Source organism: Melanostigma gelatinosum, assembly GCF_949748355.1.
Source record: "Melanostigma gelatinosum genome assembly, chromosome: 17".
Lineage (NCBI taxonomy): Eukaryota > Metazoa > Chordata > Actinopteri > Perciformes > Zoarcidae > Melanostigma > Melanostigma gelatinosum.
In genome coordinates, this window is record NC_136650.1 from 7,056,500 (window position 1) to 7,107,372 (window position 50,873).

Here is a 50,873-nt window from a genome sequence, read left to right on the forward strand (position 1 = left end):
AGGAATTTTGACAGGCACACCCAGTCAGAGATCTTGCTGATGGCAGTGACCGAGACCTTGAGTTCCATTCTCCCTCGTCATCGCGGCTCAACAAAACACGGGCACGCAATCACCAGAACAGCATCCCCTCTGTCTCTGCAATCAGTGTTCAGTGTCTTTTTAGGATATCTGATAAGGAAAACGTCGGTCATAACAAAGAGCTCACCCGAGATATTTTGGCATCTTTTAAAACTTTTGTGTAGATTCACACTTATTCTCAATAATTTAGACAAAACATGTTTGTAACAGTGATGGCACTCTGCGACAGTTGTGACTTGTACTTCAAAATCCATGAACCCAAACTAAGCAGTCACAATCATTTGGTGATTTCACTTGCTGCAGATGTTATTTGCCGTGAGTCTATCTGTTGGTTCCAGGCGATGTAACAGTGTACCGGATTCATTGGAAAATGACAGGACGTCGCTATCAGGTTTTAGTAAATCATGTTCTACTAGTCTTTCATTTTTTGTCAGGGTGGAGCAGCTTTTACATCATTGGAATGAAGTTCGGGTGTCAACTCTTGTAAGGTGCTAGGAATAATTTTTCATTGTGCATATCCTCATTCCTGCCACTTAAAGAGGCAGTGTTTGGAAGTTTCTTATTAACTCTTGCCAAGAGTTAGGTATGTTTGGTATGTAAGGTATGTTTTTTCGGTTCATATGTTAATTAATAAAAGGTCAAACTCACAATTATTAATCACAATATACAGTTTTATATATATATATATATATATATATATATATATATATATATATATATATATATATATATATATATATATATATATATATATATATATATGTCTATGCTTTTAGAAACACGTCATGTTTATTGTCTTGCATTTTGCATTTCTTGCTCTCTCTTACGCCGTTTAATGTTCCATCCCTCCATCTCTCCCTCCATCTCTCCCTCCTCCTCTCAGGGCAAAGAATTCAGCTACTCAGAGTCGGACCTCCGTAAGCCAAAGAAGTTTTCCAGCTTCTCCTTTGGTTTTAAAAAGAGGAAGAATGATCAAGTGAAAATCTCCAAGAGCACCTTTGGCCTTCCTAGCGCCGGCATTGAAGAGCAAGAGGAGGTAGCCCGTTTCCTTGAGTGTTGTGTTTCTCAAATGCACGTGTGGCAAATTCTTTTTTATGTAACTTATTCAATTTTGTGCGTCAACTGCTGCTAGGATCAAGTTGTGTCTGATTTATGAAAAGCACCAGTTTGTGCCTCTTATCTATCATTATATTTGTGTAATAACCAAGCAGGGTTGAGCCTTTTCTTTGCCCTTAACAACTCACCGTACACAACCTGTTCAGCATCAAAAGACAGATAAATACAGTTCGCGACCAGCTGGTGAACACAGTCCAAAAACGGAACAAAAGGAAAGTCGCTTTGGACTTACAATTTCCAGGTGGCCAAAAAACTGCAGGATGTATATATAAGCAACTGTATGCCAACAAGTTGGCTAATCAACCCAAGAGTCAATGAAATGTCAATTTTTAGAACTTGCTCCGCTGCCCGAAAGTGGCCGAAACCAGACAGTTATTGCAGGTTTAAGGATTCTAAAGACGAAGTGTTGTTTAGGGATTTTATTTTTTCAGAATGACATGATGCTTGGCCCTGTGGTTCCATTGTAATGATAAAACAAGAGAGGTGCAAACTGAGGCTAACTCCTCCATATCTAAGATTTCAAATTCTGTAAATCATCTTTTTCTAGACTCCTCCGAACCACAGTCGGATGGATTTGGATCAGGATTTCAGCATGTCTCAACCAGAGCTTGACACCAATGATGCATTTAACATCCCTTCTCCTCCCCCTGTGGCCACAAACATATCAGAATCATATCTTGCTTTCCCAAACCAATCACAGTCATCCGTCGCCTCAAACACCCAACCAGAGACGACAGAGCGTCTGACAAACGGCTCCAATCTGTTTGACGTACATGCGGAGCCGCAGAAAGCACCGATAGCCACCATCCCTGAGCTGCAGCTGGATTATCCAGACTCATCAGAGGAGAAACTGGATGATAACTCCCATCCATCTGCCTCCACGACTCGTACAGAAACCAGCCCTGCTGTCGACAACCAGACTGTACTTAGCCTTCCGGCTAGCCGGCCTCCAACCGCGCTTGACACCTCGGCTCGCAAAGCAGCAGTTGTTAACTCCGTCGCCACAAGCAACGGTGCGTTCGATAATGACATCCTCCAGCAGTCTCACACAGACACAGAAATCTCTCTTACTGGATCCACCAGAGTCACATCATCACATCATCAACCTGACGCCCCTGACGTAGTTGACAGTACAAGTCAAAATGGTAAACTCTCCCTGGCAAGTGCTGACTCCAGAATTGACGGCGCAGTTACACAGTCGTCCCCTGTCCCTCGCGCCGACGACTCTGCACCTGTCCATCAAGGAATCTCAAATTCTCACACTGAGAGATCTGCTCCCGTAACCGCCGGGAGTGTCACCCAAACCTCGGCTGTTAGCGGTGAGACAAGTGCTTCACCTGTCAGGCAAGATGAAGTTTACGGAGCGTTGTACGATTCCCTTTTCCCCCAGAGTTTCTGCTCAGAGGTAATGTCAGCCCTCTCCAACCCGCCGCCTCATATCATTACCGAGATAATCTATCAAACCATAAAATCTGAATCCGAACCTGTCATTGTTAAAACCCTTAATGAATGTCACACAGAAACTAATGTTCAGTGTGACTCTGCTGCTCGCAGAGTGGATGATGCCGTCGGTGGTTATTCTAGCGAGAGCTCCAGATTGAGCTCTTCCCAAACATTTACTGCTTCGGAGCCACGAAGACACCCAGATATTTACATCCGATATGTACCTTCCTCTGTCAGTTCAGGTTCCGAACCAGGTGATGGCGATACAATTCCTTACTCAGAGCTGACCCGCTCTCTTTCGGAGGTGAAATCGGAGAGTTTTAGCCTCATTCAAGACATTGCCAGGTCAGTCCCCATGGTTCCAAGCTCTGCCCCTCCCGTCTCTGGCTATGTAACATCCCAAGGGGGAGACACTCGGGTTACTCACTCCAAACGGAGAGCGGTCCTAGTCAAAGAGTTAGTCACAGACGAGGCGAGCACCGATCCCGTCTGTCCCTCTCCCGTGGCTGAAAAAATGAGCGCAGCGAGGGGTCTTGAGGTGAGAATCGAAACAAGAGAGACTGTTTTCACGCCTTCCAGACAGACTGATGTGTCTGATGGGCATTTAAGTCCAGCATATCTGAGCGTTGGATCGGATGACGGCAGTATGGTGGAGATCTACTACAGTGCCGAAGAGGATAGCGGAGAGGGGAGCGGGAGCGAAGAGATGTACACGGTGGACGAAAGAGTAGAAAGTTGCGTGGTAGACGTGGTGAAAGAGGCCGGGCTGTGTGAGGAGTTTCCACAGCGTGGGGGGATTGCAGAAAGAGGCATAAGAAAGCGAGAACAGGGAGCATTTCAGGTGGTGATTGTTAAAATGCAGAATGAGGGAGGCATAACGGCCAACGACGAAGAGAAAGAGGATGTCAATAGCCGATTTGAAGTGGAGGAAAAATGTGGAGGTCGGAGGTCAGAAACTCCAGAGCAGAAGATTGAAACGTCTGAGTTTCTTGTTGGCAGTGACACAGAGAGTCGGGAGAAAGAAATAGAAACCGTGGCGTTGCCACAGGTGAGAGATGAGGGGGAGGAGGAGTTACCTGCCACACCGGTTCAGCAGGCGAACGCGCCGATGGTATGCGACTTTGCTACACCCTCCGGTGAGCCGCATGGGCAGGGGGAGGGGTCGGAGGGAAACTTGCCCGAGGGGTTGAAAACAGAAGATCACCCTAATGGAGAGACGCAACTCCCAAGCCGGGAGGTAATCTACCAGGCTCACAAAGACATTGTGAGTTCTGAATACATACACACTGCTTTCAGCAGCACAAGAGAGGGAGACAAGTTCACACCCACATTTAGTGAGTCAGAAGAGCAAGTTTCACTGACAGCAGAGGCAGCCCAAATAGGTGAAGTGAGCGACGACGGCACAAAAAACGCCCGTAACGCCGCGGGTAGGGCAGTCACAGAGGCTGTCACAGAGGCTGTCACGAGCACTCTGACACACAGCGCTGAGCTGCAATTAGATGCCACAGAGGTTGAGGACAATAGGGCACCACAGAGTAGTGAGTGGCTGGATACAATTACTCAGAGCACAGACAGAACCGCAATAGTGCAAGAACAGGTGACAGCCAACGCAGACACACGCCGCGCTGATCCAGAGGCTGCAGAGACACGATCAGAGAGACATCCGTCAGAAGTGCGACCCGATCCGAATCAGGGGTAAGTGGAGAGTCTTGTCTTCCTTGAGAAAAGACACAAATGATATATGTGATTGGTCTGATTGCCCTTAATGTGTGTAATTTATAGTTTGCTTGTCGGTAGAGTTCAAGTTTAGGCGGCATTAATAAGGGCAACTGGAGAGAGTTCTTCTACAAGTCGATTGGTGTCATTTACTGATATTGGTGTCTGTAGCCTCTGTGCTGGAATGTGCAACATGAGGGGGATTTCAGACACATGAGCGAGCGAGAAATTCTTCTCAATGTGTAGATCAATGTACCTGTTCAGCCAAGATGAGGCACTTTAAATGAGGAACGTTAACTTTTTCGTCTCTGATAAATAAGTCTTGTTTACCAACAGAGCTGTCTACCTGTGCAGTTTTGAACACACCCTTTTTATTGAACACACCCTTTTTATTAATCCTCATGTCAAGTGACAGAGTGTTGACTGTCACATACCCTCAGCTCTGTGATTAATTGACGAATCCACGGCGCATGTGCAGTCTATAAATCACCTGTCACGATCCACATGAGTTAGTTTATTATTTTTGTTCAACCCTGAGCTATCACTCGTTTTACCACAGATTCTCAAAGTGGGGTCAGTGGCACTCGACAAGGGGTCCTTGAAACGTTTTAATTCATAATTCTTTTCCCCTTCAATCAATTAACCGTTTAGATCAGAGGTCTTCAACAGGGGGTCCGCGACCTCTAGGGGGTCCGCGGTGGTACTGCAGGGTCCGCGGAATTTTTGGTTGATTAGATAATTATTATTTATTTTTTCCAAACATGAATCTGTCCATTATTTTAATAGTTCAGTATTGTATGCAAGATAACGGGTATCTTTATGCATGGCAGTGGCACTAATAGGCCATCACTCATTTTTGTTTGCACATTTATGTTTAAAATAAAAACATAAATTTGAATAGCTTGTATGCTTGATTATCATGCAATTAACAGACAATGTTGACATTGGTATCAGCTGACAAGATGTTTATAAATGGCAGTGGCACGGCCTCCCTGCTCACTGTACCTGTTTAAAATGAAAACATGAATATATGAACCTGTGTATGATTTGAATAGCTTAGTATTGAATTCACAACAACAAGGTACTAGGCCCATTCAATATAAAACACAATTTTATACAATATATTTAGTCGGGGGTCCCTGCTCCATCTCTCTATCAGTTTGGGGATCCTTGGCCTGAAAAATGTTGAAGACCCCTGGTTTAGATTATAAATGTCAGAAAGTAGTGAGAAATGCACATCACAAGTTCCTCCATGGAGAAGGCGACGTCTTGTAGCTTGTTCTCCCCGACCAACGGTCAAAACATATTTTACAATAATATGAAACCGAAAAAAAACATTTATTTTATGGTTTATTTTTTCCAATCAAAGTTTTTTGACGGACCTACGATTTATCGATTAAGCTATTAACTGTTTCAGCTCTTGTCACAATATGGATAAACCCTCCATACCTCCATGTTGCATTTGAAAACCATGAAAACGATGCACTAATTTATTGTTACCGACATGAATTCAAGTCCCCCACATCTGCTGGTCTCTTCATGAAGAAACAATACCACGTTTTAGCCCCTTTCAAGCAATGGTTGATTCTTACAGGATAGCTTTTGGTGAAAGTACCACTGAAAAGCCTTCTTTTCCATACACAGTATATAACGTATGACCAATTGAGCAAAACAAAATCATTTATAATCATATGAATAGATTTAGGCACTTATTGCACCGCACCATCCTTCCCAGCAGTATTTCCTGCCTCCATCTCCTCAGCAGAGTGTTCATCTCAACATCTGTGAGGGGGTTCATGCGCTCAGATTCTGTCATGTTTCCAATTTTCTTTTCTTTTTTTCTGGCGTTATCGCGGGAGCAGAGCCACACACAGTGGCGGCTGGTGGAAAATGTTCTAGGTAGGGCCATCCTATCAATTTCAGCAAACATCCCAATATGATTTAATGCAAAAAAAATGTAAGTATCAAACACGCATTATTACTTGGCAGTTAAATATTTAACATGTATTCCAACACGAAAACAATCAGTAAATAACACTTATATAATATAATATAACATGTTCATTTATTGAGATACCCCTATGGACCTTGTTATAGGAGGTAAAGATCAGGAGAAGTAAACATGAAGTGTAATTATGAATACTGATGTTAAATTAAGCTATGATGAGTTTTCACTGTTAATTTAACATCTCTATGACATGTTGATGCCTCCATGACCAAGTTAAGCAGATGAGACTGAGGACAGCTATGTAGAAGAAAAGATGTTCACTTTGTCTAATATGTAGCTTGACAGAGTTCTCATGTGTGTCCTGGTGTTCTCATGTTTCCTTACCTCCTCATCCCTCACTCCCTACCCTGGTGTTCTCATGTTTCCTTACCTCCTCATCCCTCACTCCCGTAACTGTCCGTGCTGGATCCGTCCCCGTTGTTTTAAAAAGCTAAATAAATGATTAGCATGACGTCATCCAGCTAGCCAAACCTGTCTGGTGTACAGCTAGTACAGAAGCTTCGCATGTACTGCTTCCCTTTCCCGCGAGTCTGCTGTCTGATTGTGAGGTCAGGCTGATCTGATATCAGCTCTTTGGCTGCAGAATCTCCTCAAAGTTCTCCTCTCAAACGGGTCTTGGAGGAGGAGTGCTCGCGCTGGCTCGGCGCCTGTAGAGACTTCTCCTGACAAGAACGCGCAGCGAGGGGGGCCTGATCGTTCTGGCCCACAGCTGAATCTATTTGAGGGCGCTGATTGGCTAAATTGTATGTCACTCATTTATATCTTGAATCAGCAATTGGCTAAACTGCTTCATAGACCCGTCTCTTTTGGGCCAAAACGATCAGGCCCCCCAAGCTGCGCGTTCTCAGAGTGTCGTGCACACAGACAGAGAGCACGAGCAGAGAGCACACAGGCAGGACGAGGAGGAAAATCATATATTTTGCGCAGATATCATATTTTACACACATTACTGGGTACATTCCATAGTTCAAAAACACAAATATTGACAATTTGTATAATTTATGATTATTATAATTATTTTCTTTTTTTTTGTGTGGCTCATGGTGGGGCCATGCCCCATGGCCCTCTATTGACCAGCCGCCACTGGCCACACAATACCCACATTGTGTCATTGCATAATAAATGTTACTCATGAGATCATAATACTTGTTCGCTCCACATCATGTCCTGAGCTGTAGCGCTGGGTCTCATGACAGAATGCTGGGGACTTGAAGCTGGCCTTTGATCAAACATCAGAATTCACAGGCACAAGCGTTGCGTGTTGCTGCTCATAGTCACGTGTGTTCTTGATGCTACTGGTTTGTTTGGTGTGTGTCAAACACGTTAACAGTCGCAGGTAAAGACCGTGGCTTCCTTTGTTTTTCTGCCAGATGATCGAGAAGATAGATTTCTGAGAAAGGGCTTTTCTCAGGAATTTGAGGCAATCGATGACAGACGCAGATTAACTATCGCAGCTACAGAATATTACGTAAACACGACAGGAACTGAATTTAGCACACAACCCAAAGAATCTGCCTCGTTTTACTCGCGATATAAAGGAACCCAGTGGCTTTGCATGCATCACTACATGTATCCTGTATAGTATCGAGCTACTTTCTACAACTGCTGTGTAACCAGTTGTGCATCAAGTGAAGTCAGGTTTAATACAAAATGTTATCACAAGAGGGCAGCAGAGACGTGTCTTTTACTTGTTTGGAAGAAAAGTACACCTATTATATAAGTAGTAAAACAAGCCTCTTATTTGTTAATGGACAAAAAAATGAAACACATGAATAACAATAAAGTAATAGTTTCCCAAGCCGTAACTTTATCGCCGGCTTTTTATTCATGTGTTTTTTTGTTGCTTTTTAAAAAATATGAAAATAAAAACTCAGTTTTCCTCAGTGGTACAAATGGAAAGGACAGCTTTTGTGGAGCTAAATGCAGGCAGAGTGAAGGGGAAATATACCCACAACGTTAAGGCAAATAGTGTGGGAATGAAGAAGCACAAAGAAGGAGTTGTTTTTCGTTCTGCAGGTGTTCTCAATACGACATGTGCGTGCCTCTGTTGTCTTGTGCGTAGGTGGTTTTTTTTTTTCCTTTCTCCGTAACCTGCCCACCAACTTGAACACTTAAAACAACACAGTCTCCAGTGAACCAGCCTGCTGATGCATATTATTTGGCCGGCCCTACCTGTCTGGTTCTTCTGCAGCCAGCCGTGCCACTTGTGGTATGTAGTCAGAACGCTGCACTGGCAGCTTTATCCTTTATCTTCCTTTCATATGTGACAGACTGGCTGTTGCCTGACAGATTACTTGAAACACAAGTAGAATGACAAACTTGTGGCGAATTCTTTCTCTTATAATTCGCCTAATTCAAGATTTTAGGCCTGGAGTCCGTCTGAGTCCCTTTTTTTATAGAGACTATGCATGTAAGTACACCATTTAACAATAATCAGACCAACAGAAATATTCCATTTCTTTCATTTGGTGTCGTCTCACGACCACCTTTTAAGCCAAGTTCACACTGAAAGACGATCAAAGTCTTCAGATCGCTGTACTGTTCACGCTGCACAACTTGTAATCTGGGGTCTTGAAGTCGGTGTGGTTTTCTGGTCGACACACCACAAAATCTTTCACCTGGAAAGATTTGTGTGAAAGCAATGCGGGGGAACTGATTGCAGTCACGCATGTTGATGTAGTTGGCACACATGTTCACAAAATAGTTTGCTGAGGCTGAACCTATTGACATCACTTGAAGCAATTTACCTAATGTTGCACACCTTCCTTTGGAGCCACAAAAGACTTCCTGCTACTTTTTATTTCACAAATGTGATGGCACGCCCCAATAAACAGTGTAAAATCAGTGGAATCCCCCTTTTAATGTTAAGATGTCCAATGCCAACGCTTTATGTAATCAATCAATCAAGTTTCATTTTTGTAGCACATTTCATATGACAGGCGTAGACTCAATGTGCTTTCAGGACAATGTTTAACAAGGAGTCATACTGATTACGTTCAACAAAGGAGGAATGAGGAATGAATGCAGTTAGCTTTTAACACAGCAGTGACTAAACTACACTTGAACCCTGAGCTCAGCAAAGCTGCAGGGATCAATCCAAACAGTCACAAGTCACGCGATCGTACTCTCAGTCAAGCATTCTTTAATCCCCAACAGAAATGTTGAGAGGAGGGAGGCGAACGAGGGAAAACATGCTCGAGGAAATAAAACGTGCCCTCTTTTTCCACGCATTGATTATTGGAGAGAAATCATATATATTTTTAGACGTACCGACGAAAGAAGATCTAAAAAGTCTTCAATCTGTAATTATGGAAGGAAGCACGTTTCGCCTGCATGTGTTCTGCTTGCTTGAGTTCATCTATTGGCACAGAACTCTGACAATGTTAATAAAGGCTCCACCCTAGACGCACTGTTTCCAATGTTGGATTTGCAGCAATGTTTCTGTGTATTTTTGCATAAGACTAAAATATTCTAAGCATCCGGCTGCACATGCTTGACATTCTCTGACCAAGATGCCTTGACAGGGAAGGGTTTAAAACAGTGTTTGCTGTTGTTTTGCATGTTCGGCATGGTCTACAGTAGGTCTACAGAGTGTGCGGTGACTGCATTCCAACATCTTTGTTCACCTAGGACATAAACAGCAAAGTATTATTAGGATGATAATCAGTAAAGAAGAGCCAATCTGTCTCCCTGGGGCTCATGTTGCCAGGTGGGATATAAAACTGATCCGCAGCATTACTGGGCGGTCAGAGCAAGTGCCGTGGTAAAAAGAGCGTGAAAGTCCTCGTAGGGCAGGTGGGAGTGGGGGGGGGGGGGTAGATGTGTCAAACAAGCGTAGGACTATCACGCAGGAGACCGCTGTCTTTGTCACGTGTGAAAGCAAGTCATCTTTCAGTTATTTTACCGTATGTAAGTTACGAAAACCTACTTAACAGCAGTAACGTGACACGCATCCTTATTTTGCGTAGCAAACGTACTTAACTTAAACCAAACATGATCTTTTCCCGAAGCCTAACCAAGTAGTTTTGGTGCTTAAGTAAACATAAAAACAAAGTAAACCCATGTTGGAAGTATATTTTGAAGAGACTGTTTGCATGTAACAAGCAGGAACTGTATGTTTCCTGTGGACGTTTATCCTAAAAAGACCCCATGCACATACTGAGTGGAAACTTGATGCGCCGTCCCTGACTCCAGAACTGACGCTTGGTACCTAGAGGTCCATAGTTTGAAGAGTAGGGCCACTGACCAATCTGCAGCATTTAAGGAGTTGCGAGTGTGAACATGTTGTACATTACAATATCTGCCAGCGATAATTCTAGATTTGTATTTTAGATTAGAGTTCAGCAACGACAAGGAGCTGCCTTTATTCTGAAAACAAATTAAGCTCCAGAAGAGTAAGTACACTCTGCTTTGTGCTTTATTCCCATTTGTTATGTAGATCCAGTCTTGTTTTACCAGCGTGTTAATTTCATCATAACGACTCCATTGACTCTATTGACTCTATTGACTCTATTGACTCTATGTGACCACTATGACCTTTCAGCTTGGATGTGCATAATAGACAGAGATACCGAGAGTGACTCATTTATTTATGTGGTCAGAATGTGGAGACAAGTCTGTTCAGGGCCACTGATACTCAAATGTTTTACAGCCGTGCACTTAATGATGCTTTGCATTTTGCATTTCAAAACAAAAGCAACTGCAGATATTTCTGCACCTTTCTCATGTAAAATAAACACGTATTTCCTAATTTGTGTCAAATACTTCAAAAAGCACTTTAATCACAATTGTCAATATTTCTGTTACATTGTTCAAGTGACTATGTGGCAAGAGAATAAATACATACTCCCCAGTTGTGACCTTTTAGTTTAGTTTTATTAATTATTTTGTTGAGCAACTCATTCTCATGACCTTTACATAATCTTCCTCTGGCATTGCGTTGATGGAAGGCACCTGTTTGATGGGACTGAGTCACCATGTGCATTCTTTGAGCGGTTACACAACCATTTCACTTTTTACTGGTAGCCTTTTGTCTGTGAAACCGTTTGCCATTTAAATAAACAGAGTTCGTAATCGTACCACTCCTTGAAACTTGCGCAGAGTTCTGAAGATCTATAAAGGTCAAATGATTCACTGATGGAAGCTCAACTCAGAATTACTGACTTATGACCGCTTTAGGAGATTTCCATGTTTTGGTTTGGCAAAGAATACTGATGCTGTTTTTTATTGTACTTTTGTAAGTGCAAGTATGCCCAGCCTACCACTTTCAAGACTCCACAAGTCAATAGAAACGATTAAAATGTGTTTTTAACACAGACACAGCGTATTATTAACACCATCTTTATGGTGTTTTCTTTTTTACTATGTACATTAATGAATGTAAATATCCAGCAGATCACTCTTATAATCAAGCAACACACAGACAACTATGCAGTATCTCCGTTTATGGATGCTATGATCTGATGCCACTTTGCTGGCTAAGTGTGTTGAATGGCACTTGTGCAGGAAAGGAAAACACACACGGCGTTGAGTTAAATCGTTTGGTTTGCACAGTTCGTATGCTGTAAATGTAATTTTGGCTTTGAGTATCCCTGACATGTCAGCTGACAGCATTTTGCTTTTGCACATATGCTCCCAGCGCAAAGCGTTTGTTGGTTTGGTTTTAAAGTTAATCCAGCTGAACTGTTGCGTCATTTAAATGTGTTACTGTGTTGTTCCAAACTCCAGTTTCTTCAAGACTTCAACCGTGTCAAAAGTCCAGATAAGTAGTAAGCAGCAAATAAATGGCTGTCTGCATGCAAGTCAAGCTACTCAAACTTTCTTTGTGCGATTTGCATTGTTGACATTGCAGGACCACCACACCCTGAAGGCAGTGCACTACTTGATATACTGTGTATCAGTCACCATTGTCAAATCAGACTCTCCTCTGTCTTTTCTATTTGTGTCATCTTTGTCCCTTTTTCTTTTTCTTTGTATTCATCCAGGACCGTGACAGTGTCAAGGACGCCCACAGCAGCTTCAGAAGTCTTTGCTTCTGTAAATCAGCCACCTATAGCCGAGAAGGAATTGGCTGACGAAATGAATTCAGGCTTCAGCAGCCTAAGCACCAGACTGTCCACAAATAATTCCTCTCCCCCGAAGGAGGATGAATCCAAATATCGTTTCCGTAAACTGTCTCTGGTCAGCGAGGCCAATGCCACTGAGGGAAGACAGGATGCAGTGGACTTTAGCCAAGATAGCACCACTGTCACTGAATCAGATAGAACAGATATCGACCCGGATTACAGGTGGAGGAATAGATTTCATGGGGTTTCTCAGTATAAACCATACAAAGCAGAGAGTTCCTCCATTTCTGATTCTCTGAGTTACGGAATGTCTGACTCCTACTCCAGTACCTCCTCCTCCTCCTCCTCCTCTGCTCTCTCCGATTATACAGCATACAAACACCTCAGCAACTCCTCCTCCTATCCAGAGGAACACGTTACCATTGGCAACAGGCTGAGTGACATGACCAAAGTTTCTCTGAGCTTCGACAGCGAGCCAGCGGGAGCACCAAAAGATGAGTGGAGGAGGAGTTTGGTGGAGCGGGAGGAGCCTGCTGCACCTGCAAGTGAAAGAGCGGGACAGAGAGGGAGAGAGACAGAGGGAGAGGCAGAGAGGTTTCAGTCACGCTGGGACTCTCATCAGCTCTCTGTGTCCGGCATCTCCTCGGCTCACGGCCACGACGCCATCGACGGTCGTGAAGACGACGATTGTTTTACTGGAGTGTTCAAGGCCACACTCGTGGACTTGGACTCCGAGCCTGCCGCTCCCCCTTCCTCTCCCCCAGCCTCCCCCGACGACGACTCCCCCAACCAGTTCGATATGGACAGCCTGGTGGACACGCTGAGGAGCATGGGACCCTCCCTGAGGCCCAGGAACGGGAGCCTGCGCGGGGCCCCTCCGGCCCTGCTCTCCTCCCTGGCACCAATTGTTGAGGATGCTCCCAACCCCATCACCCCTGACATCCCTGCCTCCCTCATCAGTCCCACCAAAAAGATGGAAGCAATGGGCAACCCTCCCGAGTCCCTCAAAGGACTTTACACCCTGCCTAGTGACATTGGACTAAAGAGGGTCTCCGCCAGAGACACTCGTTCACCACTGGAACTGATGAAGCAGAGCCAGCAGGTACATTCAGACACAAAGTTCAGTGAAGTCTTTGTCTTAGTGAAAAGCTTTGTATCTCCAAAATGCAATAGAAATGAACAGTGACAGTAAAATGTTATTTTCTTCCTTATTGCAGGAGGACATAACTATATTATTTGTATTGTTCGATTATTATTTATCATATTAAGTCAGATTTGTCTGGTTTTGTAAGTGTGATTGCTCTTTAAACTTGTATCTTCTCATATCCATTTGTGCTTTATCCTAAGTAACAGGGGACAGAGTGCATTTTTAAAACCAACAGCAAGCTGCATGACTAGATAGCTTTTCTGAGGACATGATTGACAACGTTTTTGTTTTGTTTGTTTTTACAACTCGGGTGCGTCAACCCTTTAACTCATTGCTATACTCACCTGCAGGACCAGCAGCAGTCCGGAACAAGAGGCCTGAACTTGCCCCCGAGAGCATATGTTACCAACAGTTTAATAATGAGAAATTCCTCTGACTCGTCTCCTGAGGAATTAAAATCCCCAATGCAGAATGGAAACGGACTTCTTCCGCCTTCCACCCCTACCTCCCGCCTGGACAGCAGCATCCTCTTTGGAAGCCACAGGTCAGCATCCATAGATCAGACTTCTGAAAACGGAAAGGCCCATCGCCCGCTCTACCGCACCAGCTCGCTACCGGATAAGGGGCCATCCAACGATCGCATGAGTTTGGGAAAGAAGGAGCTTGGTGAACTGGGAACTAGAACAGAACCAGCCGGGTCCCGCTTTGAGCGCTTCTCCTTCCTTTTGAACTCCTCTCCCTCCCCGGCGAGCTCCTTGACCGGAGCTGAAAGCCCCAGCGCTCGTATGAGTCTGCCTCCGCTGCAGGGCATCGGCCTGCTGCCCTCCAGCAACAGTCCAGCCCCCCTCCTCAGCCCCGCCGGCTCCATAGACCTCCAGAGCCCGTTCACTACCACAGACTCCCCCTTAAGTATGTTTGGTCAGATGCAGGGGATGGGGATGGGTATTGGGATGGGTGCAGGTACTGGGGCAGCGGCCTCTCCCATCCTGCAGAGGAGCTTCAGTAGTGAGGGCACCATGGGAGTCCAGCAGACTTCATTGTTCAACAGTAGGCATCGGGAATCTCAGTTCCAGAGCCAGTTCCAGAGCCAAGATGTTGAGTCGATGAGGAATTTAGCGTCGAAATACAAGGCCTTCCCTGATGCTTATGTGAGTATTACTACTGCTGTTTATTTAGTCTCACTAAGTATTATTCGTATTGCTTGAATTACATTTAAATACATAACAATTCAGGCGAGAAATGTCTTAATTAGATAAAGTTACATGAGCTGCACAAGCATGATGTTGCTGAGGAAAAGGGGGATCTTTGAATTGACAAGGAATATTGCGCTTCCACCTTTTTGGTGAATCACTTGTAGAACTAGAAAAAGCATTTCCTGCTGAAAATGCGTTGGAATGCTGAAAGCTGAAATTAATTGTGAAAAAATTGCTGAAAATTAAGAAATGGGAGACTATCTGTTTGAAAAATGTTGAAGCTCGAAAGCATTTAAACTGCACTGCTGAAAAACCTTCTAGTTGAAATGTCTAACTATGGTGTCTGTAGCTAAAAGTATGAGGAAGAAGAAGGCTTTGAAAGTTGAAGTATAACAGGATTTGAAGATTTTCTCCATATAGATCCCATTCAAAAGAAAATTGCAAAAAGCTTAATTCAAAAAGTTTAAAGATTACAAATATGAAAAGTCAAAGCACCCCTCTCCTCCTGAAAGAGCTGAACATTTTGATATTTGAACAATTTCTGTAGCTTAAACAAATTTCAGAAGTAGTGATATTTGTAGTAATAGTAGTAGAAGTTGTATTTGAAGTAGAAGTATTATTAGTAGTAGAAGTATGAGTAGCATTAGAATAAGTAGTAGTCGTAGCAGTAGTGATATTTGTAATAAGGCAAGGCAAGGCAAGGCAAGTTTATTTGTATAGCACATTTCAACAACAAGGTAATTCAAAGTGCTTCACATAAAACCATTAAAAGCATCAAAACATAAGGCAAAAGAAAAGGAGATTTAAAAACAATTAAAGAAACAGTGTAAGAAATAAAATTCAGTCGTAAAAAGTAAAGGAGATTTAAAACATACATTGAAACAATAATTGATGTCTCCCTGAGACATTACGCTGCACGCAATCAACCATACACTGCCGCAATTCTGCAATTACTCGCACACAAACCACGTCTGGAAAAGATCTCTGCCGATCTGCGTTTTATAGTGTACGCCTTGCACGAACTCGGTCCCGGAGGAAATGGCGACATATTGTACACTTTCTAAATTTGAATCGATGTCTCCCTGAGACATTGCGCTGCACGCAATCAACCATACACTGCCGCAATTCTGCAATTACTCGCACACAAACCACGTCTGGAAAAGATCTCTGCCGATCTGCGTTTTATAGTGTACGCCTTGCACGAACTCGGTCCCGGAGGAAATAGCGACATATTGTACACTTTCTAAATTTGAATCGATGTCTCCCTGAGACATTGCGCTGCACGCAATCAACCATACACTGCCGCAATTCTGCAATTACTCGCACACAAACCACGTCTGGAAAAGATCTCTGCCGATCTGCGTTTTATAGTGTACGCCTTGCACGAACTCGGTCCCGGAGGAAATGGCGATATATTGTGCAGTCCTTTTAAAACCATTAAAAGCATCAAAACATAAGGCGAAAAGGATAGTAGTAGTATAAGTCGTAGTTGTAGTAGAAGTATCATTAGTAGTAGAAGTATTAGTATGAAGAAGAAGTATTAGTATTTAGAAGAAGTAGTAGTATTTAGAAGAAGTAGTAGCCTAGTATCAGTAGTAGTAGTAATAGCTGTAGTAGTGGTCGTAGCATTTAATATAACAGTAGTAGTAGTAAAAGTAATGGCAGTATTTGAAGTAGCAGTAGTAGTAGTACTAGTAGCAGTCATACTAATAGCTGTCGTAGTATTAGTACTGGTAGTAGCATGAATAGCAGTAGTAGCAGTTGTAGTATAAGTAATAGTCGTAGTGGTAGTAATAGCAGTAGTGGTAGTGATAATATTGATGGTAGCAGTAATAGCACTAGTAATAGTAGCAACAGCAAAAGTTGTAGTAGAAGTAGTAGCAGCAGTAGTCGTAGTAATACTGGAAATATTAGCAGCAGTAGTAGTTGTCGCAGTATTAGTAAGAGCATTCATTATTTCAACAAAAAAGCCGAATTTTGAGCTTAATGTTTACATACAGTTAATCCATGGGGCTTTTATTTTGAAAGGGTGGGGCTGGGTGGGGGAGGGAGGGGGAGAGGAGACATAATCATAATGTCTGACACACATAAACAGAGGTTATTAAATGACAGGCTTCATCACAAGCAGTTCAGTTAGAATTCACTCTCTGGGGCTTTTATTTTGAAATGGGATGTGGGGTGTGGGGAGAAGGGGAGAGGAGACAGAATCATAATGTTAGTTAAACACAAACCGGTTATTAAATGACAGGCTCATCACAAGCATTTCAGTTAGGATTCATTCTGTGGGGCTTTTATTTAAAAATGGTGTGTGTGTGTGTGTGTGTGGGGGGGGGGGGTGGAGGAGGGGGGAAAGACCTCTAAAGATCCCTAAGACCTGAATGACTGTATGAGAGACACAGAGAGAGAGAGGGAGAGGAGTGTATGTGCACGTGTCTGTGAGTTTATCAACATCACTAATTGCCTTAATCGCGAACACCTGTGTGCCTGAAGCCATTTGAAAATATTCTCCATAGAGATCCTATTGAAAATAAAAAGCTTAATAATTCAAAAAGTTTAAAGGTTAGAAATATGAAAAGTCATAGCACCCCTCTGGTGAAAGAGCTGAACATTTTAATAGTTGAAGGGTTTCTGTAGCTTAAAAAATGAAGGAGGAGAAGAGGTGCGATGGAAGAAATAGAAGAAGTTGAATAAAGATTCGAAGAACAATAGTTGGAATGCTTAACAGCATTCCAACAATTAATTCATATTAAAACAGGCCTACAGAGTATGAGTAATGGGTTTTTTCTGCACCCCAAGGAAAATGTAAGTGCAAGAATGCACTTCCCAGGTAACGACATGAGAGAGAAGGTTGGCTTTGTAAAATGTTTACTCATTATGTTGGCAGCTCTTTGCCTCAGTCGAAGGTCTATTCTCCTCGCGGTTGTAAAAAGAAAAGACAAACAGCAGCTAAGGTTGCAATCGGTGAGTGACTTCATATGTGGTTTGCTGTGCACACAGGAACAGTCCCTCTTTGTGCTGCTTTGTGTAGGTGTCCGTGTACCTTCACATACTGTAGCGTCTGTAGAGCTTCTAATTTCAAATGTTTGTGAAGCACCACCAGGCGTTAAAAGTGGCTGGTGCCAGAAAAAAGAAACCGGTGCATCAGTGGCGTCCTTGGCAAAAAAATGGAAATGTATAGCGTTGAATCCAAACCTGTCCTGTACAATACTGTCCCCGCCGGCGCTGAGCATCACATAATCAAACAGAAAAGGGCGTCTACTCAGGAATGTGTTCAGGCATGTTAAACACATCCAAGCATTCACAGGAAGGGCTCAACTGATTAGTTCTTAAATTATTAGGACATGTCTTAAATGATTTTTATATGAGAGAGAGAGAGAGAGAGAGAGAGAGAGAGAGAGAGAGAAAATTCACGTGGGCACACGGACACACTCTATTTCCCTGTCAAAATAATTGTCGCTCACACTTACACTTTTCGTTTGTTCTTTCCATTTCGCCGCTCAGCCAAGAAACCACGAGATGTCACACTCCCAAATTTCACATTCACCCGTTTTATGTAATGAGTGCAGGTATGCCAACAGTTGGGAAAGAAAGAAACCACAGAACTTAGCCCTGAGGGGAGGCTGTAAAAGCAGGTCCTGACATTGTGATTTGTTTTTTTAATGATGCTTTTCTCCGCAATATATCACGTGTTGATCTTTTTCTTTCGCCCCACAACACAGTGGCGTTATTTCTGTCCTCGCAAATACAAAAGGAGTGCTAGCTGGATGCTCAAGGTGTAGCTACTCATTAGTCGACAGCTGTCCTGTGTAGTAACTCCACACAGAAGGCCCGTCTAGCCCGGGACTCGAACCCCGTCCCCTCTTGCTGAGGCTACGGTGCTAGCCACCACACACCACATTGTACTATAATATAGTTGTATAATGTAGATTTTAAGAATTCTCAATTATATGACATTACATTTATCTATATAAACAAGAGTATTGGCCTGGCTTTTATCAGTAAAAGTAGTGTATTCTATTATGCAGTGTGTGTGAACAGGAGATGTTTTGACGTCCTCGTCCCTTTTTGCTCCTGTCGACTTAAAGAAAGAAGAATTAGGCATTGTCTTGTAAATGTAACTACGCCGAAGGGAACTTGGAACACACGTAGATGACTTTAATGGGACTTTAAACACGCTGCTGCTGACTGATGCATACCTCTATACATCCAATCATTCGTAGGATTCCATGCTGTAAACCTCCCCCATGCAATCAAAACCATCAGTGACACTTTCTCAGCCGGTGGGTGTGAGGCTTCTCAATAATTTAATCCTCGAAGAACAGTTTCTCGTTTATTTTTTTAAATTATTTTCCTCCACCTGTCTTGTCCTGCAGAGACACAGTCACACCTCGCCTTTTGTATTCTGCCTCACATTTCTCTGCTTTTTTTTTTTGCTTAATACTTGACGAAGTGGAGGTGACAGGGAGGAATTTGAAGGTGGCAGGGTGAGAGAAGATGACAAAGAGATGGACTTTTTATTTGCTGTGATCGTCAGTTACACGCAGCACACGTTCATGCATTTATTTATTAATTATCTTTGAATGTGGGATTTGCTGAGACTGCACATTATATCCGCGGTAACCAATTTCATGGGAGAGCAGATCGTGTGCCCGGGCTGCTGGGAGGGAAGGGAACTCAAGGGGAAAAAGTGTCTGTTGGAGTTTATGTTTCATAATTCAGTAAACACATTGCTCCCCATGAATGATGCAGTTGTTTGACCTTGTTTGGAGCTGTATAGTGAAGGCTGGAAGGGAGGTTAAGAAGGAGGTATGTGTATATATATATATATATATATATATATATATATATATATATATATATATACAGTATATGTGCAAAAAACATGGCCAAGATGAGTAAGGCATTGACAGTATTGCACTGGATTTGTTTTTTCCATTAAGATTTTTATTGTTTCCTTTCCGAACTGTCCCAACAGTGCCATTTGTTTTACAGATGAATGTCCACACAAAACATATTTAATTAAATAAATAGATAAATAGATACGTACAGGAAAAAAGAATCAAATTTAGTTCAAATAAAGTCCAGTTAGCCTCTTCCAATGGCTCTTAGTGTTTCTACTGTCCTGTAAACCAGCTGTAAGTAAAACCTGTGAGACAGACTCGAGTGTCCCAGTCGGACAGGTTATGATAGCCTTCCTTGTCAATACTCCTCTATTGTGTAGTGTTTGTCACTCACGTGTTCAGATCAGGTGTTTTTTTGCCCAAGAGCATCAACGTGCAGCCAAGTCATTATGACGGGCAAGACAAATGTAAATGTTGACTTTAAGTCTTTGTTGGTTACGCAATAGCAGCATGGTCGATGACAACATCGGCACAAAGTAGACTTAAGTATTGAATAGAATACAACATTATTGTCAACCAGGGTGGACAATTAAAATGTATACACACAGCACAGTACTTCAAGTACAAAAGTGCATTCATTTAAAAAAGGGGTGAAAAAAATCTCTAAAAAATGAACATTGTCTATCTATGCGGGATAAATGACTAAATGATGAGACGGCTTTGTTATTTGTTGACAAAGGCATTTTGTAGCCCTGCCTTTAATAGTCTGAGTATTATTTTTATAAATGACTGTATTTTGCCGAATCCCTTTTGCTCGTGGCTTTGGTAAAACACATATATTTTTGTCATGGCAAACACCAACTGTGTGTTTTTATGTAAAAAAATAAAAATAAAAATAAGATTTACATTTACTAAATGTTAAAGCCTCTTGACTCAAAATGCAAGAAAAATGCAGGGAATTGAGAGCTGAATGGGAGGTCAAAGCGCTTTCTTCTTTTAATTTGGCTCTATGGTGGGAAACGCTGAAAAGGCACCATTCATGCCCTCAGCTTGCTTTCACTGAAAATGTAAAAAACGTGTCCTGTTGCTCTTCAGGAAAAGGTCAAATGCTATTGTGTCCTACACAGTTACGGTTCAATTTGGTTGAAATTGGCTATTTATTTCTCAGAAAGTATCTAATTGAAACAGGGTCCATAGTAAATGAGGGCAATGTGGGACACTAATGAGGACTGTTGAAATAAGAGCCTACTGTAAGAGGCTCTCTTTAGTTGGTAACATGATCCAGATGATAATCTGTTTCCTACAGAGCTAGAGAATAGAGGCCGGGTGATACCGGACTCCAAACACACAATCTCTCTTCTAAATGTATATGCAAATTTCATGTTCGCTTAGCTGCATTCCAAGTTGTACAAGCAATTATCCTCAAAATTCCGGCATACCGGCTGAAGGCTCAGAAATGCACACCGCACACACACACACACACACGTGAAACAGGACATTGACAGCAATGTCAGAGCAGATCTCAGGTGAGATCCTGCTGTTATCGGTGGGAGCAGCACTAGAGGGCATCAGGCTAAACAGGTATATAGGAATGTTTGGCTTTCCCACCTGTCAAAGAGGTGCTTGTGCTGTCATGAAGGATGTCCTCTCTCCTCGCTTTGACGCCACCACAACCTGTTGAACAGTGTGACGTAAACATAAACAACGTGTGGGTCGTCAAATTTTTTGTCTTTTTACCTAATAGCATTGAACTTGATCTTGGCTTTTACCTTTTATCCTTTTAATCATATAAATGAAATGCTTTAAGGTGTCAGAAAAAAGGAAAGAAAATGCTCTGCTAAACACTATGTGTCAAGTAGAAAGTTTGCTGAAATATATTTATTTTCTTTGTCCACAGCTCACTAAAGAGAAGGAGCATGGGAAGCTCAATCCTCGTCCTGGAAAGGTGAGTCTCCACACGGCACACACAGCTGAGCGTGGTCACTGATTACCTGGGACCAGGAAGTGATATTACTGTGAGGGATGTGTTTCTGTGGAATTTGACTCTGCCTAGATAAACAATCACCTCTTTTTTTTTTTGCGTGCTGACATTTGAGCCTCTGGACTGTAGAATAGAAAGGAGGCAATAGAGAATAAAGTGTCTGAATACGAAGACTGCGATCAAATTTGGTACCGATAACTATGACGCCCAGAGGATGAATCCCAGTGACTTGGACGGCCCACTGTAAAGCCATCGTCGACATCAGGTCGCAATTTAAACATGTACAACAATTTAGTGTATGACCTGAAAAACTATCACCGTTCCCATCGGCCTCGGATGTACTTTGCGTGTGGAGCTAATTGGCAAATGCTAGCATGCTAACACGCTAAACCAAAATTGTGAACATTGTCAACGTTCTACCTTGCCATTTCGAGCAGGTTAGGGTGCTGATGTTAGCATTTAGCTCACAGCACCCTGTTCCAAAGTGCACAGATAGCCACCATAGACCAACTGATATACTCTTGGTCTTATGAGTCACATTGCATTTCTTACTACAGATTTATTTATGAAGACATAAATACATGCAATTTATGCAGAAAATGTAGATGGTTTGGTTTTGTTTTCTATAAATGATGACGAAAAATGTAAAAGGCAATATTATTGTGTCTGCACGTAACAAATGTAACAGCAGAGGAGCTTTGTAGAAGCAGGACTGCATAGACTGCTGTTTGTTCCCAAAGCTTTCTTGTGACGCTTGCTGTGGGACGCTCGTTATGCTGTGACTCATTCACTCATGGACATGAAGTTCTTTACCCGAGGGTAGACTTTCACGCTACTATTTTTTTCATTGAATTTGTTTGCGATTAACATCAACCATAACTGCTATTTCAAGTTCAAGTCTGGGTTTCGTAAGCAACACTCTACTGAAACCGCTCTCCTGAGGGTTTCAAATGACATTCTCATGTGTGCTGATGCAGGTGACTGCTCTGTGTTCGTTCTTATGGACCTCAGTTCTGCATTTGACACTGTAGACCATGACATCCTGATTAAGAGGCTACGTGATTGGGTGGAAATATCTGGCATAGCATTAGACTGGTTTACATCTTACCTCAATGACAGAAGTTTCAATGTCTCTGTGGGTGATTTTGTGTCTGTTACCTCTCCACTGTCTTGTGGTGTACCACAGGGCTCGGTTATGGGGCCTCTATTATTTTCCCTTTATCTGTTACCTTTGGGGCCGATTATAAAAAGCTATAATGTGTCCTATCACTTATATGCAGACGATATCCAACTCCATCTGTCATTCAAACCCAGCGAGGCATTCACATTAACTATGCTCCTGGACTGTGTCAATGCCATCAGAGACTGGAAAACTGCCTGCAACTCAACGACTCTAAGACGGAGGTCCTAGTTATTGCTCCAGATGAGTTTGTCCCCATGATCAGGCAGACTATTGGTCCACTCTCCTCTGCTGCCCATTGCAACCTGCGCAATCTAGGGATTTTCTTTGATCGATCCATGTCATTTGACCCTCATGTTAAGCAGCTGTCCAGGTCATGTTTCTTCCATCTAAGAAATATCAGTAAACTGAGATCTGTCGTATCAATACCTGATTTAGAAATGATCATACACACATTTATCTCTTCACGCATTGACTACTGCAACTCACTTTTCACATCACTCAGTGTATCTGCTCTCAACCGTCTGCAGGTAATCCAAAATGCTGCCGCCAGATTACTCACCAGGACAAATCGACGGTCTCACATCACCCCCGTACTCCGATCTCTCCACTGGCTCCCTGTAGCATCTAGGATACACTTTAAAATTCTCACCATCACTTACAGAGCACTTCACGGTCAGGCTCCGGCTTATGTAGCTGATCTACTTCGCCCCTATTCACCCGCCCGCACTCTCAGGTCGAACGCTCTAGGTCTTCTGTCAGTCCCACGCACACGATTTAAGACCCGTGGTGACCGAGCCTTTGAGGCAGTGGCCCCGAGGCTCTGGAATGCTCTGCCTGCAACTCTGTGCCTCGCAGATACTGTGGATACTTTTAAAAACCAGCTCAAAACCCACCTGTTTAGGCTGGCGTTTGTGTAAAAGTAAACCCATGTCCTAGACCTGCTCTTAAAATATGTTTTACATTTTTATTTTATTTTTTATTTTATTTTACGAGTATATAATTTATTGACCCTAGGGTCACATTGTGTTTTTTATGCTTTTAAATGTCTGCTCTGTTAAGCACTTTGTGATACTATTGTCTGTGAAAAGCGCTATATAAATAAAATTCATTCATTCATTCATAACCGATTCAGAGTAGCCGTAGCAGACTGTCTGGTTTAACTCTTCGCTGCCAGATAACCAAACAAACGTCCCAGACAGGTAGTTCAGGCTGTGATCGATGCCAGTGAACTGCACATGAATGCCTATTCCATGCCACATACCTTTAAAATGTCATGCCTGCTCCTGCATGCAGCTGCGGATTATCCGTGAGCGATCCTGAAAGCTAGAGGTGGAGCTGACATTTAGGATGAGCTCCTGGGTACTCTTCCATGCTCCAGGGCTTCAGACCTGAATGGACAAAACATGTCAGCACTGTAGACGAGAACAGGGTGTTTTCAGGAGCTCTTGTTGTCTCGAGGAACAAAGAACCTCCTCGAGGAAGAGAACTACTCTTTTCATTCTTTTCATACCCTGATTTAAGTATTCGTCCGTTGTTTAAAATTTCTTCATCTCTTTTTGATTTGTGCAAAATTTCACTCTGCTTTTTCGTTTTGCAGATGCCAATAATACATATTCAGGACTTATGCTACCGTGCAACTCTACCGATATACTGTTACTTTCTACATTGCACCATTAGATCACCAGATGTCTGAGGGGGTTTAGCATGGAATTTAATATTCATGCCTGGATATGAAACTGGAGATAATGCCACCAGATAATATTGACACCAATCTGTAATTTTCCATAACCACATAAAGGATTCTTCTGCAGCAGGTTGAGCTCTTGGCTACAGCAGTTCCTTGTCATTACTAGTAATCGTATCCGGTCTGCCATTGTATCATTCTCACCGTCCAAGTAAATGACAAAACGTCTGCCCTGCTGAAATGAGCAACCCCCAGCCTGATCTATTCTGTTTTCTCTAGATGTATATCTTTGACCGGCCAGGGATGTGCGGCCAGAGGATCGAGGTGCGCAGCGATGTCATCGATGCCACGCCCTGGGAGCTGCAGGAGACCATCTCCATCAGGGTCGTCAGAGGAGGGTGAGTGGCTCAACTGTACAAGTATTTGCTGTCCAAGATTTTCCAGGTTTATGCAGTTAGTATACAAGAAAATCTGTGTATTGTACTTAACATTATTTTTTTTTACAGGAAATGACACAGGACATGCTATTGTGCCAAAGAATTAACTGTTTAAACTGTTTCACTATCATAGTTACCTACAATTCCTTTGTGTATTGCATCGTGGGACAACACTGTACATCAAGAGCACACTCAAAAATCAGTCAAACAAACATCAGTAAATCTGCACCTCATGCCACCACCAACAACACCTATTTGTCACTCCAATAAACACAAGCATCTGCAGATCGTTAAAGTTGCAGAGGTGGATAGGCTGACACCTCCACACCTTGCTCCTCTTGAACTGTAAGGTCTGTCATTAGTTGTAATCAACCACTCTATCCGGATGCCTTCATCAAAACAAAACAGCCATTGATGCGCTGTACACATGCAAATGCCTTTAAATGGTTAACACACCTATGCACACATGCTGAAGCACACTCTTGCGTCAGATGTTTTGTCTAACACAGCCAACAACGTGAACCAGCACTGATGGTACTGCTGCTATGACCTGCACCACCAACACCAGGCTTGATTGGCTTCCAAGAGATAATTATACTGCCATCTCATCTCTTTTTTGGCCCAGGTTAAAACTAAGATCGACTTTCTTTTATTAACAGATGTGTCTTGGTCAAGCAGCACTGTCCTTACGTACAATGTAAAGCTACTTGTATTATACATTTCATGGTACTTTCTCCTTTGATGACTTTTTATTCCACCACATTTGGCAGCCTTGATTGTTTGTTACTTTTTAGACATACAAAACATTGGATGAGCTTTAAAAAAATACAATGCAATGTTAAGTATTAAATCAGTGGTTCTCAAGCTTTTAGACGGGTGAACCCACTGGTGACAGTGTCTAGTTGAGGCCCCTTGTGATGTTTCAGATGTCCAGGACAAGTGTCAAATATGCAAGAATGCTAAAACCTGTTGTAACAGTGGAGAAGAGTCAGTGAGCTGACTGAGTCGTGCATCCTAACCTGCTCACAATGACGGCGCTTTTATTGCTGATGTTTAGCAGATACAATGTTTATTCAGAATGGTGTTATTTTTTGCAGATTTTTAGTCAGAACCAAAGTGTTACACAAAGTTTGGTAACACCAGCTAACTTTAGCCACAATATGCTACTGGTCCTACCACTGTGTGTATTGAGTGTATTGCATGGTGCATTTTATTGCTTATTCATCCAGCTTTTGATCTGTAGGAGGGAGAAAGTGTTTCTTCTTTTAAAAGTAACAAAGTTTCACTTTACCCAATCATACCAATCCCTTTGTGTCCCATGTGTGAACACCGCTTTGTTAGATTTCAGAATAAAGATGCAGCGATGTGATGTGAAACTGTTTTCAATCAACAGGCGGGCTATGAATTGTATACAAACACAGGCCCAGAAGCATAGATCACAAGTACATTGGAGGTTTTTAACCTTGTGCCCCTTTTCCCCCCTAGATGGGTGTTGTATGAGAAGCCTAACTTCAAAGGCGAGAAGATCGCCCTGGACGAGGGAGACATAGAGCTCACCTACCCGTTCGGTCCAGAGGAGCAGCTGCAGAATGGAGAGAAAGAGGCCGAAGGGCAGAACGGAGAGCAGAACGGAGAAGCAAGTGATGTGCCGACCAAGCCAGCCAGGAGGTTCATCATCGGATCTCTCAGAAGAGCTGTCAGGGTAAGACAGGTTTTTAACTCAGTAGCACCATCTGGTGTCAAAAGCAGGAGCATGCACCTGTTGCTTTGACTTTCAGAAGTCTATGAAGTGTCAAATATTTCAAGGAGTGATTTATTTGATGAACTCAAGCAAATGTTTTGTTTTTTTATGATGTTGTGCACATCTCTTGCACTGTACAGTCACAGTTTTTATAGTCCCGTGACTTTTTAACGCTGCAACAAAAACCAAGCAGCAACATCTTTAGTGTGATCTGTGCAACTCCAAGCACCGCATACGTTTCCTCAGTCCCCGCAGGACTGCAGCATTACCTCCTGTTATTTTCTCCGTTATGTGACGTTGATGGGCGCTCTCTGTCCCGTCTTCAGGACTACAGCGTCCCAGAAATCGCTCTTTTCCCCGAGGAGAACGCAGAAGGGAAGAAGGTCATCTTCAGAGATACGTCTGAGGATGCCAGGATTTTTGGCTTCCCCATCAAGGCCAACTCGATCATCATCAATGCTGGGCTGTGAGTTCTGAATTACGAGCTATGAGAGATTGCATGATCCGGTGGAATTTGCACAATAATGTTGTTCACGTGATAACTTTCCATTAGTGCTTCATTTAATGTGATTTGAAAATCAAACAAATGTTGCTTTCTTTTTTCTCTGTCTTGTTTTTCTACCGCTCAGATGGCTGGTGTACGCACATCCCTTCTTCCAGGGCCTACCACGTGTCCTTGAGGTGGGGGGGTTCTCCAACCCTGCGGCCTGGGGAGTGGAACAGCCCTACGTGGGATCCCTACTTCCACTCAAAGTAGTAAGTGGCGCTGTTAGAAGCATTTACAATTTCTCTTCTTTACGTATTCTGCATAAAAGCATGTCCCCTGACTGTTGGCAGCAAGTTGATTTATTCATTCTTCTATCACAGGGTGAACCAAGAGTGGAAAATATGAGTGAACCAAAGGTAACAGAGCACAAATACTGTTAATGAATTGCTGCTAAATCAAAGTAATGCTTCAGTGCACCCTGATGGTAACTGACACCCCGTTGTCTCCAGTTGGTGATCTACGACAAGCCGTACTTCACTGGGAAATCGAGGACCATAACCACCAACACGAGGGACTTCATGACCAGAGCGGACCAGCAGCAGAAGGCCTTTATGTACACCGTCGGCTCCCTTAAAGTACAGGGAGGAATGTGAGTGCTGCGTTGCAATGTTTGTATTCGCTGAGCCATGTAAAGACTTCTTAGCGATCATTAATGATCAAGGAGCACTGCGGACAGCCAATATCAGACAGCTCAAAATGATGGGAGCATTATGCATGTTGCCTTTTAACCCCGTGAGTCTTCTGTGTCGCCGAAGGTGGGTGGGCTACGAGAAGGAGGGCTTCCGGGGCCACCAGTACCTGCTGGAGGAGGGAGAGTACCATGACTGGAGGGTGTGGGGAGGCCACGATGCCGAGCTGCGCTCTGTCAGGGTCATACGAGCAGTAAGTTGAGAGGAATATTTCACTGCAGTTAGTGCTTTGTTAATAAGTAAATTATTCAAATGTTTGAATCCAAATTAAAAGGGAAAGGTGTGGCACCCGCTGAATGCAAAATGCAGATTTCATTGTCTCTTTGTAATGAGAATTCAATGACATGTAATGTTACCCACAGTACAAAAAAATGTCGTCCTCTCTGTGTTTTTTTGTTGGAACTGCATATGTTTTTTGCGTGCATGCAAATTGTGCTTGATCCCTTTCTGTTATTAATATCTTATGTTCTTTTTCTGGGCTTAGGTACTGCACTGTGTGTGCGTGTTTCAGTACTCGTGCACTTATACATTCACACATATACAGTATGCAGAGGTGAATGAAGAGGAATTATCATCATTTGTTTTCGGTGGTTGTTCTTATGGGAACGTGGATCTTCCAGATCAATTTGAGGGGTGCATATGGTTTGCATGGTTTCACATTGTATCGTGAGCGTGTCATGCAGAGTGGGACTCCCACTGGTCTTGGTCTTGGTCTTGACTTGGACTCAACCCCTCAGCTTCGATACACTCCGGTCTTTGTCACGACTTGGCCTAGGTTTAAGTGGTCTTGACTTTACTTTTGCTGCTTTACTTTTGATCTCATTTTATCGGTCTTATCTAATCTAAAAAGTGACTTTGCACTCCAAGAAATGGTTCGCTGTAGTCCTGATACCAGTCGCATGAAGCTGCAGCTCAGGACATCAGAGTTATGATTTAGATTCAGATTCATTAAGTTTAAATGGTATGGTTTACAAACAACATACACTATACAACCATAATGAAAACACATAAAACATAAATGACTTTAACAATCTTCTAAAACCACGATTGACCTGATTCATACGTGTAATATAATGATCTTAAAACATACAGAGTCGGTTTGAATTTCAAGCACTGTTTCCTAGTCTTCACTGTATTTGCGTTCTAACGTTGTCTCTCCGATAATTGTCAAAACATGACAGAATCCTATTCCAGCCAGTAGTTTCGCTAAGTCAACCCATTTTCTTGCTTTCCTGCAGGACCTGACGGACCCCATGATGGTGATGGTTGAACAGCAAGAGGAAGAGGAGGAGGGCGAGCAGGAGGAGAACACCTTCGAGGTGACGGAGGCCATCCCCGATGTGGAGCTGTTTGAGTACAAAACCTCCACGCGATCCATCAGCGTACTCAGCGGGGCGTAAGTCGATTGGGATTCTGCAGAATATTTCCTTTACCGCTCAGTGAAGGGGAAATGTATCACAACTACCACTGGTAAATGTTCATCATCCTTACAGATGGATAGCCTACTCCCATGTGGACTACTCTGGGAACCAGTACATCTTAGAGAAAGGCTTCTATAACACCTGTGCCGACTGGGGCTCTCAGGACTCTCGTATCTGCTCAGTGCAGCCCATCCTACTGGTGAGGGCCGCTGTGAAGGCATCAAACTCTTCATTTGATCAGCGTGTTCATGTTCTGGTGGCGCTTACATTTTTGTTGTGTTGACTTTTAGGCCCCAAGTGACGGCTCAAGCACCAGGATTGAGGTATTTTGCCTTGACTTTCACCCTTTTACAATGTTTTATACCCGTCTTAGTCTTGCAGTCCCTGCATAATATCACAGAGAAAACGTAGCTATTATAGGTGTCAAATCAGAGAGAAAAATACAGAAAGTAGGGATTTTAAAAACGGATGCACTCACAGCCCTGATCACTTTCCTTCAGTTGTCCTTTTTATCTGTCTGGTCTCTGTCACAGCACGCAGTGGTGCAAAACTTTAATTTAAAACTTTTGGCACAAGCTGGATCATGTGCTCCATGCTGGTAAAAATCCCATTTTCATTCTTTGGGCACTGATCCATCCATAAAACTGCTGCGCTTCAGAGCACAAGGGTGGATTTTTACCTGAGTCAAAGATTAATGTTGCAAGTGAAATATAAAATCCGATATTCTGTATTGTATGAAGAACCTTTAATCACCGTAGTTGCGATAACTTATTACAGTTGAAAATAAGATTATAATAGTTCCTTCTTGGGGGCAGCTTAGAAAAAAAGGCTTACGGTCATAAATGTGTTCATCGCTTTCCTTTACCTCCATCTCTTCCTGTCAGATAATACTGTACTCTGAGCCAGACTTCCAGGGCGAGTGTCACAACTTTAAACTCAACCAGGAAGCATTGTCTGAAAAATCCCTGACCAAGTCCTGCCGAGTGTCGGGGGGAAGGTGAGGAGCCTTTACCAAAGCATTACAGCTATCCAAAAAGAAAGGAAGCTGGAGTCTGTGAAATATAAAAGAGCAGAAAGAATGATGTGTGAGAAGGCTCCCAATGCAAAGGCTGAGCAACAACATAATCTGTGTTTCAGCTGGGTGCTCTACGCGAATAAACAGTACTCTGGAAACATGTACGTCTTATCCGAAGGAGACTACCCCAACTTAACCAGCATGGGATGTCCGCCCGGCTGCACCATCCACTCTGTCAAGGTCGTGCCAATGGTGAGGAGGCAATTGTGTTTAAAAACAAAAGATTCTCTGTTCTTTCCTCTGCCTTGCTCTGATCCGCCCTCTGTCTCGCCCTGTCTAGTTGCTCTCAGTTCCTTCCATCTCTCTGTTTGGCCTTGAGTGTCTGGAGGGCAGAGAGATCGCCATGGACACAGAGATCCCCAACATGGTGGCAGAGGGCTTCAACAACCACATCATGTCCATCAAAGTCAACAGGGGCTGGTACGTGCTGGTCTCTTTCGTCGGCTTGTGTTTGGTTTGTGTGTTTGCATTTGCATTGTCGTTAAGCGGCCGTCCAGCTTTTGTTGTTTTTGTCTTCTTCTTATGACAGGAAGCGAGTTTAGAGAAGTGGACATCTGTCAAGAATTGATCGTCAGCTGTCCCAATGGAATACCTTATTCCGGGTCCCTGTGTAGGCCATGTGATAGTTCGGCGCCTAATGTTGTCTCTCTTCCTTTGCAGTTGGGTGATATGTGAACACAGCAACTACAGGGGGCGCCAATTCTTACTGGAACCAATTGAAATCGCCAACTGGCCAAAGTTCAGCTCTATACAGACCATTGGCTCAATGTTCCCAGTTCGACAGGTTTGTGAACAAGTCATCTTTACCTGTTGCCACAGCGTGTGGTTAGTATTGTTTTCACCTTCTGACTCTGTGTCATCGTGGCAGAATGCGGTCTGGGAGATTTCTTTGTCACCGCGATACCGTCACAACAGTGCAATATGCAGTCACGAAAACACCCAAGGGAAATTTGATTTCCTGACACAATGTGAGATGCAGTGTGTCCGTTAGTTGACCGATATTAAGCTTGAACATCAACAAAAGTTACAGATCGTTTATTTAAATGGTAGGATTTTCGTTACGATTAATAAAGAACAAATAAGTAAGGCTAAACTACTGTGATTGGTTCCCTTGATGTAGCTAGTTAATCAAACACAAAGGCCATATTGAGGAGCAGAAAAACACGATTTACACCATTAATAAGAATGATTGGATGACGCTATTGGACGGAGCTTTGGGAGACTTGTAGTTTTAGAAGAGTGTTATTTTAACAAAAATAAAAGTATGTGAAGGAGCATCGGTTTCATGCTTTTACAGCACTAAATTAATATCTCAAGCAGCAAGATAGACACCATTGCTAGACAAAGAGTGTTTCCCATAATACCTCTCTTTAAAGGGTGGAAATTATGTAAACTAGCCTAAATGAAATTTCTTGCGTATTTAATGATGTGATTTAGTTGTGTCGTGTCAAAATAGCCAAAGCTCCACTGATCTTTGACTCTGTGATGACAATGTGTTGTGATGTTTTGCCTCCCGCAGAAGTGCCACCTTCTACGCATCAAGAACAAAGAGAGAGGTCACTTCCTGTCTGTCCAGGGCGGCGTGGAGGAGATGAAATCAGGACGGGTGGTGGTGACACCAGAGGTGGAGCCCATGAGTGACATCTGGTTATATCAGGATGGCTTCATCAAGAGCAAGGTAATGCGGCATGATTGAAATGTAATTAGCGTTGGCTGCGTCTCGCCAACCAAAACCTGAAGTTGTCATCTGACTTAACAATAGGCTGCTCTAATCGTGTACTGTGTGTGTGTGTGTGTGTGTGTATGTGTGTGGTGTAGTTGTCTCCAAACATGAGCCTTCAGGTGATGGGCAACATAGAGCCGGCAGCCAAAGTGGTTTTGTGGGCAGAGACCCGGCAGCCTATCCAGACTTGGACAGCCCAGATGACAGGCCTCATCACCAGCCTCACGTTCCCTGGCTGCGTGCTGGATGTTAAAGGTATGAGGAAAGAAAAAAAGCCACATGGGCACTGGCTGATTTGCATTAGCATTTATATAACAATGTGCTTCCTTTAATATGCAAAAAATTGTTTACATGTAAAGTTCTTCGTGGTAACTTTAACCGCTGTATTTACAGCCGGGTGGTATTGCTGTCGAATAAACAGTATCTGATTAAATGTGCTCAGTTACATTCCACCACTGTGTGACACAAAAAAACAGTTTTTCTTCTTATTATTATTATTTATTAACATATTAACTTGAACTTCAACATGATTATTTTGCCTTTTCCTCAGGTGGCAAAACTTACGACAAGGACCACGTGGTGATTATGCCAGAGGATAACGAGAGGCCGAGCCAACAGTGGGAGATAGAGCTGCTGTAACCGGCTGTAGGAACCTCATGTTTCTCTTCACTAAGCTTTGCTCAGCAGTGCTTCGACAACTCCACAGTTGCTCCTAATATATTCTCTGAGCCATTTCTTCTTTTTTTTAATTACGTGATCCATGTAACTAGTGCGAACACTCTGACTGACAGTAAGAATGCAGTTGACGCCCTGAAGAGCTGCACCAGACAGTTGAGTGCTTTGCAGAGGTTTGTGTTGTATTCTCGTGAAATTGTTGCATTTTCTCCCAATCATAAGGATTTGTTTCTGTACGCAAAGACCAAAAGCACAGAGCACTGTCAGTGCCTTGACCTGCTGCAGCGACTGGGTTTAGTTGGAAAGAAAGAATGAATGTATAAAGTACTGTACTTTAACTTTGACCTGTATCGGACGTTAGCACTTGTCAACAATTTGAGTATTGAAAGGAGAATCTCCCTGCTGGTATGATTTCAGGCTCCTGCAAATCCCCTGCCTTCTACAGCAGCTGTTGTTGATACTTTTAAATTCTTTTACAATGGAGCAAACCCAGCTCTGGTTTACCTGGATGCGTAGTGTGCAATAAATGAACGCTGTGCTCTTTTTCCTTTTTTTTAAAGGTATTTTTTTATATGTACTGTCTGTATCCATGTTTGTTTTGTGGGAAATGTTGCTTGTACGTACGTATGCCGTATGTCCCATTGAATTGTGCTGTGCAGTTGTGTGTGCAGCCATCCTGTTTCTTGTTTGTTATAAAGTCCGCATCAGCGTATGTTAATATTTGATACTAACAAGGTGACGTAAGAGGGAGTGGTTTTGAAATATTGAATAAAACACAAACGTTGTTAAATAAAACAAAGTTGTCTCATTGATTTCAAAAGAATCTTCAATCACATTTTTGATGGAAACTTTTATCCTGATTTCTAAAATGTATACTATCATGAGGCCAAACAACCTGCTAGATCAGCTTTGTTTGTAATAAGTACTCGGGTGTTATGTTTCCTTATGCCATGTTTAAAAAAAACATAAGAATCGAAAGGGCCAGATCGATGTTCAGCTCTGATCACATGTTTCCTCTCAGTGCTGATCAATATCAAATAGATGTCTGGTGCGGAGTTAATTATTTGGTTGATGTCCTTCTGGCTTTCATTCCACTTTAATGGACTATTTTCTTGGTTCATTTACTTCCATTATACCTCCCATCCCTGCAATCTGTCCATTCATGCTTTAATCTCCTCCGTTCCCCCAGCTGTTTGAAAGCAGGGTGAGCGATTGATTTGTGTTTCTATGGTTAATGGCTTTCTGAAATGCACCAAGCCAACAAGAAGGACTCACGTCTGCTGATGGTCCCGTATTCACGTTCATTGTTATTTATTATGTGTATCTCCGATTTGAGATATGCGGAATTTCAAATCGTTACAACCGTTAATTAATGAACGACCAAAAGAGGAAAAATAACAACTGAATAAGTAACGAAATACTAATTTTAGTAATTCAACTATTTCAATAACTGATACTTTAAATTACATCCCAACTGCTTTCATCCATTTCTCAGATATTTCGGCGCTTTCACCATTTACACATCAATCGACATTCCAGTTGCTTTCATCTCTTTCTCTTCAAATGACACTTTTACTTTGTGAATGACTGCACTTACACCTCAACGTACACTTCATTTACGTGTTCTTCAGAAAGCTTTGCCTTTTCTGATTTCATTTTATTTTTCTTTGCCGTTTTTTGTTGCAATGGATGTTGAGCGCAGCAAATCTTAGATCAACATTACCAAGAGGCAACAAAAAAAAGAGCTTGCTGTTGATCAGCTTTGTTTGTAATAACCACACAGGTCTCATATTTCTGTGTGCTCTGCAGGTGAGCAGCAGGTACAAGTGAGAGCCACACAGAGGATTGGGTGCACTTGTTCAATGGTTTTATCATGTTGCGTATCCTGTTAGAAATCCCCTCATGGGCCAAATGGTGTTCTGCCGGGTGTTTCAGTGAGACACAATAACTTGTATGAACTGTAACCTGTGCCTGCTGCTGAGTTTGAAAGTGGATGTGATACGTCTCTGGCCCTTCTCTTGAAGGGAAAGGGCCGATAAGCGTTGTTGTGGAGTATTAGATCGTTATCACTTGCAGCCACAAATGCAGGTGCTAAAAACAAAATTCAGACTTCAGGTTTTGGAGCCAAAAGACAATCGGGGTTGTACGCGAGCACACCAATCTCAGGGAGATCTGTTTTAGTCTGAAACCAGAGCTGGCCGCTCGCTGACGTGTACCTGGCATGTTGCCTGGTGGGATGGTTCATCAGATATGTGCTCCATCTTGGAGGCGGGCTGTAAAAGGACAAAGCTGTAGGTTGAAATCATTCACACTGAACAATCCTTCAACAAAGAGGATTCCTTGCATAGTCGAACACAAAAACAATTCCTCACATATTCAGCCAGACCAGCGTCAGGATGTACAGTTCATGGTAATTTCACAACGAAGGCAACCTGTAAACAAACCCGCATGTCTGGATTCCCTCCCTGCGAGGAATGTCAGCATTTTACAACTTCGGGTTTCACAGTAATTCCACCGACCAATGGTGCTGGCAGAGCTGTGAGGGTGCTTGGCACCGATTGGTCAGCGGTCTGATCCACAGTCAGGTGGGTGATCTGCAGAAGGTGTGGCACAGTAAGGGTGGGACTGAGATACAGGGCTGATTCCTCCTCTGCCTCCACACCTTCCTGCAGCTGCCACAGCGTTCTGTTACAGGTAGGAAAAATAAGCATTCTTTGAAGGTACTATGAGAAAATGTTGGTGTGTGATTTTGTCATGTGTTTGCCGGCATGTTGGGCTTCTTAGCCCCTTATGGATACTACTTCAAGTCTTATAATTCTTGAGATAAATACAAGTCATGAATAAACTGTGATCAAGTGATTGATTGAACAAAATTTGAAATTCGGATTAGGTTTGTTTAAATTTTCCCGATACTATTGACACGATCAAATGGTGTCGTTTCAACTATACTGTGCCCTCGTTCCTGTGTGTGTGTGTGCAATCTGTTTACTCGATATTTCTGCATGTGTGTGGACCATTAATCTCTTGCAGTTCAAACAAAGCCATGGACCCTGAGTACTTCCAATCTTATGTAAGTAGACCGTTCTGTCTTCCCTCTGCCGTCGCTTTGTGACTCAGCTACCAAGACACCACAGTCTCAGATAAAGTAATCTGGTGTCTTGTGTTCTCTGATTAACCGCATGCCTTCTAACGTGATCAGCAAAAGTCACTAGTCACACAATACTGTGTTACTAGCACTTATGCTGTCGAACTACTTCTCCAAGCCCCTACTTCTCTCTTCTTCTTTTTTGATTTCGGAGTTGTTTGTTTCCCCCTCTCTTACTCTCTCTATTCATCATGTAGATCATGTGTTGGGGAACCCTTGGAACGGTGCGACCCTTCCCTAATTTCCACCCTGACGAGGATGCCATGGAGATACAGGCAGCGCTGGACAAGAAAGGTACTTCTGCTGATAAAGCTGGTTTTAGAAAGCGGTGCTGTCGACCATCAATGTTGCATGAAGCTGTACTCAGTCCTACTGTTTCATCCCTCTCCCCATGATTAAATGTGGTTTTCCTAACATTGTGTACCTGGCTCAGATGTGGTGACGCTGGTTAGAATCCTAACCAATCGAACCAACGCTCAGAGACAAGCGATCGCCAAGACCTTCGAAGAAATTACACAAAAGGTACTTCTTACCGAATCTGACAAGATGAAAACGGTTCTATAAGAAGCATGTAGAAACTAAAACATGGCATTCAGAGTAACAGTTTAAAATGTAAAATATTCCTCACAAGAATCCAGGTCATGCAATACAACAGAGTGTTGAGTTGCAACGACAATACTGTGTGTACTGCAAATATGTGTGTTTGTTCATCTGTTTGTTCATCTGTTTGCTGCACAAACATTATCAAGACAGTTTTCTAAAGGTTTAGGACACGCCTTTGTTTAGAGAGGGAGCGGTATACTCTAAAGCAGGGATTCCCAAAGTGGGGTGCGCGCACCCCTGGGGGTGCGCGAGCTGCCTCTAGGGGGTGCGCGAGAGGAAAAGTGTAATGGCATCTGATGGTGTAATAATGTTAAATATTTAAAAAAGTGGGATTTTTCACAAAATAAAAAAAAAGCGAGCCTAGCTTGTGCAGCTAGCGTCAGCTAACAGCGAACTTCATTTAAATATGCTAAACTGGCTGAAATCGGGGAAATTGTCAGGTGGGACATCTGAAGCCATCAGTCGTAAGAGAGAGAGAGAGCGAGAGAGAGAGAGAGAGAGAGAGAGAGAGAGAGAGTCAAGGTGAAAAAAGAGGAAACGAGAGTGAGCATCAGACTGGGAAAAAAAGAGGAAATATGATGAAAAGTATCTGTGTCTGGGCTTCACTTGGATTGGCAACGCAGATTCCCCAAAGCCACAGTGCGTGGTGTGCAGTGAGGTTCTGGCTAACAGTCTGAAGCTCTTATTTACGTCGCCACCTGAACACCAAGCATGCCAGTGCAAGTCAAAAGCCCCTTACATTGTTTATATCGAAATTGGTGGAGTTACAAAACAGCCAAAAACAACTGGAGTCTCATTCATGTGTTGGTCTATAAATGACGCACTACGGGCTTCATATCTGGTTACAGAATAGCGAGAAAGGGGCTACCGCACACAATCGCCGAAGACGTGAGCTTGCCAGCTGCCAGAGAGATGGTGGAATGTATGATTGGGGAGAAAGAAGCAAAAAAGTTGTGCATGATCCCGGTGTCCAACAACACTGTGTCGCGCCGCATCGATGCTTTGTCCGAAGACATCCTGGCTACATTAGTCGGTCATTAATTGTAAATGAAATGTGATAATCTGCCTCTGAGCCTGTGCGTGTGTGCTCGCATCCGTATTGCTCTTTAAAAGTGACGCCTTGTGTCACTGAAAGATATTGAAACTTTGTTGCAGTGTTTCAGGGCGTTTTCACACCTTCAGGTCGTTTGCTTTGTTCTGATTCAGGGATTAATATGATACAATGTTGCAGTTGCTCCTTTGTTCGGTTTGTGTTCACACTGCAACATTTAACAGCGGACTAAATCTTGTAAACAAACGCCACGCGCGAGCAAACTCTCATTGGTCAGATTTCTATGCGGCTATAAATAGGCTCTGTTGCTTTTTTATTTATTTTTATTCAGAGGGGGGGGGGGTGCGCGAACCCGGTCGGGATGTAGAAGGGGGTGCGCGGCCTAAAAGGTTTGGGAACCGCTACTCTAAAGGAATATCACAGAGCATGAATATGCTGCTGTAGATACATAAACTGTTTATTTTACACAATGAGGTGATAGCATCTAGCAGATACTACCACACCGATACTTTGTGGTCAAACCGGCAGGAATCTCCTTTGAGTTGCATAGTAACAGCCTATCAGCCTATCTTTGGGAAGTCCAACACAGAAGTGGTATTGTTGTTTAAATTGACGGTGTCATGAATCACACTCTTACTGAGGGAATGAGTCCTAAACCCTGAAAATCAGTCAGCATCTTTTCACTTCTGGTTCCCTCGCCTCGATGCCAGTGGAGTTTTTGGTGATACGTCTGAATTAAGGTCTGTGGTTAACACAAGCTTCAGGGATTTGATTTTGTTCTCCGATATATAACGTATGTCAGTAAATACCCCTCTTGTTAGATTTTAACGTTTCACATTAGTACAGGCGGTTGCTACCAAGCAGCTCAATAATACTGCTGAAGGACAAGAATAAACAGAATGAAACAGATTCAAATACAGCAAGGCGTCCAGTAAGTAGGCTACATTTACTCAAGTACTGTACTTAAGTACAATTTTGAGGTACTTGCTTTACTTGCATGATTCCATTTGATGCTACATTATGCTTAAATCACTAATTCATGGAGACCAATATTGTACTTTTTACTACCACTGCATTTATTTGACATTATTTATTGGCTACTTTGCAGATTCGGATTTGTGATATTAAAATATAAATCAACACATACATTGTGATGTATTATCATGGATTAAGCTACCTGGTTTAAAAAAAAATAGCATGTGTACACATTAATGCATAAGTACTTAAACTTTTGGTACTTTATTGTGATACTCATACACATGAGAATGAGAAAGAATCTTGAATACAGGACTTTCACTTTTCTTTCTTTTTTTTAAAAAGGCCTTCAGTAATAGTTGCTGTTGGATGGAGAGTCAGCAGAGAGTTTATTGTCTCTTCTGACTTGGCAGGACCTGGCAGCTGGTGTGAAGAAAGCTGTGTCTGGAGAACTCGAGCTTCTGCTGCTGGAGCTGCTGATGCCTTCTCTGCAGTATGAGGTGTATCGCCTACAGCAGGCCATGGCGGTGAGCGGGAGTTTGTGTACACATTTTGGGTGGCTTTTGCCTTGCCTGTCTGTCTATCCCAGGATATAAATATACAGTATGCGCTGTGTGTGTGTGTGTGTGTGTCTGCAGGGTTTCGGCACAGATGAGGAAACACTGCTGGAGATCCTGTGTACACAATCTGAAGCGAAGCTTCGAGAAATCAGCGCCACGTACAAACAATGTAAATCACAGAATTGTTCTAATCTTTCTCCCATGTGTGTTTTTTTTTTTGGCGGGGTTGATTGTTGTTGAGCCGACCCCTTAGGTCGTACTTTCTGTTCCCAGAGTCAGAACTAAACATGGAGAAGCAGCGTTCAGTTTTTCTGCTCCACATATCTGGAACAACGTCCCAGAAAGCTGCAGGTCTGCTGAGACCCTCAGCTCATTTAAATCAAGATTGAAGACTTTTCTGTTTGCTGCTGCCTTTAATTGAACCACATTCAATTCATATTTTAATCAATTTCCTGCATTTCTGCATTTTACGACTGTATTTTATTTCTTACACTGTTTTTTAATGTTTTAATGAATGTTCTTAATTGTTTTTAAATCTCCTTGTCTTTTGATGTTTTGATGCTTTTAATGGTTTTATGTGAAGCACTTTGAATTACCGTGTTGTTGAAATGTGCTATACAAATAAACTTGCCTTTTCTTGAACATTTAAAACCCACTAATCCGTATAATCCCTTGTTTCAGTGTTCAACAAGGACCTGGAGAAGGAACTGAAAGGAGAAACCAGCGGAGACTTTTCTAAACTTGTTTTGGCTTTGTTGAATGTAATTTATATATTTATTGGCTTTATTGTCACCTTTAACCTCAGAAGTACAGCTAGAGGCCTTAATACTGTCAGTAATTAGTAATCAATCAGCTTCAAACATTTGACATTATTTAAACAATGTATCTTGGATATTAAATAGCAATGGAAAACATCAGAGAATATTGATTTCGATTTTTCTTTTATAAATAGCAATTAAAGGTGTTTTCTCCCTCCGACAGAAAGAAGCTGTCACTAGTGGAGTACAAAGAGATATTCAGGTAATATTTCCCATGATACTTTTCAGCTTTTAGTATTGTATTTTAATGTGATGACGTAGATGTAATGCAACATTTTAACACTGCACTGATATGGTAGTTAAGACTCATTAACATGCATCACACCTGTGATAAACCTGGGAATAAGGGGCGTTGTTGCACGGGGGAAATCTGTCGTCTTAAATGAATCTGCCAGAGCATCACTCATTTTGGGTGTCACTTTATGTAAAAACAGGCAAACGACAAAACTACTGTACTTGAGAAAAAGTTATTTCCTCCTGGTTGTAAGCCAGACTAAGTCTGAGGTTTCCCCTCCTTTTGATTGTGTTTTATTGTTTCCATCCAGTCTCTCTCTGCTTCGCTGAACGGGAAGAAAGGTGAAGCGGGACCGTGGATTGACATACTGACCTCCAGAGACTCAGACCATCTCAACAAAGGTGAGGCTGTGATACATTGTTCTGACATGTAACAGTTCTTGCACATAATGTTTCTGTGCGTTAGAACGTCTTCACTGTTTGGAATATGAATACGCTGGTTCCCCTCGTTGACAGTGCTGGATGCACTGGAGCTGCAGAGAGGACAGACGGTGGATCAGGCTCTGGAGAAAAAGTTCACGGGGGAAATTCGAATGGGTTTGAAAGTTTTAGGTAAATATTGTTTGAGATACTGTGTGGGTTATGTCCATGTTGATCAGTCACTAATGTTTCTTGACATCTGTGCCATGACAGTACAGTGCATCCAAAACCCTTACGTCTACCTCGCCAAAAGACTCGTTAACACGAAGGTAAGAAGCTGACAAAATCCACTGTCCCTTTTATTCTGATTATGTAAATTGATGATCAGATGATCAAACTATACTGTGACTGTTTGAGGGATGGATGAAGTGATTGATCATCGCATTTATCCGTTCAAAGAAGTTTAAATACGTCTCATTCACTTGATGATTTAATCAAGTAATTATGAAGGAAATGGTCTTTGTTTTTCATCTTGTCTATGATATTCTTTTTCTACTTCAGTCATAAACAATATTCATAAAAATAAATGAACTGCATTGTTATTGTTGTCTCCCATGTGCTATGTATAATAATAGTAACAGTATAGTTTGTTTCCAGTCCCTTTTAATCCCTTTAAATTTGAATGTCTCACAATTCCTTCCTGTAATTGTGCCGTGTAGATACATTTGCCTCTTGCCTCTGCCTAGACTAGAGAAAAGAATATAGAAAGATGAGTGGTTAAACCATGGCAGCAGGATGCATTCACATGTTTTTCTAAATGAACGAGATACCTCAGAATTCCAAAATGTCACACACCTGTTTAGTTTAATCCAGCATTCACATCCCAATGAATGTGTAACTGGGGCGCAACTGCCAGGTTGTCTGTTGAGTGACCACGAGGCGGCCAGAATGCATTTCAGATGCATCATCTCATGTCCGTGAGGCATTCCATATCAGTTCAACTGATCCTGGAGAAACACCGCAGTGTGTCCAGCAGATCAGAATGGGCTTTATGTCGACACACCTGCAGAATCCTCGAGACACGAGTGTATAACAATGCCTCAGACGCACACCAATATTAAACTGAATCAAACTAAACAGATGGGACGTTGGCTTCCATCAAGCTCTCAAGTAAATGAAAACTTCTGTGTCTCGTTAATTCAGACAAACGGGGCGTATTTGTCTTTCTCAAGTGAATGCTTAACCAGTGTGTAATGTAATTGACATTCTATACATGGGAAATCATCAAGTGTCCGAGATTTTTAAAAGAAATTCACTCAGAAAACCTTTCACTCTCTCAGATCCCGATACTGCAGGGGATTATGGTTTCTCACGCGGAGGAAGATCTGCTGTGTATCCGAGCTGCCTACCTCAAATTAACAGGCACTTCTCTCTACACCGCTCTACAGGTGGGTCCCACACATACAACTGTATTAATCACGCCTTTAAATACTTGCATAAGTGTTTGTGTGTACTGTTCAGATAATGTGTTTTCTTTCCAAATAAAATATTTCTTATTCTTGTAAGGGGAAAGTGTAGGAATGTTTTACATGTGAATTTAATTTCCTTCCAACAGAAACAGTACAAAGGAGGTCATCTACAGGCTCTGCTGGCCATCTGTCGATCTGAAGATTAAACAAAAGTTACACACATTTTGAGTAGCTGCATATCTATATCGTTTTGTTTTTTTCCTTGAATCAGTCTGTTGTAATAGAAACATCAACTTTATGTTCTTTCGCTACTTTTCATATTTTATGGAATCTCATTTGATTGCATGCTTTGCTTAAGCTTCTTTTATTGAATTATACAAATATATGCACCTAAATGTAAATAAACAAGCTATGTGGTTATTTGTTTTTATTACTTTATACATCTGCTGCACAGTTCTTCTTCATCATGATGTTATATCTACATTTTCCAAATGGTACTTATAAACAAAGAGCGATGGTAACCAGCTTTACAATATGGCTCGTCTTTTTTATTAATGTGATCATTTTTGATATGATGTTGTTAGATCCTGGGATACTTCTGGCCCGATACGGGGCTACTTACTGACTCAGCTCTCTATTAAAAGATTGTCGAGCTGGTGTTCTTGCGAGGGAACTCGCCTGGCTCCGCTAACTGCCGTTACTCCCGACGTCTACCCTGCTTCCTCCGGTCTGAGCGCGCTCGGCCGAGAGACCAGTCCTGGCCCCGGGCGCTCCCACCAGTCGCGTCGGTTATGGCAGCTTCCCTCTTATGGATCCGTGCTCTTGGTAAATGCCAGGTTAGGTTTTAACGGCTAGGATTACTTCTTTCTAAAACCGTAAGGGATTGTTAAGTGGATTCGGTCTCTAGGATAACCTTTCAGAACTCAGTTGTTAGACATACAATGGCTTTAACTTTTTACTGCCACGAGGAACTTTTTACTACTTGAGCAAATGAATGCACTTGAGAAATTTACTTTAAATGCAGATTAGATATTTATTGCAGGTTATATTTAGTTAGTTTGCAAGGGTTAAGCTACAGCTCACATAAAACGTTACTACACTTGATTCGTTACTTCAATTTTGTTCTTCGATTACACTCATTCGTGTTAGATGCCGAGACGGCACGGTGGGAGCTGGATGTCCAATGGTGCGATGAAAAGGTTCTTTTGGAGTTGTTAGGAGCGAAGGTCTGGCCCGACCCTCAGTCCTCCTGCTCTCGCAGCGAAGTCCGTTCAACAGTCCTCAAAACTCAGTACAAAGTCTTTCTAGGGCTGCTGCGTCTTCTCCGTTGTCCAGTTGTTAAGAATCGAGCAGTGGGGAGAGGAAAATCTCCGTCTTTAAATCTTATTGTCCACGAACAGCGGTCTTCTTTCCGTGAACAGAGACGAAGTCCTCGATACATCAGTTGCAATCGTCTGTATCTCCTCATCAGCGCACTTGGACGGCGCCCGTGTAGAAATCCCAGTTTGCTGCCTGCAAACGTCTCCTTTTATCCATCATTTGGGCTGGTGTTCTGCCCCCTCCTGTCCAACACATGATCTCATTTCGCCACCCACTTGAGTGGGCGTTTGGTCCTGGACATGTCCAGACAAGTCCAGGCTTATCCTATATTATATATATTATGCCTCTATGACTCATCTCTTGCAACAGTCTTTTCCTAACCCCACCCACTACCATCTGTTCCTAACTTCACTCTTTTTGCTAACTCATCCTGACAAAACCCTTTTCCTACATCTCGGCTCCGGTCACACAGAACATTTGTTAATCAGTTTTTACATTTGTTAAATCAGTTTACTTAGTACACATTTGCTTATAAAATGATTATTGATCTCATCCTTCATCATTATTGTGCTTTGTGTCTTTTCTTCTCAACCATCATTATTTCCCCATCCCTTGAAGCCAACACCCTGCTTACTTCCTCTTTCTCCGTACTTTCCACACTCAGACTGCACTATACTCAGATACACTTATTATTATTATCAGGTTTACATTTGTTAAATCACTCTATGTATTAAACATTTGTTATGTAACGATCATACACTTTATCTTTCGATTACACTTTAACTATTGATTTCTGAGTATATGCTTTATGCTTTTTATATCCTGACCTTCCCCTGATCGTGTATGCATGTTTTCGAGGCAGCTCTGTGGGCTCAACTCTTCTTGACAATGTCAATATATTCATATATTTGTACATTCAGACAGTATAGCAATCACAGTTGTGTCATCACTGACTTGGTCTCACATAAAGCGCTTGCAGCCTTTAGACTGAATAGGTTGCTCTGGTGAGCTCTGACACACATACACATGGTACATCAGGAGCCTCTGTCATCACATCCCTTTCTCAATAATGACTTATTCCTAATTCCACATAGACTTTAGATCATCACATCACATGTTGCTGTTAACAGAGATGGGCAGTATTTCTATTACTTGTATTTGAAATACGTATTTCAATTACTTTGAGTATTTTGTAATTTGTATTTGATAGGGCCGACAAAAAATCGAATGTAATTTGTAACAAAATACTTTAAAATGGAGTAATTTTGTGTTTAAAATACTCAAAATACTTTCTCCACCAATCAAAAAGCAGTTCACGAGTTCAGTCTTCAGATCTTCAAGTTCAACAGATTGTCTGTCAAGTTAAATGTTTTATCTGAGTGTGACAGATATCAACTAGCTTGATGTATAATTTATGTCTGGCTACATAGCCTATTGTACATGGTGATGGTTATAATATCAAGCTAGCAATTGATGCTAACATGCTAATGACGCTAGCATGCTGTCTATGTGCATGGTGATGGTTATAATATCAAGCTAGCGATTTATGCTAACATGCTAATGACGCTAGCATGCTGTCTAGGCTAGTGCATAGCCAGTGTTTAGCAAGTTATCAGTCGAGTAGCTAGCTATAGGAAGAGGGAGATTGGGAGCTTATATGTTCATGATAACCTTATCAAGAGACGTCTGACCATCTAATCTCACTGTATTACAAGTTATGCTGTATCTTCTCAATGTGAATGTCATAATGCCATATCAATTACTGGCAGACAATATAGTTCACAGTTAGCCAGGCTATGACAGTAGATGTCCATTTGTTAAAAAAACATTAAATATCCAATTTATTTTATTTAAAAGGCATATTATGAAAGTATTCTTAGTTTTATTATTTCATACATTCTTTCATACATTATTTCATACAGTTGGCCAGGTGGACAACATGTCTGTGACTGTTCTTCCTTTTTGTGGGGTTCACCAGAGCTTTGTGTACATTATATATAATTATATTATATTATATAGCCCAAACCTGAATGCTCTGCTATACCAAATTGTGAGAAAACGGAAAATCCAGAAAAAAGTATTTCCTATATTTTAAATACAAAATACATGTATTGTATTTTGTTACATTTTCTGGCACCAGTATTTTGTATTTTATTTTGATACATTTATTTGAGGGGTATTTTGTATTTTGTATCAAAATACATTTTGTTGTATCTTTGCCCATCTCTGGCTGTTAACCTGATTTAACAAAAACCTTAAATTCATTAATAAACACAGTCATTTAGGAGCAATCTGGAAATGGTGTACATGCTGCATTGTACATAGATTTCATTAAATCTTTCAGTATTTTCTTTGGATATATTCAGTCCAACTCAAACCTCATTTAAATGCAGAAATATTGACAGAGGGGTTTTTTGCATCTCAGTGGCCGAGCGTGTAGAGCAACAACGGCACAACAGAAAACAGCAGAGAAGCTTTGATTTCTGAGCCATTGTCTGTGGGGGTGGGGGTAATTGGAGCATTTGTGGTAGGATCACTTGCAGGAGTTGAAGATGTATTTGGGGGAGTGGTTGTTGCGGTGGTCGGACCTGCATGAGTGGTTGGGAAAACCGGAAACAGGAACTTCCAACATGGCCACTTGGCCAGGTCTGTGTGGAGACTGCAAACTCGCATACTCACAGTTGAGGGACGATTTTCTCCGCCTGAGGTCTGAATTCCGGAAAAGAGAACAGCTGATCGACGGATTCGTATCCGTAGCAGCGGCCCAGTCAAAGCATATCTCATCTATGCAATCTCAACTGGTCTCGGATACTGCGGACACTATTCCCTGGCTACCCGGCCCTGCGGACGGGGAGTGTAGTCGGTCGTCCGACCACGAGCTGAGAGGACCTGCTATAGACCCGACCCATAGCTCCACTCCGAAACCATCCTGGACGGAGGTGGTACGCCGCGGCGTCCTGAGAAAACCAACTGGGGAGTTTCCGTTAACCACCTCCAACCATTTTGCAGTCCTGACGGAGAATACTCCCTCCCGGGCTTCCGCTACCCTTCAACCCTACTCGTTGGCGCAGACGGAGGTAACGTTAGCTCAACGGTTAGATGCAAGGCTTAGCGAGATAGAAGTACGGCTCCGCACCATGGAAGCTAAGACGCTGGTGACTGCGGGCGTAGCCGATGCGGCCCAAACAGACGTGGCTCCCGCTAGCCGTCTCCCTGCAGCCCCCGAGCAGCCGGGGGGCCGGGTGACTGCTCCCGGGAGGCTTAAACCTGGGGCGAGGCACTCGACTCACCAGCAGCCACCTCGCGTTACAAACGGGTCTTCTGCACCCAGCAGAGTTCTGGTCATAGGTAGCTCTATTCTGAGAAACGTGAAGCTAGCAACACCAGAGGCTACAGTTACATGTATACCCGGGGCCAGAGCAGGCGACATTGAGTCCTACCTGAAAGTACTGGCTAAAGATAACCGTAAATACAGTAAGATCGTTATTCACGTCGGCGGGAATGACAGTCGGCTACGGCTCTCTGAGATCACTAAAGTGAATGTGGAATCTGTGTGTACATACGCAAAAGCCATGTCGGACTCCGTAGTTTTCTCTGGCCCCCTCCCGAATCTGACCAATGATGAAATGTTTAGCCGCATGTCATCGTTTCACCGCTGGCTGTCTTGGTGGTGCCCAGCAAACAATGTGGGCTTCATAGATAACTGGGACACTTTCTGGGGAAAACCTGGTTTGCTTAGGAGGGACGGCATTCATCCCACTTTGGATGGAGCAGATCTCATCTCTGCAAATCTGACCCAGTTTCTGTATGGACCTGGTGCATGACAACTCAGAGATCAGACCAGGAAGCAGAGTTGCAGTCTTACACACTCCTCTGAGCTTCCATTAGAGCAGTTACTCACGCAACACCACATAGAGACTGTGTCTGCCCCACGGCCACTTAAATTAATTGAATCAAAAATAAACGATCGAGGAGTTAAACAAAATAACTTAATCCAAGTTAAAATTACCGCAACAGTACAACAAAATAGGATAATTAAATGTGGACTCTTAAATGTCAGATCTTTGTCATCTAAAGCTCTACTAGTAAATGAGCTGATATCAGATCATCATATTGACTTATTTTGTCTTACTGAAACCTGGCTGAGTAATGATGAATATGTCAGCCTAAATGAATCAACTCCTCCAAGTCATATCAATACTCACATTCCTCGAGGCACTGGCCGAGGAGGTGGAGTAGCAGCCATCTTTGACTCCAGCCTATTATTACACCCTAAACCTAAACTAGACTATAACTCATTTGAAAGCTTGGTTCTTAGTCTTTCACACCCAACCTGGAAAACAATACAGCCAGTTATATTTGTGATAGTGTACCGGGCCCCGGGTCCGTATTCTGAATTTCTATCGGAATTTTTTCAGTTTTTATCAAGTCTAGTCCTTAAAACAGACAAAGTAATTATTGTAGGTGACTTTAATATTCATGTGGATGTCGAGAACAACTGCCTCAGTACTGCATTTATTTCATTATTAGATTCGATTGGTTTCTGTCAGAATGTACAGAAACCCACTCACTGTTTTAACCATACTCTCGACCTGGTTCTGACTTATGGCATTAACATAGACGATTTAATAGTCTATCCACAGAACCCTCTTCTGTCGGATCATTATCTAATAACTTTTGAATTCTTACTAACTGAGTTTACACCGTTAAGCAAGAGTTACTACACTAGATGTTTATCTGATGGTGCCGTAGCTCAATTTAAAGAAGCAATTCCGTCTGTATTTAACTCAATACCATGCTTCGATGTGACAGAGGACTCCTGTGCTAACTTTAGTCCGACCCAGATTGATCATCTTGTCGACAGTGCTACAAGCTCACTGAGAAGGACACTAGACTCTATTGCTCCTTTAAAAAAGAAGTTGGTAAAACAAAGGAGATTCGCTCCATGGTATAACCCTGAAACCCGCAAATTAAAGCAAACATCGCGAAAACTTGAAAGAACATGGCGTTCCACTAACTTGGAACAATCTCGGTTACTCTGGCGAGACAGTCTTAAGACATATAAGAAGGCCCTCCGTAATGCCAGATCAGCTTATTACTCATTGTTAATAGAGAAAAATAAGAACAACCCCAGGTTCCTCTTCAGCACTGTAGCCAGGCTGACAGAGAGTCACAGCTCTGTTGTGCCGAGTATCCCTATAGACCTCAGTAGCAATGACTTCATGAACTTCTTTAATGATAAGATTATGATTATTAGAGACAACATTAATAATCTCCTGCCCTCGACCGATCTTTCCACAAATAGAGTAACCTTAGAAACAGCTGTAAACCCTGATATATGTTTAGATGGCTTTACTCCCATCGACCTTGACAAACTGACTTCAACAATTTTTACATCTAAACCGTCCACCTGTCTCTTAGACCCTATACCGACTAGGCTGCTTAAAGAAGTGCTACCATTAATTAGCACAACTTTATTAGATATCATCAACCTGTCTTTAGTAACAGGTCATGTACCACAGTCCTTCAAAGTAGCTGTGATTAAACCTCTTCTTAAGAAGCCCACTCTGGATCCAGAGGTGTTGGCCAACTATAGACCGATCTCGAACCTTCCCTTCCTCTCTAAGATCCTTGAGAAAGCAGTTGCAAATCAGTTATGTGACTTTCTGTGTAACAATAGTTTATTTGAGGATTTTCAGTCAGGATTTAGAAAGCATCATAGCACAGAGACAGCTCTGGTAAAAATAACTAACGACCTTCTAATCGCATCAGACAAAGGACTCGTCTCTGTTCTTGTTCTGTTAGACCTTAGTGCTGCGTTCGACACTATAGACCACTACATCCTGTTGCAGAGACTGGAACATTATATTGGCATCAAAGGAACCGCACTGAACTGGTTTGGATCCTATTTATCGGATCGATCTCAGTTTGTTTATGTAAATGATGAAGCCTCAATGAGGACCAACGTCAGTTATGGAGTTCCACAAGGTTCTGTGCTTGGACCAATCTTGTTCACCTTATATATGCTTCCTTTAGGCAATATTATCAGAAAACACTCTATAACCTTTCATTGTTATGCAGATGATACTCAATTATATATATCGATCAAACCGGACGAAACCAACCAGCTTGCTAAACTGCAAGCGTGTCTTAAAGACATAAAAACCTGGATGACCTGCAACTTCCTGATGTTAAACTCAGACAAAACTGAAGTTATTCTACTAGGCCCAGAACACCTCCGAAATCAGTTCTCTAATGATATAGTTTCTCTAGATGGCATTGCGCTGGCATCCAGCAGCACCGTCAAGAATCTTGGAGTTACCTTTGATCAGGATTTGTCTTTCAACTCTCAGATAAAACTTATTTCTAGGACTGCCTTTTTTCACCTACGTAATATTTCAAAAATCAGGCACATCCTATCTCAAAGCGATGCAGAGAAATTAGTTCATGCATTTGTTACCTCTAGATTAGATTACTGCAATTCCTTATTTTCAGGCTGCTCTAATAAGTCTCTTAAATCTCTCCAGCTGATCCAGAATGCTGCAGCTCGTGTACTAACAAGAACTAAGAGGAGAGATCATATTACTCCTGTATTAGCTTCTCTGCACTGGCTCCCTGTAAAATCTAGAATAGAATTTAAAATCCTTTTACTGACCTACAAAGCCCGAACTGGTCAGGCTCCATCATATCTTAAAGAGCTTATAGTACCATACTGCCCTACTAGAGAGTTGCGATCCAGTGATTCAGGGTTACTTGTGGTTCCTAGAGTCTTAAAAAGTAGGACGGGAGCCAGAGCCTTCAGTTATCAAGCTCCTCTTCTGTGGAACCAGCTTCCCGTTTCTGTCCGGGGGGCAGACACACTCACCACATTTAAGAGTAGGCTTAAGACTTTCCTCTTTGACAGTGCTTATAGTTAGCGCTTTATAGTTAGGGCTGGCTCTGGCTTGCCTTGGACCGGCCCATGGACAAACTGGTATAGGCAAAAACTACAGGGGGACTTCCTACACTGAGCACCTCTCTCCTCCTCTTCTTCACCTCCGTCTGTATGCATTGATGTCCCATTAATGCTCATTACTAACTTTACTTCTTCCCCGGAGTATTTGTGCTTTCTCGCCTCACAGGATGACCGCAGTTTTATCTGGACACTGGTTCTTCAACCAGCCATGGCCCTGCTGACATCTACTACGATCTTCATGATTAACATTATTAATCCTATTACCGACACCATTAATGCACAGTACTGATTATTAATCCTATTACCGATACCATTAATGCACGGTACTCATTTTGTCTCTTCCCCGGAGTCCTTGTGCTTCCTCTCCTCACAGGTTTCCATGGAGCATGGTTTCATCTGGACCCTGGTCCTTCCTCCTACCATGGCCCTGCTGACTCCAACTGCTAATATCACTTTTATTATTACTCACATTACTATTTCATACTACCGATACCATTAATGCACATTATTGACCTGCTTCTTCACCAGAGTCTCTGTGCTTTCTCGCCTCACAGGTTCCT

General features: G+C 42.5%; 2 protein-coding genes across 2 annotated transcripts; both read left to right on the forward strand.

Moving 5' to 3' along the window:
* Positions 1 to 913: 913 nt before the first annotated feature.
* Positions 914 to 33,551, forward strand: crybg2 (crystallin beta-gamma domain containing 2; the record flags this gene model as incomplete). The annotated part of the gene is made up of 22 exons (XM_079287751.1): positions 914 to 1,114; positions 1,742 to 4,332; positions 12,346 to 13,528; positions 13,924 to 14,721; positions 21,505 to 21,552; positions 24,735 to 24,853; positions 26,378 to 26,594; positions 26,960 to 27,099; positions 27,263 to 27,389; positions 27,501 to 27,536; positions 27,630 to 27,769; positions 27,936 to 28,062; positions 29,108 to 29,265; positions 29,363 to 29,489; positions 29,581 to 29,613; positions 30,175 to 30,287; positions 30,428 to 30,557; positions 30,646 to 30,785; positions 31,026 to 31,149; positions 31,885 to 32,043; positions 32,184 to 32,343; positions 32,639 to 33,551. The coding sequence occupies 22 exons, from the start codon at positions 914 to 916 to the stop codon at positions 32,725 to 32,727; spliced, it is 6,960 nt and encodes a 2,319-aa protein (XP_079143877.1). The 3' UTR covers positions 32,728 to 33,551.
* A 1,779-nt stretch (positions 33,552 to 35,330) lies between these two features.
* On the forward strand, positions 35,331 to 42,401 carry anxa14 (annexin A14). Its single transcript, XM_079287924.1, has 13 exons — positions 35,331 to 35,457; positions 35,794 to 35,833; positions 36,106 to 36,202; positions 36,342 to 36,430; positions 38,951 to 39,064; positions 39,176 to 39,266; positions 39,779 to 39,858; positions 40,079 to 40,117; positions 40,461 to 40,551; positions 40,666 to 40,761; positions 40,843 to 40,898; positions 41,910 to 42,017; positions 42,185 to 42,401. The coding sequence occupies exons 2-13, from the start codon at positions 35,807 to 35,809 to the stop codon at positions 42,242 to 42,244; spliced, it is 948 nt and encodes a 315-aa protein (XP_079144050.1). The 5' UTR covers positions 35,331 to 35,457; positions 35,794 to 35,806; the 3' UTR covers positions 42,245 to 42,401.
* The last annotated feature ends 8,472 nt before the right edge of the window (positions 42,402 to 50,873 follow it).

What these genes read in the sequence shown, in the direction of transcription:
- anxa14 (XM_079287924.1), top strand. Translation starts at nt 35,807, where the DNA reads ATGGACCCTGAGTACTTCCAATCTTAT. An exon ending in GCCTACAGCAGGCCATGGCG is followed by an intron (nt 39,065 to 39,175) that starts GTGAGCGGGAGT and finishes GTGTGTCTGCAG; the next exon opens with GGTTTCGGCACAGATGAGGA. An exon ending in CTCTCTACACCGCTCTACAG is followed by an intron (nt 42,018 to 42,184) that starts GTGGGTCCCACA and finishes TCCTTCCAACAG; the next exon opens with AAACAGTACAAAGGAGGTCA.